General features: G+C 36.5%; 4 protein-coding genes across 6 annotated transcripts in view; 3 read left to right on the forward strand and 1 right to left on the reverse strand.

Annotated features, from left to right (window-relative positions):
* The first annotated feature begins 12319 nt into the window (after positions 1-12319).
* On the forward strand, positions 12320-21025 carry LOC139689943 (retinol-binding protein pinta-like). The gene is made up of 6 exons (XM_071587091.1): positions 12320-12463; positions 17313-17472; positions 17620-17878; positions 18604-18714; positions 19013-19118; positions 20874-21025. The coding sequence occupies exons 1-6, from the start codon at positions 12322-12324 to the stop codon at positions 21023-21025; spliced, it is 930 nt and encodes a 309-aa protein (XP_071443192.1). The 5' UTR covers positions 12320-12321.
* LOC139689944 (retinol-binding protein pinta-like) lies at positions 19033-47430 on the forward strand. The gene is made up of 7 exons (XM_071587092.1): positions 19033-19118; positions 29781-29935; positions 31484-31643; positions 31767-32025; positions 36891-37001; positions 37274-37379; positions 47279-47430. The coding sequence occupies exons 2-7, from the start codon at positions 29794-29796 to the stop codon at positions 47428-47430; spliced, it is 930 nt and encodes a 309-aa protein (XP_071443193.1). The 5' UTR covers positions 19033-19118; positions 29781-29793.
* A 226-nt stretch (positions 47431-47656) lies between these two features.
* LOC139689945 (uncharacterized) lies at positions 47657-59552 on the reverse strand. The gene is made up of 7 exons (XM_071587094.1): positions 59445-59552; positions 59212-59350; positions 55505-55797; positions 55276-55428; positions 54815-55169; positions 51733-51861; positions 47657-47736 (listed from the first exon to the last, which is right to left on the reverse strand). Exons 1-7 carry the CDS (start codon positions 59550-59552, stop codon positions 47657-47659), a joined length of 1257 nt encoding a protein of 418 aa, XP_071443195.1.
* Positions 59553-68535: 8983 nt separating this feature from the next.
* LOC139689922 (F-box/WD repeat-containing protein 4) overlaps positions 68536-72089 on the forward strand; it is a 13762-nt gene continuing 10208 nt past the window's right edge. For all 3 annotated transcript variants that reach the window (XM_071587049.1, XM_071587050.1, XM_071587051.1), the window contains exons 1-3: positions 68536-69019; positions 69106-69204; positions 69285-69467. In XM_071587049.1, coding sequence (XP_071443150.1) covers positions 68787-69019; positions 69106-69204; positions 69285-69467 — 515 coding nt within the window. In that variant the 5' untranslated portion in view covers positions 68536-68786. The remainder of the gene's footprint in view (positions 69020-69105; positions 69205-69284; positions 69468-72089) is intronic.

The following is a 72089-nucleotide window of genomic DNA, read 5'->3' on the forward strand; positions in this document are numbered from 1 at the left end:
CAAACATGAACTGATATCATTACTAAAAGGAATATCCTCAGCATAAATCCAAAATTCGTTTATCATTTTTCTAACTTTCATCTTCACGAATTTTAAAGTGGAATAAAATGATTCACATAAGTACGTTGTTCCGAATATTGAAAAAATTCGACAAGCAGCCGTTTTTAATCCAGGATACTTCCATTCTGGTACATTTTTCCTAAATTTAGCCATCGGCGTCGACTCATATTTTAATTGCAGAGCTTGATCCTCTTGCATCTCTATTGATTCTTATTCTCCAGATGCTTTTTGGGTCATAATCGATTTAAATTATTCCAAGTCTTGAAATCTTTTTTTGGGATTCCGTCACTATTCCTTTTAGCTTTCTTATGTACTCGTTGAGTTATTCTTTTTTTAATATTGAAACATTTTATTTTAATTAGAGGAAAACGACAAAATGTTTTACGTTTAATGTCATTTTGAAAAAGTTGTAATTTAGTTTGAAAACTTAATATACAGTGTGAGAGGTCGAATATTATTTAATCTTTCCCCTGCAATTGTAAATTCAGTGTTGGCAAATGTTCCATTACATCAGTCAAAAACAATGTCTTGTCTCAAAACACTGGTCATCGTCTAATTCTGAATAGGTTATTTCCTTTTCTTTTAGAAATGCTGCTATCGGATCAAACAAATCCTAAAATCGATTTGATACGTTGTAGCTAGAAAACCATATAACAATGCAAAAGAAATTAATGTCATTTGGAAGTCCTTCGTCCTTTTATTCTTCAAGAAATTTTTTGAACTGTCGATGATCTTTTGCATTGGTGCTAATGTATGTAATTTACAATGTGTAGCACTGTTTTCATAACACCAGGATATTTGAAATATTTTGTAAGGAGATGTTCTAGGTGAATTATGCAGTGAATCGGTATGAATTCAGGAATTTAAGAACCATCTCTTGAAGTCCAAATAAGCCCGATTTTTTTACTCAGCATTGCCGGAGCTCCACCAGTTGCAATGCTTACAAGTTTAGTAAGAGGCACATCAAAAGTTTTCATTGTGGAATCTGATACATTTTTAATATTGACACCGCGGGTTGACTCTTAAAGTGCTTCTACATCTAATAATTCTTCTTTAACAACGAAGTCAGGTGAAACGAAACGTATGGAAACTGCCAATTGCGGAATATCTCTGATATCTGTCGATTCGTCAAGGGCTAAGCTGAATGCAATAAAGTTCTTCAAATCATGTTTTAAATTATAATAAAGAGAAGCATTAATTGCTGTTATGCGTCGTTCGGTTGCGTGTTTTCAGATTGGAATTTGCGAAACAACTTTGTGCAATGCTGAATTATTTGGAGCTAAAACTTTAAGTACATCTTCCAAGTTTTTTTAATCAACTCTCCCTCTCCATCCTAACGTTTTGCACGAGCAATATTCTAGGCAACAACAAAACTGGCTTTCGCCACATTATTAGCTTATTTGCTAAAGGTCGACAAAATGACTGTTGTTTATTAAAATTTGACTTTAAAGAAGCAAGTTTATCTGATCTTAATTTTGAATTTGGTGGATACTAATTAGAAAACTGAGGATGATTGGTTTCATCATGTCCACATAAATTGCTAGCTTTATAATTTTTGACCGTGGAATAACAAATAACATGTAATGCTTTTCTGTTATTGTCAATAAGAAAGAAATTCTCCTCCCACTTATTTGAAAAACTTCTATTTTTTGCTCGCATTTTCTTTATTATGTTCGTTCTCTGTCGTCATATTTTTAAAAGAACTGGAAATAAATAAAGAAATTTAGAAAATACAAGTTTCGTGTTTTTAAAACAATAAAAACACGTGTTGCATACACATTGAAGTTAACTTACCAAAAATTCCAGATTACAAATTATATCCGTGGTAAGAGTGACACAAATTGTTTCCTCCAAAGCACAATGTCAACGGTCCGTTGCAATGAAAGTTTACAAATTCAATATCGGTCTGGAGTCGGTCTATTACGCCGGTAAACCACCTCAATTATCATTCCTAAGATTTAAATGATCGACAATACAGTGAATATGAGTCCTAGCAACTACGGGGCTCGGCCCAATCGGCCGTGTGTCGTGCCCGGCAGCGGGGGAGGCAAGTCTTCCGCGGTCGTCATCCTACGAAACCCTTGCAAGGGAAAACCGACAGCAGCTGGGCAGAAGACGCAGGAGAAGAAGACCAAATTAGTTAGAATGGAAATGTGGAATGTTAGGACACTGATGAGGACAGGGAAACTGCAGAATATTAAATGAGAGATGAAAAGGGGAAAAATAGATGTTTTAGGTCAATGCGAGGTGAGACGGAAGGATAGCGGGGACTACTGGAATGATAATTAAAGAATAATATACAGCGGCGGGGACGAGAGCCAGCGAGGGGTTGCCATAGTATTAAATAAAGAGGTAAAAAGAAGCGTAGTCGACATAGAACAGGTAACGGATAGATTATTACTAATAGAAATAAAAGCAGAACCGACGAACTTGGTAATTATTCAGGTATACATGCCACCGAGCAACCATACGGAGGAAGACGTCGATAGGATATACGATTAGTTAGAGACATAATCGCGTTTGTTGCTGCGGGAAAATATTTGATAGAGATGGGGGATTGGAATGCGACGGTAGGCGAAGGAAGCGATGGTGATGAGGTGGGGGACTACGGTTTAGGCGCGAGGAATGACCGCGGGGAGAAAGCAGTTGAGTTCTGTAGGAGACAGGGCTTAGTAATCACCAACACTTGGTTTAGACACCAAAAAAGACGCGGGTATACATGGAAAATGCCAGGTGACTCAGAAAGGTATCAGCTAGATTATATCCTGGTTAGAGACAGGTTTAGGAACAGTGTGATAAATTCGCACAGCTTCCCGGGAGCGGATTCGGACTCTGACCACAATTTACTTGTTATGAAATGTAGCGTCCATTTCAAAAAAATAAGGCAGGGGCGGCGGGTTAGAAAATGTAATGTAGAAGCATTAAATGGATTAAAAAGAAAGGAGTACCAACAGGCTGTAGAGGAAATCATGGAGGATGGTAAAGAGATAAGTACCATCGAAGAAAAATGGGAAAGTATGAAGTAAGGGTTATCTAAAGCCGCACAAGACACTATTGGGATAGTTTACGCGAAAAGGCCTAAAAACCATGGATCACTAATGAGATGATTACAGAGATGGATGAGAGGAGAAAATAGAAGAATGTAAATACAGAATTAGGCAAAACGAAATATAAAGAATTAAACAATAAATTGAGGCGGGCAACAAATAAAGCAAAAGAAGCATGGTGGAAGACGCAGTGCGAGGATATGGAAAGTCTGCCGAGGAAGGGTGAAATCGGTGCGCTGTACAGCAAAGTTAAATCGTTATCGGGAAGTAAGAAAGGAAGAGCTATGCTAACAGTTAGAGATGAGGCGGGTAAGGTAATAGTTGACACGGGAAAGATCCAAGAGAGATGGAAGGAGTATATAGAAGAACTGTTTGCTGAAGAACTTAATAAATAAGGCATAATTTTCTTTTTAAATTTTCCTTATATAAATCCAGTAATTCGTTTACTTATCAACTTCAGCAAATTTCGTTGGCTTTTTGACGGTCATCGTCTCAAAGAATCGCGCAAGGTGCCAATGCCGATAACATCTTTATTGCTTAAGTTTTCTTACGAAGCGTTCAATTTTTTAATTTAAATTTTAACTGATTTAGGAGTAATATTTTTGATAATGAACAGCAACTCCCTTGGTTTGAATTATAAGTTTGCCTCGGGGTGAGTGGAAATGTAGCATTTATTACGCTGACAATGTCCGCTTCAAATGATACCGATTTGGATAGAATAAAGCAAAAGATAATAAGGAAATGGGTATAAAATGAGAAGAGAGTGCCACCTGTGCCACTTTTTCTCACAAATTCCCCGCGCATTATCGGTCCCGAAATGAGACAACTTATGCCCAGAAGTTGCGATGAGGCAAGGGTCTCACTTCTCATAACGATTTTCTGGTATCAATTTGGGATGCCATTGTACTGAGCATACATACTTTTATAAAGAATGCAGAATGATAGTGTCATCACTTAATGTGAATTAAGATGAGAGTTATGGCCATTAATTGTCCTTTTTCATTACTTATGAAAATATTTGGGAAGAAGATGTAGATTTTTAAACCATATATATATATATATATATATATATATATATATATATATATAACACAAATAGAATAGAATAGCAACATTTAAAAGGACACTCACACGGTAACTTGTTCGAGCTTTCGGCCCTCTCAGAGGCCTTCCTCAAGAGAGACTGAAAATATGCTGTTGCTGTGGAGAGTGGAAATAGGTATGGGCAGGGAGGGGAGGTGTGGAGGGAATGCTGGGAGGGAAATTAAAGGTGGCGGTTAAGGGTGGGAATTTTGAAAGAACGGAAAGCTAGTATGTAGGCAGATTCACGAGTTCTCACCTCTTATGTTGGTGGCTGAATCAGGTAGGGATTCTAGGATGCTGAGAGCAAAACACTGGTCAAATCAAAGGTTGTGGGAATTGGCGTGTGAAGGGATAGGAAGAGAAGAGAGTGAGGCAGAATTGCAGGAGTACCGGTGATTATTCATTCGGATGGATAAGGGGGTAATGCATTCGCCTATGTAAAAGGAAGTGCAATGTTTGCATGATAAAAGATAAATAATGTTTTTTGAGAAGCAATTAGCGTGGGAACGAGGTGAGGGGGCAATGCGGGGATGTAGGGAGAGGGGAGTAGGCATAATAAGAGGACAGGTTTTACATCGGGGGCGGTTGCAAGTTGGGGAAATATTGGGAAATTTATAATGGGGGGGCACCAAACGGTTGGTGGATCTCAGAAGGTTTTTGAGATTGGCGGGTCGTCTGTATGCGATAGATGGGCATTGGGGTAGTAAGGATGAGGTCGCGTCATTGTCATGTAACATGACAATGACATTATATATGTTATATAACAATGACGCGACCTCATCCTTACTACCCCAATGCCCATCTATTGAAAATTTACTCTTTACTTTTGGTAATATGATGATAGCTGACTTTTCCTGTTCTAATATCAACTTTGCAAAGGTAAGATGGGGCAGAGATAATCCATTGCAATTCTAAAAGAACCCTCTCTTTTAAGAGAAAATTTTTCCTTAGCAATGCAAGTACCAGTCTTCACCACCAGATGCAAATAAGGGGCTTAGGGCAGCTTTGCTTGGTACAAAACCATAAAACATCACTTGAAAAAATTAAGACTTGACAGGAAATGGGAACTTGGCCAGCATCTCTTCCACAGAGAGAAAATCAAAGAGCATTAACCACTGCAGTAAAATATTTTCCCCCAGTATTTACTTTATTTTTACCCTCACATAATACAAATATTCACAGACCTTACATGTGGTCCATATTTCTTGGGGCTGCAACAACAGACTCATGCAGGAACTCACAAAACTGGGTTTCTCCCTGTGAAATGGGCACTGGGGATGGGAGGGTCTCCTTTTATCCTAAAGTCTCCTTATCTGGTATCCGGCCTTACAAAGAAAGGAGTTCTTGACAACTAAGTTAGAACTTCAGATATGTCATACAAAAATGTGTGCTGGATTGTCTATCTTAACAAAAATTTCAGAAAAATGATGTACCTCACTGTTTTATCCAATTTATTTTATGCTTCAGAAACAAGACTGGTAGATTTTCTCACAGAAAAAATAATTTAAGGGTGCAATAATCTTGAAAGCCCATACACAGTTGCCATTTCCTGAAGGAAGAGATGATCAATTTTAGTGTCCTTAATGCAAACCCATATTTGATAATACAGAAATAGTTGTCCATGAATTACATTAAAATTCATGTAGCTTACTGAATAGCTATTTATGTACTACTAATATTGGCATAAAAACATAAAAATGAACTATAGTCTCAAGTGTTTAGTTTTAAAGAATTGGAGATCAAAGAGCCAATAAGTACAATTAACTTTTAAATATTTCTTTTCCACTGTGTCACTGTATACAATTATAAAATTTTATTATTGATTCAAACATGATTTATTTATTATGACTAATATATATATATATATATATATATATATATATATATATATATATATATATATTAATTTCCTTATTTACTTGTTGTAATTATAGTAATTCTGAGGGACCATCATAGCTGAAAATTGTAACCTGACTTACGAGATCTCATGTATGCTTGTAGTTCCCTATGCTTCTAATTTTGTATCTATGCATCACCATGGCTGGTGTTTTTTCAGGTAACCTTTACATGCACTTGTGTTCATGCAATATCTTTCATACTTCTTGCCTTGTAGTTCCAGCACTCTTTTATCATGGTGTAATATGGAGACCATCATAGAAACTATCAACCTGGCACTGATAGCAACAGCCTAAAAACTAGGTGACTTGGCTGTTTTTATTAACTGCATATGTGTCAATAAATCTTTTTAACAGGTTATAATGGCAGTTAGCACAAAAATTGAGATGGTGGGATCAAGAAGGAACAACAGTTATAGAGGAAATCTTAGTTGCAAAGGTGTGGATGCGTGATGAGATTTCTGGTTGTCCTTGTTCTTAGTTTTTGATTGTGAGTTTACCAAAGAATGATTCCCTTTGGTTTCAACCTCAGTGGGGCTTCATTTATGGTCCCATGATGATTTCTATTGTGAATTAGATACCAAAGTAAACATTAGATTTCATCACATGCATTCAGCAATTTATTGTGGCATAATTATGTATGCATAATTTCTTCATCTTTACAAAAGCAGACACTGATAAGCCTCTTAATTGACCTCAACTCTGTGCTACTCTACCATGCACGTATTGATCTCAACAATCAAATTAAATGAGTAAAATGAAACTTTCACCCACTCTTCATGCACACAGAGCCTAAACTCATCAGTAGCATTAGGTTATACTAGGAGAGGAGGAGAAAAGAGAATGGGAAGCATGATGCAAACAAAGCCTACATTAAGGGTTTGAAAGGAGATGTGTGCCATCAAATTACTATGACTACATTCCTTTACTTACCCATTTTGAATTCCAAAGTAGGAGACCTCTCATCTTCCCATTTTTCTTTCAACACCCACCATCATTTTTTTCTCCCTGCATCAATGAGATGAATGTGACCCCAAAGGTCATTGTCATTGAAAAAAAGAAGGTATACTTAGATGAAATCTATGAGTAGGGTTTTACGGTGAGATATTTGGAGAGTTTAATATCATGTAAAAAAAACATACACTTAAAATTGAAATTCACAGCAATTTATCTTGCACTATCAGCATGATTATTTTCAAAAAAAACTAACACTCACCAGCAATTAGAACATGTGCCAGCTGCACGAATCGTCAAATGAAACCTTTAATTTGTATATGCCAAATACCTAGAAAGAATACAAGGCTAGAAGACTACAAAACCAACTCCCATACAGCAGACATTCAACCCATTGATGATGATGCCCCAACACGCAGATAAATAGCTATCTTACATGCATGGGGCCATAATGAGGAATTGACAGAAAAAGTGTTATCAAATTAGAAATCTATGGTGCAGCTAAAACAATCAATTACATTCTGCCAAACAAACAACTCTCAGCCTAATAATGTATGTTTCATACAGCTTGAGACCAAGACAGCAAATATTACAACAGACATAAATAATTCAGTGGATGTTTGAAGGCATCAAATTTAAGAATGAGTTTACTCACAAGATCAAATACACTACAGATGCAATTTAGGTCAAGTACCATATGATGATAAAAATATGCTGCTTGTAAACAAGAAAACTGAATATGAAAACTCAAGAAACAAGAGAAATAACAGGCTGCAGACATTAAAAAAACATTAAAGACAATGACTATAGTCAACAGAGTAAATGAGTAAATATCGCTTCATCCTTCAGTCATTCCATAAACCAGCCCTTGATGGCGGTAGGGTAATATCCTCACATGGATTTTTGTAACTGTCATTATGTAACATGTAAGAGTTAGGTTAGGTGGAAGAAGTAACTATGAAGTCTCAATCTCACCCCAATAAAGTTGTTAAATAATTAAATCTCTTTTGCCCAATTCCATGTATTGACCAAAGCTCACAAGTTGTATCAGAAGATAAATTTTTATGGAGCTGCAGAAGCGAGAAGAAGGCATTTAGTAGTAACCAGTAAATGGAATTTTGAAAACCTGTCCTTGTCCTACTTGGACCCCCATGTCCTCCATGGACCCCTTTCAGCAGCAGAATGTGATGAGTCTTTTTCCAACTATGTTGATATCTTGCAATTGATTTTTGATGTATATTTCATATTCCCTCTTGAATATCAACTTGATACTAAGTTATTGGTTCCATTCCAAATTTAAAGCATTTTCTTTAATTTAGTTAAAAATAGAAGTTTTTCTGTAAATAGTGAAACAAATGTCCTTTAAAATTTGATATTTTCACTGCTTGAGTTTGTAAAAATGAAAGTCACATACATTTCATTTGCCTATTTTTCAATTTTATCAGTCCCAATATAATCTCAGTAAAATCAATCAAAAGATATGAGGCCTTATCTGATAGATGGCATGGATCTCTGCAGTCAGTATCTCAGTGTTTATGGAAGAAAACTCACCATCAAATCAGGAAAAGAAGGTGAGTGTATGGTGAAGCCTGGTGTTTTTCAATAACTATGTATATACACCAAGACTTGTCTTTAGCATTTGTGTGGAGAACAAAAGAAATCGCAGGAAACAAAAATTTATTGAAATCATAACTTAAGTGAATAAATAGTCTCATTAACTTCATCCATAGTGAATGTTATAAGAATCACGAGACAGGTCAATAAATGTAAGATGTTGCATTAAGTGGAAAGTAAAACTTTTTTCTAAAATCTTTTCTCTCAATATTGTCTTGTGTCCATATCCATTTTCTACATTTCAGCAGAAGTTAAGTTTATCTTCGCATGCGTAATCAACATGATTTTTTGCCACATCATTATTTACGAAAATGTTTGTTAAGTATCTGAGGGAAAGGCAGTTGATGCTGAGATTTTTTCACAGTATTAACCTTTGACTGCTTAATCAACCCCTCAAACATTTTTCGTAAATCGTATCGAGGATTACAGTTTTAGCAACAACGGCGGTATGTATTCATTCAATCACCCAATTACTCCATGGTCTGAATTGAAATCTCTACGCATAAAATACGCGTTTTAGTTTTAGTATAGTCACACCCAGCGCCAAAGTAATAATAATGAATAATCTCAGATAATGCAAAAATTTCAGCCATTATTGAAATGCACATTAGCGGATGACTCCGTTAAAAGTTACTGTTGCGGCATCTCCCGCAGTTTCTTTGGAATTAATCTCAGATAATTTATAACCTAGCGCTGTAATGCATACAGGGTTAAGAAAAATATTTATGGAGGAGACGTCAAAGAAAAGGACATTGAATGGTTACAGCCTGCTACCTAATCAAGACTATAACCGAAGATAACTTACGAAGGGAAAAAATCACAGAGGCCGGGCGAAAGGATGAACTATGAGTAGCACGCAATTGAACGTGTAACTCAAGGAGACATGGGTGAATGAAGAGGACGGCAGATGACGATATTGTTTAGAGAGCTAATGATCTAAACTAATCTTCGGATTGATAACCCATTGCGATAATGGCGACGGGCAATTGAGCTGGTAACTTAATCGCTTGAGTTCACGCTTTCATAGTTACCTTGGCATTGACAGGATGCTTGAAGATAAACTCGTTACAATCTATCATCCAAATGGCCCTCGATAGAACGTTAAGTATATTTTTGTCTCCTCGGGTATTTAGGCTACTGGGTATTAAAGTTCGTATGTTTACGGGACCAGATAGAAAATAGTCCAAACGTGTTCCATTACGTTCCCTTATCGTCAAACTGAAGACTTCAAACGTATTTAATCTCAATGTGGTCAGTTTCAGCACGCACCATAAAACATATTAATGGAAGTCTAGGAGGAAAGAAAATACATATTACGGAATCATGAGGCTGGAATAAATTCGTAATAATATAAATATTGTTAATTTCATAGCATCTTTGTTCATAGAAAATGATTTATGCCCCCACGATGCCAATTATATGTCGTATCGACATAAAATTACTTCATTGTATTATTTAGCTTTCATAATTTTCGCTAGTTGCAGCCTTAGTAGTTGTAGAAGTGGTAGCTGTAGCAGCTTTGCAGCTGAGTAGTTACATGCAGGCTATTCCGCGGTGTAAGAATCCCAACAGATTTCTGGCTGCTCTTTAGAGAGTTTGACACAATTTCAGATTGGTGCAAGGAATGGGGATTAGTACTTACCAGTAGCTAATGAGACCTTTTGAAATTTCGGAGCAAAAGAAGTGATGAGTGGGGCAAAAGTTATGAAATAGTTCATTACTAGGTTCAGTACTATCTACGGCAGATCAAATTTAATATTTGGGGGTATCACGCCTTTCATCAATGAGATAGTAGGGCACATTTGGAATTAGTAAACGGTTTTCGAAATACTGGGGAGCAAGCGTTGATTAAGTAATCAAATGAGTCCATTATTGAAATAGAAAGAAAGACTTTCAATCTGTGGAAAAGTACGAGTCTTTCTTTCTATTTCAATAATGGATATCAATTACTTCCACGAAGTGAAGCCTGAAACAATAGAATATATAATCAAATGAGGTTCAGCCAAAGTCCACCAGATTCGTCAAAAATTGTAACAATAAGAAGACGAGTGTGGCAGGGCTTTTAGAGAACTTGGTTGTGAGCCACTTGAGATTTGAACAGAACAAGCAAGACTTAGACTTTTAGCAGGGTTGGAACTCACGAGTACTACAATGACACAAAGGGGAAAATAAAGGCCCCACACTATGTCGGTAAGTTAGACCCCAAAGATATTTTAAGGGAGATAGACTCCAGTATAGATATGCATATACAAATATTCGTTCTTTTCTCGGACAATCAGGACACGTAGTAGTAATAAATCAAAGCATAACAGAAATGGGAAAGACATTCGAATTACATGCGAGGACAAGATTAAACACTGCACAGACTTCTGATGCATTCGTATGTGTATGCTATTTGCTAGCATGAGTATTTGCAAGCATGTAAGTTAAAATGGGCTTTGCATGAATATACACGTCTCCTTGGGTGTTAATTGGCATGGTTTTGTTTGTTTTGCATATAGTTATATTCTGTTTTATGGGTAGTGTCCTAACATCCCCCGCCACAAGCCCTTTCAGCGGCTTCCGGGGATTTGCGTACATGTAGATGCAGAAAATTTTCCCGTCCCGAGAAAAATACCGGCGATCGGCGAGTCATGTTTAAAGTTACATATTGATATCAGTGCAGACTGGTGGGTCAATTCACCATTTACAACACAATGGGTGCACTCGATAGCTTAATGCTCAGCTAGGTCTCTTATGGTGATATCTCAATTATCAGTAGATATGTCTAACCCTTCAAGGGCGTCTCACTTGAGTTATATTTTGATTTCAGAGTTGTGGTATCCAATAACTAGCAATCAGCTTCAATTCTGGAGAGTAGCATATTTAAAGTCAATTTCCCTAAAAGTTTTAGACTAGAACCTCCCCAAATGATATTTGTCCATAACAACAATCCTCAGGTCCAGTTAACTCTATAGCAGGAAAATACTTTTGCATCACATTGAAACCTTTATATTAAAGTCAAAGTAGAGGAGATGGCAGAATGAAACAGTATATAACATTTTTAGGAATTTACAAGGTTCTAAAAAACTGAGTACCCTGAAAAATATTGGATAACATTATTTGTTCCAAGGCATCAACCAAATATAGAGTGGATTGCTGCTCTATTGAAACATAATCCAAAACTTAATAAATATATTTGCAGATTTAGTTCAACAACACATACACTACAAGGAAAAGTAATTCAATTGCCATACCATTTGAAAGTTGTAAATATAGTTCACAAGGCACATTCACTATCATAGTTAAAATATAATGAGGGTATACAAATGGCCTAATGCCTTATAAATTTGTGGTTAATGGATTATTATAATTGTCAGGCACCTCCCCCTGTTACAACCTGATATTACGAAGGCATAATGCAATGCAAAACTCATGATGTTTGCCAAAAACAAAAACTGTGACCCATCCATGTGTGATTAATGTGGTCAATCCACTTTTAGAGCTTCAAATTAGCAATGGCTATTGCCATCCTAGATTGACCACTTTGGTGTGGGATTATTTTCAAAGATGTCAACGGATCATTATCATCGTACAAAAAGCATCCCCTTCACCTACTAAATAGTACATACATGGGTCTAGCTGCCTCACATTTAACTTAAAGATACGTTCGCAATTTTCAGGATACAATGCCAAACATCCGGCCACTACCAGAAGATCTACAAGAAATAGCAAGGACTCAACTGAATGAAGACCCTAAAAGGATTGATAATGACTTACAGCACATAAAAGATTGGCTCTCCAAGCAGCCTCATCTGAATGCCAAGATGGGTATACAAAGTTATTTGATATTTAATGAGGGATATTAAATTAAAGAATGAGATGTGGTAGTCAGGTGGGTAGAGCATTTGACTGCAAGACTGGAGGTCTCAGATTTGATTTCCTGAAATGTCACTGGCCACCTTCAGCTTCACCCAAGCTTTGTGATTTTTGGTGGTACTAGATCTTCCTAGGGAACCATAGGTGGCACAGGGAAAGGAGCTCACTTTCCTATGCTGATGTATGAATTCTCATGTGATTTGGCTGGGTACTAAATCTGCTCTACTATTACTTATCAAGCAAACCTTCAGTGTGATAACTCGGGATGGGTTATTAAATTAATGAGTATAAAAAACCAATTATATAGGAGAATATAATTATTGTAGTAATCACTTACATAATTATAACATAAGAACTTTTTTGCAATTGTGGCTTAACTGAACATTTACTTTTATCTCTTTTGTACATGAAATTCAATGCAAACACCGCTACTACCTGCATTAATGAAATCAAAGTGAAATCCGACGGCATTAAATTCACAAAGGAATGCCAATATGTTTGTCTGCTACTCAGGCTTTCCAACATTTTTGGAATTACATTGATAATAAAGAAAGGCAGCTATAATTTTTTCTTTGAGCATCTTAAATGTAAGATTATAGTCAATTATTGAAAGTTTGAATTAAGAGAAATAGAATTACTTTCATCTAAGGGCATGGAGAAAATTGGATAGATTTTTGTGCCTAATTATAATACATATATCCGTACATAATACTGGTAAACTTACCAGTTCAAATAACACCAGTTTAATATTTTACCATCACACTCAATATTTTATCCATAAGATTTCAATATTCTATAATTAATTGGAGAGTGTACCTTTAAATGGGTTAACAGTTACTTAGGTTGCATTTTTCTATGAAAGTGCTTCTTTATAAAAATATTAATTGGTTTCACATTTGAATTTTTAATCCACTATGATATCGATTTACTTTCAATTGCACTAATGAGAATTCTTTAAAGTTTAATTCAGATTATATTTGATAAAAGTACGCATACAAGGTGTGTAAGAAAAGAAAACCTGCATTTTTTCAAATTGTTTTTTTGATTGTGAGGGAGTTGTACACTAGAGGTAAGACCATCAACAAGGAATACTATATTAAGCTGAAGTTCTGAACAGATTGTGTGATGCCGTGAGAAGAAAACGACCCTGTCTTTGGTCAAGGGGTGACTGGCTTCGTCACCACGATAATGATGCTCCAGAGAATTCATTGAACCTTGTGTAGCAGTTTTTGGCAAAACACATGATTGCACAGCTTCACCAGCCTCCGTATACTTTCGAGATAGCTCTCTGCGACTTTTGGATGTTCCAAAATTGAAAATGGTGCGATCGATGGCTAATCAAGATGATTCAGAGTAATGTGACGCATGAGCTGAAGGCCATTCCAAAATCTGCATTCGAGGACTGCTTTAAGATGTGGAAGCACTGCTGGGAGCGTGTGGTTCAATCAAATGGGGACTACTTTGAAGGATACATCGAATAACCATGAAGATTAGCAGCAATGCGGAGATATGAATGCAGATTGGATAGTTTTCAGACACACCTCATATATTCTTCCAAGTGGAATCACATTCCTCAATCATTGGCCCAACCACTTTACCATTGGTCATACTCCATAGCCCTTACAACCTATACTCTTCTTACTGTAATTAGCTTTGTCTATCTGGAAAACTTATGGAAACAACAACCACCTCCACCATAATAACCTTTAGTAGACTCTTTTCCTAGGATATGGATAAAAATCATCATCACAGGTTATCAACCTGCGAATTGATATGAGGCCAATCCCCAATCTGTCTTATTTCCAGCCAATCTCTTAATTCCATCAAAGCTCTGTGCACTGACACTTTTCCACTACCAGCATCTTGTTATTCATCCTAGAACTCCCTCTTTTAATTTTCATCTCTAACTTTCCTTCAGATATTGTCTTCAGTAAGCTATTGCTCCTCAGGATATTCCCAATTAATTTTCCTCTTCTTTATTTCCTCATGTTTGTATCATCCACATGTTTATTTTTTCGTCCTCTCTTTGAAATAACTCTTCATTTGTTACTCTCATCCATCAGATTTATTTTCAGCATTCTTCTACAGCAGTACATTTCCTTCACCTCTAATCTTCCATTCTCAGCTCAGCCCCAATTATTCTAGTCTACATCCATATAGAAGAGTAGACTCAATTTTTAACTTTTAATGAACAAGTTCCTTCTGTCTAAGCTTTCACTATTTTCAATCAATAATTGCTTCCTCTGATAAAAACACTTATTTGTCATTCCTATTCTGCTTACAATGTTCTACTTTCTTTTTCAGTTACTTGGAAACCTGCTGCCTAATTAACAAAACTCCTCCCCTTGTTCCAGTGTGTCTTTTTCTAGCCTTATCAGGATATTTTCTTCCTTACTTTGACTGCATGTAATTGCCTTAATCTCAATCATTTTTATCTATTAACTGTATTTTTCATCCAAGTCTTCATATAAGCTAGAGTCCTTGTAAATGTCTTCATTTTACTTTACAACTATAGATAGGTTGTATGCACACTTATCCTTTCTCTATGAATTCAAACTCCACCTCTTATATATTCCTTGATCTCATTAATTGCCTTCTCAGCCCACACATTATATATCAATGGTGATAATGAGTGACCCTTCCTTGCCCCTCTCTTCATTTTAGCTTCTTCCCTGTTTTTACTGCATCTAATCTCTACTTCCTGATCTCTATTTAGAACATTTGAAATCTTCTGCCATTGTAGTTCATTCTGATTTCCTTTAGGATAGGTAAAATCATATTCCTGTCCATTCAGTCAAAGGCTTCCTCCAGTTCAGGGCCTATGAAATGTGTTGGTTGATCTTTCTGCATCCTTATTGAAATGTAATGAAATAATTGACTTTGTAATTCCACACACTTTATTTTAAAAACACGACCCAGGTTTCGACGTTGAACGTCATCATCAGGTGGTCCTCATAGAAGCACGCTGGCTATACTATATATACCTTCTGATCATAGGAGGGGGGGTTGGTCAGAGAGGGAGGTTGGAGGGGTAAAAAGGTTACAATGTAGCTGGGAAGAAAAGAGAATTACATTTTTGACTTAGAAGAGTGGTAGGTCTAGGAGTGGGAGGGATACAAAATTTTGTTGGCAAGATCATCTTTCCAATTTCTCATCACATTTCAAAATTTCTAACTACTCCAAAGCATCAAGCCTTTGACCTTTTTCTTTAAAATGAATAATTTTCTTTACCAAGTCACTGTTGTGGTCACTTTTAGGTGCTTTGCAAAGAGGGTTGATATGTTCTTATTTTTTACACATGTTTGGTGTTCTTTAATCCTTTCTTTAAATTTCCGTCCCCTTTGCCCTATATACTTTGTGCTACAATCTGAGCACTTTAACTCATACACTCCACTCCTCTCGTTTTTGGGGACTTTGTCTTTAGTGTGAGAGATCAGGTTCTTAAGGCATGAACCACTGTAAAAGGAACATTTAATTTTTTCTTTAGGAAAACTTTTAATTACTTTTTGAGAAATAGTCCCAAGATGTAGTATTCTCCGCCATTCTCCTGTTATGCAAATTCCATAAAGTTACGCCTGAGACAACAAATTCTTCTGCATCCTCTTCTCAATGATATGTTTAAGAGCAGCTTTTCTTCTTCCTATGCTTCTAAATTCGAATCGGTCCCTATTTGAAGAGTCTTCCACTTTATTCTCCATTCTGCCCCATTATTCTTGCCAGAAACTTTTATGCCTGGGTCGTCAGACTGATTATTCTCAAGTTTTCATATTTGTATTGTTTTCTTTTAATTTATAATGGTACTTACATTGTCTTTGTTCATCAGTATTTATCCTGATAAAAATATCACAAATTAGGTTGTAAAACTGTGTAAGGATCTTATTTCCTGAATTTTTTTCAGTTCTGAAGGTATATCAACAATCCCTGGTGCCTTGTTGGACCTTAGACACTTTACCAGAGGAAATGTAAGCCTAAGGATATAGTCTCCTTTCTCATCACCATTGACAATATCATCTTTTTCCAGCATTGTTGCATTTATTTCTTTTCAATCATAAAAGTTTTTCAAATACTCTTTCCATCTATCCGCTTTATCTTCAGTGAAAATTATACCATTGCTATCTCAAATTGTATCAAAATTAGCTAACCGCAATCATGCCTCAAGGCTCTGTTGGCTGGTTCAATATTTCCATGGGCAAGGCTTTGCTGTAAATCTTCACCAAAGGACCTCTTCCATTTTCCTGTGGCTCTTCTCACTTATCTCTATTTATAGCATCAAGAAGTTCCATTTTCATTTCAGATATATGCACTTTAACATTAGCTAATGACTTTCACATTTCAGAAAGTTTAAGCTTTTGGCCTTCTCTGAGGTCTTCTTCACACCTGACCTGACACTCACATTTCAGAAAATTTGAGCAATTGGCCTTTTTCAGTTCAGGTCTGAAGAAGACCTCAGAGAAGGCTGAAAGCTTAAACTTTCTGAAATGTGAGTGTCGTTTAACATGTTTTCTATTCATATTGTTGTGCTCTATTGTGCCATCCAAATGTTATATTGCTCTTGCGAGTGCTGCTTCAAAATCATCAAACAATCTGTCACATGTTTGAAGAGCAAAACTTGGATCATATCTAAATAAAATACTGTGCAATTGCAAAGTTGTTTTTTGTTTTAGCTATAACTACTCAAAAATATTATCAATATTTCATCAAGTCCATTTTGGTATGAATGAACCTCTAATAAAATGATAATGCATTCAAAGGCCTATGTTCTTCTTTTTTGGTAATAAATTAATTCCACTTCATATTCTAGATGACCAGTTCTTGATCGCATTCCTACGTGGATGTAAGAACAGTCTAGAACGGACAAAGGAGAAACTAGACTTCTATTACACTGCACGGTCTACCCTCGGTGAATACTTTACTAATCGTGACCCAATGAGACCTGAGATACAAAAAATATTAGATTTAGGGTAAGTTTTACTTATTTACTGTGATGGAATATGATTTTTTCTGTAGCGTATAGATACATTTGCCAACTTGGAGTACTTCTACATGGAATTTTTTACATGGAATATAAACCAATCAGTAGGTAATTTCAAAATGATTTCTCTAAGCAGTACATTGCTACCATTGCCACAGGCAGATGAATCAGGCAGAAGAGTTATTTTGATGGCAGGTGCAGTAGGTGACCCTAAGGAAGTAAAGTTCTTTGATATTTTCAAAGTGAACTTCATGTTTATGGATTATTTGCTATCGAGAGATGACAGGTTGATTGTTGCTGGTTCAGTATCTGTACTTGACATGAGCCAAGCATCATTGAGACAAATGGCACAAATCACACCAGCAATTATAAAGCCAATCATGCAGTATTCTCAGGTTAGTCATAAGTCAGGCTTTAGATAATAAGGACACATTGCATGTTTCCAAAATACTTGTAAATCTATAAATTACAACAATATCTTATAAGAGTATTCATTACAATAATGCAATAGGTATGATAAAAATTGTTAAATAGTGTTATTACTGCATATTCAACAAAAAATGTTCACATTTCATTTAATATAGACCATTCATCTGGAATTCCTAACCATAAATCCTTCCCTCATAAAACCAAGAGCTCATAATATCTTCTAGTTGTGCTGATCTCAAGATACTGATTTTATCTTCCTTTTACTTTGCCTACTGTGAGTTATAACTTGAATTGCTTTTCTTAATAAATGCAATATAAATGTTACTTTCATCTAGTAGTCACAAGAGGGGATGGGGAAGCAATGGATAAAGAAATATACAAAAATAAAACAGAGGGCCATCTGCACATATCAGAATACTGGTATTTAATACTTGTTTCCATCTTTTAAATGTATAACCTAATCCTGGGGAAGTGGAAACAGAAACAAATCTTTTCAATGCTAGTCTTTAAAGTGATCCCTGACAATTCTGGGCATCCCTTCTTTCCTGACAGTAAACTCTTTTGGTATATCAATTAAATTTAGAATGAAAGGGTATATTTTATATCTAATTCTTGCCAAAAGAGCTAGAGTAAATCAAAGTGATACTTGGAAAAAGTATAAAATTAATAATGCTATTTTTTTTTAATTTAGAAAGGGTTCCCACTGAGGCCTAAAGCATTCAATTATATTCACATTCCATCAGCTTTTGAGGCAGCTTTTAATCTCTTTAAAAGCTTTTTCTCTGAAAAACTAAAAAACAGGGTAAGCACTGACATTGTGTAATTTTGTGGCTATGGTACCAATTTTCCCAAATTTTGTAATTACATTTCATGAAAATTTACACTGAGTCATTAAATGTGTAGCCTCTGCATAAATGTTACTCTTTCAAATCATAAAATTCCATTAAATAACATTATTATTATTATTGCCAGTTTACTATATGACTAATACATTTAACCAGAAATGTATAAACTTATAAAAATATTAGGAAGATACTTAAATGCAATGCTCTTGTGTAATTAAAGTGAAATTAATCCTAATAAAACAAACATCCTACCAGGTATTTGTACATGGAAATGATATGAATTCCTTGTTCAAGAATGTTCCTCAAAGAATATTGCCCACAGAATATGGAGGGGAAGCTGGTTCTATCGATGAATTAACAAGTGAGTCAACGAGTTAGCCCATGAACTTTTATAGTAAAATATTAGCTCTAATACATATTTTTCTTCACCAACCTCTTTTTTATCCTTCACACTAGTTTAAATGGTCAATGAAATTCATTAATTCCTTCCCCGAAAGTCTGTGGTACACTGAATGTAATGCATTTGTACTTTTCAATGTTTCATTATTCATTGCTAGAGTAACACTGTGTCCAATATGTCAGCTGCCATATCTTAAGCAACTCAGCTGGAATGTCATTCCCTGAAAAGACCCAAATTTTTAGGTTACAAGCTGTAATGTACCTTTCAAACATTCTCAAAAAATTAATCAATATCTAAACACGCTTCTTAAAGGATATGCTTTAGTATCTAAATACCACACAAATGTTGTCAAAACATTGCTACCATTGAGATCACACATTTCTAATTGCAACAAATAATTTGGCAATATTTAAATTTTTTTTAAATTATTGTTTTAATATGTCATGTATGTGTGGTGCAAGTTTTGTTGAATTAACTTCAGCATTGGGTCAGCAGCAGCCAATTCAATTTCATTGTGGTCATTACATGTTCAGTTTTCCTGTGCCTTCTTTGGATTATGGAAAATTACATTCATGAAGATTTTCCTTCACATTCAGGAATAGAAAAAAGTCACGTGAAGACTATAGAGAGGATGTGGAACACACTTTACATTGATTTTCACAAAACATTCAACAGCAACATTTGCAAAGAGTGGCTGTGCACTAGAGAGGTGCAGGGTCATCTGAGGCTTTTAAATGTGGCCTTTTGATATTGACTGATGCCCTGATGAATTTTCAGCACACTCCTATAATATGCTACATTTACAATTACTGATATGCCATTCCCTGATTATTGAAAATGATGTAAAAATACTTTCCCAGCAGTAGTCACCTCTTGATCTTTTGGTAATGCCAGAGATCTCCACAGAGCTTTGTTGCTTGCTCTCAGGAGAGAAATGATGACAATACATTAATGATATTATTTTAACATGACCAAGTATGCCAATAAAAAATGCACAGTTATGCTTTATTGAACAATACTCTTCTATAAGCACATTTTCTGCAATTTTAATATGTTATTATGAATATGAAGCATCATGAACGTTTAAAGGAGAAATCCTAAACTATAAATACCAGTTCTGTATCTTCTAAAATATAGTGCTAATTCGCTTCTAATTCTTCAGTGTAGCATAAATGGAGTCACCTAATCATGTGCATTTATTTTCTCAAGAATTACCTCCATGGCATTTTTCTATGATGAATACCTTCTTCCTGGCACAATCATTAGTCATTCAAATGTTCGACCAACATCTTTAACTAATGATGTGTTAATTAATCCAAATGTTTTGAAAAGGGCCGATTGCCTCATTCCTTTTTGCTGTAAATTTCATCAAAGCTAGGAAACTAGCATCTCTAATTTCCTAGGATATTGTCAGCCAAATGAATCCTCCTCCTTGCAAATATTAAATTGGCCCATACAAAGGTTTGAGTTTATTTAATTAATCTATGCCATCCACCTCCAATCAACTGCTCCTTCAAGGAGACTCAACTTTCGGTGCATGTACCTTAAATATCACTCAGACACTACAGCGTTGATGATATTGAATCCCAGGCATGATGAAGTAAATCTTTTCTGTGTCACACCATTTACTTGCATCAATCATGCTAATTTATGTGGATCCAAATATAGGTCTTTTCAGTATGTGATGAAATAATCTTATATGTATTCTCTCCACAGAGAAATGGAAAAAAGAAATTGAAAATGCCAGGGATTGGTTCCTTGATGATGAAAAGTACAAATCCGATGAATCCAAACGGCCTGGAAAGCCTAAAACATATGAAGATATGTTTGGCATGAAGGGATCTTTCAGACAACTATCAGTAGACTAAAGCATTCCTTCGCTAGCATGCTCAGCAAAAATTTCATGTTTCATGTTGTCTGCCTGCTGAAGTTAAATTTTTGATTGATATGAGATAACAGATTGAGATACATAAAAGTCTCTAGAACACTTACCTGAATACTGAATATATATTATGCAACTATCATCAAAATGAGATCACAAGTATACAAGTAGGAAACACAAATATTGTGATTCCAATTTTGACAGGGTCCCCTTCTCCAGACTAATGAATTCCCAAAAATAAAAAGGGTAAATAGCCTAGAGATGGCCTCTGGCCCTGGTGCCATTAGGCACCAAGGCCAGAAGGGTCTATTTCAAACATAAATTCACAAAGAATCAAAAATTAAATTTGCAAATGAAAAATTAAAGGGATTTTGGTAGCTAACAGAGTATTGTAAGCAATAAAACAACTCCACCTTAGAATGCCTCACTTGTAAAAAATACAGAAAAATTTACCCACATATCCTCTTTTGATTCATCATTTTTTCATCCAAGCCCCTTAGCAACACCATTAGTGGTTTCTCTCACAGGAGAAAAAAGTAAAATATGGAAATATCATAGGACCTGTCTTCCAGCTTTGTCACAGCTGGCATATCCTAAAGGAAGAGAGTATCAATATTAATGTCCTATGCTAGATCAATGTTGGTTAGTTTTATGGAAAAAGAAAGCTCCAGGGGTAAGTGCTACATAAATTAACAACCGATGACTGGAGGTAGTATAAATTTGCACTTGTCTTCTCTTTTAAAATACTATCCATCACCAATGAATATTATTACATGATTTGAAATAGGAGTAAAATTATTATTAATAGAAAAAGGTAAAGGGATATATTTTTAAATACATGTGCATTTTTTATTCTATACTTCTGATATTTCCAATTCTGAGTAACCAGAAAGCTTCATTACGATTATTAACAGGGACTAAATATTGAATTGGTGCTGGAGTCCACCTCCGTCAGAATAATAGATGGTGGATAATGTGCTCAGAGCAACTTCAGGAACTCCAGGAAATAATGTTCATGCATGCCCTCTTCATCTTTTTTCCCTCCACTCCAGGAAATAATGTTCCCCCATCTCATCTCTTTTCTGACTGGGATGCACTTGATGTACCCTTTGAGCAAGGCATTAACTTCTCTGCATGTGCTCACAATGATCACTATTACATTTTGATGACAGATTCACACAATGTATATTCTAGTGCTGAAATCAATACTAAAATCAGGATGCTTAAAATTACATCTCTTAGAAGTGGGAATTATATCCAATAATTGACTTACATTCAATTTTCATGGCAGAAAACAGAAATGAATAAGATACTTATTTTCTATTCTATTCTTGTATTCAACTACTAATTCAACAACCACTAATTAGCAAGGGAATATCACATTTCAGGAAACTACCGATTGCTATGTTGAAACCAAAATTTCTTTCAAACAACACTGGCACTGATGAAAAGAGATAACAAAAGTGTTTACGCATAAACAAATGTCAAAAATAGAGATGTACCATTGAAAAGTTAATCCAGGACTTAGTACAAAGTTTGGCTTCCTGATTACAGTGGCTGAGGTAAACATCATGTGAAACAGCCTGAGTATTGAATATTCACAGTCTATGAACCTTAGTTCGAAAATTACTCATAGATAATGGCCTATTTTCCCATCTCTTCTATAACCATCTTTATTTCAGCGCATGCTTTAGCACAATTGAAAATAAGGCTTACATTACAAAGTAGGTGAGAAAAAGGGCCTTGCTCACCTCCAACTTCATTGTAATGGGAAAGGAATAATTGCACTATATTTTAGAGTAGTAGTAGTAGTAGTTTTGAGGGGAGGCGACCGACAGCTGAGGTCATTTGCGCCATAGGGGATGGACAGGAAAGGATGAAGGGTGGAGAGAAACCCGGCGTCGGCATTAGCCTACTCTTTACGAAAGGCGCCAAGGGGTCCGTGGCTTAACGTCCCATCCGACGGACGGCGTACTCACTCAAAGTGCCATCCACAAAGCACTTCAAGTAGGGATCGAGATACCTCTGAAAGATATTCAACACCACCGGGATTTGAACCCGGGCCCTCAGGGTGGGAAGCCAGTACGTTAGCCCCCGCACTATCTCGATCCCCTATATTTTAGATAATTATCCTTATACCTACATGGTACGTATGGTCAATGGACAATGAAAACATTATTATTATTAATCAAGAATCTATAGATTAACAAATAGGGCAATAATTTAGTTCAGTTTAATTGAGTTAGTAAATTTAGGGCAACACCTCTATGTTTACACTTTGAGGAAAAGTAATGCACGTCATGATTTGAAAATCTTATGTATCATTTGCAAGGCCCAGTTGACTTTGTTGCATGGATATACATTTGTGTCATCTGGGAAAACTTGGAACAACATTAAGTAGCAAAGGAGATGGCAGCATTGCTGAAAAAGAGATTAAAAATATTGTGAAAATTCAACTAAGTTTCTGAGTAGTAGAAAATCCTGAAAATGTTGGATAAAGTTATTTGTTTCAATGCAAAAACAAAATTCAGAGTGGACTGTTGCTCTCTTGAAACATGCTGTACCATTCAAAACTTAACGCTTATGCACGCAGATATAGAGCAACGATTCTCAATGTCTCCAGATGCATAAGGCACCAAACTGTCCACACTAAATCCGTAATGGTGTGGCAATTGGAAGTATAAAAGATGCAGAATTAGGCTAGGGGGACTTGTCAGTTAGGGTGATTAAATAAACCCTTAAAAGAGATGGCCTGGTGATGACAGAAAGGAAGCCGTGGCTCCTTTGATAGCCTATGAATTTTATGATGTTGCAGGTCCAACATCCATTCATGGACTTCCCATGAAAGTCAAAGTGAAGGGCATTATTCATCCTGTGATATTTCCTCTTCCCCAGCATAAATCAATACCTTAATGGAAAGCATTTTTCATCATTAGAAGCAGACTAGGAGCTACTGAACATGTTACAACTTGTAACATATGCTGCTGACTCAATACTGGAGCCAAACCAATAAACTTGCACCAAATGTACATTAAACTTTAAGCTTACGATGAAACATAAGATTATATGTTTGGCAACAAATTAGGTGGATAAGAAAATGTATAAGCATTCTTAATTAATCATTCTTTGTAGTTCAAACATCATACATTGAATGTAAAAAATACTTTTTTAAATTAATAAATATGACTTGAAAAGAGCAAAGAACCTCAAAAAAACTAATCGCAATGTTCTTAACCATTAAGAAGAATTTCACTTTCTTCATTCATCCCAATCAACCAACCCCAGCAGTCATATGTTTATGCAAGGCCATCTCCAAGATGTAGAAGGCGTTCAACAGCAGCAAGTGGGTTACTCTTTATGGATTTTATAATGATTACCTAACTGATGAGGTATTATACTAATTAATTATCAATAAGAGGATAACCAGAAGGAGAAATGGTTACCAAAGGGATGATTTTTTGGATTCAGGAAGGGGAGAGGCACGCACGATACCGTAATAGTAATGAGTTTACTAATCAAAAGATATAGAAGTCCAATAAGGAAGTATTTGTTTTTTTTGTGGATTTTGAGAGGGCATTCGACAGAGTAAATTGGGTTATATCAATGAATGTTACAAAGCATAGGAGTAGATCGGAGGAAGAGGCAATTTATCTGTAACTTCTAAGGTAAAGAAGCTTTCACATGGAGAGGGAGTTGATGGCAGAGACATTCAGAAAGGATGCTAAAAAATGATTATTGAAAACATTGATATGGAGTATATAGAGGGAAAATTCATCAGGAAAGTGAGCAAGGGGAAAGAAAATGGCTATGCATGTTAAATGGAATGAAGGGCATAGAAGTTATATGCAATTCAAAAACAGTTTACAGCAGTGTGGGGTGTCAGGCTGTATCTTAGTAGATTAGGAAAAGAAATATAGGGGTTTTAAGTTCATTTCTGTGAAAACCTACCTTAAACGCAAGACTATCGAGTAATAATAACTGATCTAGATGCACCCCTTTTGGTAGCAGAAAGGGATAAGCAGGCCTTTCTCTGACAATATAAACCTCTTCTCTTAGATTTTTACAGCATATATCAACTTCTATGCATGAATATCCACTTGACATGAAGTCACTCATGATAAGAGAACCTGAGAACCCAAATACTCGTATCATTGGTTTGAGTTTTGAATCACTTAATACAGATCTGTGTACCAATACTTTGTGGTCTCGTCAAAATAATGACTATCTAAAAAAATCCAATGATGATTGCAAAACTATTGGACGTATTTTCAGAAATTAGTTAATGATAGGCATAGGTCAGTATGAAAACTAAAGGGTGTCTACCTAAACAGAGCCAGCCAAAAAATTCCTTCCTGAATTTACAAATAAAACACTGATATTGTCAAAAAAAAGAGCTGGCTCCACAAATTGGGGTTAGCTGTCTAAAAAACAGAGCCAGCATAAAAAACTAGGGTCAGCCATCCATACTTTAAGTATTAAATATATCTACAAACAAATATATCCAGCAGCAGAATATTAGTATTAACTGTTGATAAAATTTCACAGTTGCCTAAAAGAAAGGATAGATTTAAAGTTCAGGATTTGGTACTGAGGAGCACGGCCAACAACTAAAGAAATGATACTCAGTCCTGTGCTCTGATACAGAATTCTTTGGTAAGTGCCAAATAATAATAATACATTTATTTGAATGAATGTAAAACTCCAATAGCCGTAAACAGTTTACCTTTCTAAACAAAGTACAATTGAAATTAGTTGGCTAGTGCCACAAGTCAAGAAGGGGTAAAAGGTAAAGAGGACAGGGATAAGAAAGGTGAATATGAATACGCGTATTTCGGCCACAAAATAGCCCTCTTCAGCATACTGAAGGGTAATCGTCACGACAACACAAGTCGAAGTGAGAAAGGGTAAGGGCAATCCGAAGAATATATAGTGTTACATGTGGGGGGGGGGTGAAAAAGACAAGAGCCAATAGACAAGGCTGATGGTAGAGGAGTTTGAAAAGATAGGTTATGTAGTGAGGGGGAGGGGGAATTACACGATCAAGGGAATGACCGTTGCAAAAAGGGGGAAAAGTGAAGGGGAAGTTTAGCACAACCGTTAAGCAAACGTGGATGGGGGAGGGAGAAGTGAAAGGCAACCTACAGACAAATAACCGTTGAGGATGTGGGAAAAAACGCTACAGAGGATGAAGGGAACACCTCAAAAATGGAGAATTGAAAGACTGATTGATTGACTTGTGGCACTAGCCAACTAATTTCAATTGTACTTTGTTTAGAAAGGTAAACTGTTTACGGCTATTGGAGTTTTACATTCATTCAATATTACTAGCCGTAAGAGCTCATTTCTATCAATATACATTTATTTGTCCGGAGATTTGTTGCATATTCATACATACACAAATATAGGACACGTCAGTTATAAATTTCACAATTTTAGAATAGATACAATATATATAGATAGATACCAATGCACTAATATAATTACATATTAATTGCTTAAGCCAGAATTGACGTGTAGTGACAATTCAAGGTATTCATTTACAGAATAGAACATATTATTTTTTAAAAGGTTAAACAGCTTTTTCTTGAAAACAGGTACTTTTGTTTCATATTTGATTTCATGGGGAAGTTTATTGAAAGTCAGCCATGTTTTTTTCCTCTGGGGCACCTCCATATATTTAAATAAAACTGAAGTTATTACTTCAATACACAGTCTATTCTTGGCTTTGAAGAATCCTTTGAACATATCCACATTGCTTTTCTTACAGTTATCACTTGCATTAGACTTTTTATCAAGCTAATCATAGAAAAACTGATCAAAAGATATGCACTTTATCTTATCTAAAACTACTGCAAGTGTCTCTTCAGTAGGTATAAAAGTGTTAAAGGAAGAGTACACATCATCTGAACAGGGAACACAAGAGGGTATATTATAATATTTTCACTATTGTAAATTATTTCTATTACAGTAATTGAAACTCCTGTCTCTAAACTCAGGAGCTATTTTGATTCACACAGCAAATGTGATGGATGATAACTAATAATATTTGTCTCATAGCATTCATAGCTCTGATTGCATAAAGCTAAAATTTCCTCAAGCTTATATGTTTCTCTATGCATAACAGACAAAATAATCGTGGGTATTAACCAGTCTTACACTCTTCCTCTTAAATAATTCTGCTTTGTAATTGAATGAGTGGCCAGAGAGGGTATGCTGAAGTTGTGATTCTTAAAGCAGAGTATCCAGAACTGGCTCAATATAGAGGATGATCATTAATATGCACTAGCACAGAACTTGGTGAATTGAATAGTCTAACACTCTTATTTTTATAGTATTTCCTCTTTTAAACAATAAAGTTTGATGTACTTAGCTTATTCTATACTTGACCACTCTCCTAAGAACTGGAGGCCTATTTGCCTCAGGGTTTCAATAAATTCCAAGTTAAAAATACCATCTGTGGACAATTCTGAGAATTTATATAATTGTCTGTTATTTGCCATAAAGTAAAATTAATATATTTCTCATTGGTAATGCTGTCCATATACCTACTTATTATTCTTGATACAATGCCAGCAGTCTTTAATAAAGAAGCTTACAACCATATAGAATGCCTAGACTATGTAATTCTTTTCAACAATGTTTCTATTATTATGTATATTAGCTTATTGTTCCCAATATATTTTGTGGTTGATTTCGCTTTCAAAATAATAAAATGAGGGACTGGTGATGTTACCTATCATTAAATGCTAACTTTAATTTTGAGAACCTCACTTCCTGAATTGTCCTTATTTCAGCAGATCAAAATATGGCGACTCTAGTTTTGCCCAAACATATAAAAAGACAACCTAAGTCGTTAATCAATCACTGCAAAAACTCAAAACTTAGTACTTAAAATTAATTATAGCCCAAGGATCTATCATGATTTCAAAGGACTAAAGTGAAGATATACCTCTACATTTTCTTCTTTATCATTGGAAGAACAAAAAGTTCAATGTACACCTTGATGTGTTCCAAACATGGCAGACCTTTCATGTCTTAAGCCATGTGGACATGTGGAAAGAAAGATTTCCCCCTATGATACTTTTTTAGCCAGCATGACCTTTTCAAATTCTGTGCAAAGGATATATCATACTACAATAAGCCTAAAGTTTTAAAGGGACATGTTGATGTCAGTGCAGATTGGTTGATCAATCTGCCATTTGTAGCCCAACGGATGCAATCAATAGCTTGATTCTCAGCAAGGCCATTCATGCTGCTATCTCACTTATTAGTGGATGTCATTCAAACCTTTCAAGGATATCTCAATTGAGTTTTACAGCAATTTGAGAGTTGGGGTATCCAACCAATTAACAACCTGCTTCAATTCAGGACAGTATGGCAGTCATAGTCATAATTTGACCAGAAATTGTAAATTACACCAACTGATATCTGCCCTTATAATATCATCTCTTTCACACCAATGGCAAAATTCACTCATACTCAACCACAAATGATCACCACATACACACAAGTTACTATAAATTAGCAATGCCATAAAAAAGCCTTCTAAAAATTTCAGTTAGAATTTATAACACATTACCACACTCATTGAAAACAAGTTATATGATATGTAGTTTCAAATCGAAACTCAAGAACCTCCTCATTAATGGAATGATTTTTTGAATGACATGCAGTTGTAGTGCACAATATTTCTATTGCATGCTACAATAGAAATATTAAGCTTTTAATATCTTTAAGTTCTTCTTTAGTATGTTCATAGTGTTTAAATGTACCTGTATATAGTTGTTTTCTTTTTTTGACAACTAAAATACCTCTATGGTATGCATAGTCAGTGGACAATGAAAACATTGATATTATTAATCAAGAATTTATAGATTAACAAATAGGGCAATAATTTAGTTCAGTTTAATTGAGTTAGTAAATTTAGGGCAACACCTCTATATTTACACTTTGAGGAAAAGTAATGCACGTCATGATTTGAAAATCTTATGTATCATTTGCAAGGCCCAGTTGACTTTGTTGCATGGATATACATTTGTGTCATCTGGGAAAACTTGGAACAACATTAAGTAGCAAAGGAGATGGCAGCATTGCTGAAAAAGAGATTAAAAATATTGTGAAAATTCAACTAAGTTTCTGAGTAGTAGAAAATCCTGAAAATGTTGGATAAAGTTATTTGTTTCAATGCAAAAACAAAATTCAGAGTGGACTGTTGCTCTCTTGAAACATGCTGTACCATTCAAAACTTAACGCTTATGCACGCAGATATAGAGCAACGATTCTCAATGTCTAACATAAAGAGAAAAGTGGTCCATGCCATTATATGAAAGTTTTAACTTTCATTCGCAAGGTACATTCACAATCGTTAGTAATGATAAATGTTTAAAATTAGTTCAATGCTTTATAAATTTGTGGCTCATAGACTATTATAATGGTCAGGCACTTTCCTATACTAAAGCCCGATATATTAAGGGTATGCTGCAATGCAAAACTCATGATGTTTGCCAAGAACCAAGACTGTTACCCATCCATGAGTGAATAATATGGTCATCTCATTTCTTAAGCATCAAATTAGCAATAACTAATGCCATCATAGATTTTCCACTTTGCAATGGGACTATTGGCAAATGTTGCAAGAGAACATTGCGTATATTATTGAATGCCTCAGTTACACCACCAAGTAAAGCTATATAACTGAGTGTACTGACTGCCTCCAATTTATCCCAAATATGTGTGTACAGGTTTCAGCATACAATGCCAAACATCCGGCCACTACCTGAAGATCTACAAGAAATAGCAAGGACCCAACTGAATGAAGACCCTAAAAGGATTGATAATGACTTACAACACATAAAAGATTGGCTCTCCAAGCAGCCTCACCTTACAGCTAGGATGGGCAAGTAAACATTTTAAATGTAACGTAATGATTTTGGGAGAGCAAAAATCCATGTACATTGCCTATATGCCGAATAAAGGTAGGTTTATGGTATTCTACTATCTCTCTACTACCTATGGTACTCTACTATCTTGATTTTTAGCAACTATTTTACCCTGAATCACATAAAAGTGATATCAAATATGTATAGAGTACATGAAACACCATTATTAACAAATCCAACTCCTGTAGTGAATCAGTCATCCAGTTCAAAAATGGAAGTGTGCCAAATTAAGTAAATTGTATCATTATATTCCTTGTTTTCTTTGTATTTTCTAAACAGAGCTACATATTTCTAATATCTAATAAGAATATGAAAATTACAAGCAAATGACAGGGAGGGAACAGGTAAGATATTAGGTGGCCATAGCTTTTATTTCAATGGCTAATGATTTAATAGTGCCACTGACAAATTTATAGGTTCCATTAATACTCAAAGACTAGGGAGATTTTATAAGGGTTGGGAAAATCGAATCCAAATATTAATATACAAATATATTCATATATACCCTCCTTCCCAAAGGAAGAAGGGCATGTATGAATGTGACAAAGACAAAAGAAGTGTGTAAAAACGTGGAAATATGGAAAATTAGTACAAGATACTGTTTCCCATTACAGTCTAAAAATCTAGTAATATTTGCCTGTGCCTAACTCCAAATAAAAAATTCATAAAGGGAATTTATAAAATAGTTACAGAAGGTCTGCTATTAGGTGGTTTGTGTACTTATTCCAGTGAATGTGTTTGATTACTCTATTTATTTAATGGTCTAGACTCAACAAAATATTTTAATCAATGCTTTATAAATTCATCATTGGTAGCTAAATAAAACATGCAAAGGTAAGATGAGTGTTCGTTGCCTCCAGTGTGACTTTATGGAATTTTTATAACATTGAAATAAAATGAAATTATTAGCTTAGTTATTCCACACACTTTATTTAAAAACACGACTAAGGTTTCAACCTTGAACGTCATCATCAGGTAGTCCTCATAGAAGCAGTCTGTACCAAGTATATATACCAAGTTTGCTTCTATGAGAACCACCTGATTGTGACGTCCAACGTCAAAACCTGGGTCATGTTTTTAAATAAAATGGGTGGAATAACTAGTCAATGATTTCATTTCATTTCAAGATGAATGTTATTAAGGGCCCATTTAATATGCTAGTTTTTTGCTTGAATTCAATTGATTAAAATGTTAGCGCCGGTCTGGCCAATGTCTCTAAACATTACAATTCCATTTACCTATTCTCTGAAAACAATGAAAATTGAAATACAAAATTTGATAATCCACATATTATAATGTAGCCAAGTGCTGCACCATTTATTACATATGCAGACTTCAAACAAGCCAAAAAAAGAACTGGTGAACAGCTTTAAGAAACAAGCCCCTCTCTAGCCTAACCCAACTTTGTAAAAACCATCAAATGAAAGAGTTAAATTTACAGCAATAAATCATCTTATAAATAAGTTACCCTTTTCCTGCAACAAAACAGCAAATTTACATTTTAGATGACCAGTTCCTGATTGCTTTCCTGCGTGGGTGCAAGTACAGTTTGGAGCGAACCAAGGAGAAACTAGACTTCTACTACACGGTGAGGACATCTCTGAATGAATATTTTAATGATCGTGACCCAATGAAGCCTGAGATACAAAAAATTCTAGATTTAGGGTAAGGCCAACTTCTCCACTACACACAACAATTTCTTTGGGCATTTTAAATATCTACCCATTTTATTGCATTTCAATGGAGTGGTGAAATATCAATAATTTAAAATTTATTGTTTTTAACCAGGGTAATGCTACCACTGCCGGAGCCAGATGATCTTGGAAGAAAAGTTTTTTTGGTTAGAATGGGCATTCAGAATCCTAATGAAACGCATATGTCTGACATAATCAAAGTGAACCTCATGACAATGGATTATATGGTTATGAAAGATGACAGATTTACCGTTGCTGGTGTTGTATCTGTGCTTGATTCGAGCAAATTCACATTGTCACATGCAGCACAAATGACTCCAACAATGATAAAACAAGTCATGAAGTGTAGCGAGGTTAGTCAGCATTTATTGGTAACTCATTTAACTCTTTAAGTTAATTACCTCATTTAATCAGTTATTTACCAACATTCTGGAGGGTTAAAGTATTCATAATTTTAATGAAGGATCTCAGGTTTTCCCGGCGTATGGTATTCAAGAAGTTCTCTCGAGTTTCCCACTGGGTCAGGTTGCAGTACACCGACGTTTCGAAGGCTGACTCTGCCATCGTCTTCAGGGTGAAGTATTGAGCATGAAAAAGGCCTGGTATTTATACACTCCGCCGGGGCTCAGGTGTGCCCTGATTGGCACACTATTGCTTCCGGCCAATCAGGGCACACCTGAGCCCCAGCGGAGTGTATAAATACCAGGCCTTTTTCATGCTTAATAGCGGCCTGCGAAGGGTTTTTCGGGTTTCCCCTTCGCCTAGGGTAAATGCCAGGCCAATGCTACCCCGCGAAATGATACATGCAATAGCTGAACAAAAGACATTATAAAACAGCTTTTAGACCCTGAAGAGGCGCACAGCCTAAAACAGGGCTTCCTTGTTTGTTGTACACTGTTATTTATTGTTACCTGTTATCTGTTATATGATTGATTTATAAATGTTATGTACAACAACTTGGATAAATAAACAACTTTTGAACTTGAACTTGAATATGCTCAATACTTCACCCTGAAGACGATGGCAGAGTCAGCCTTCGAAACGTCGGTGTACTGCAACCTGACCCGGTGGGAAACCCGAGAGAACTTCTTGAATTCATAATTTTATTTTGTAGTTTGCTATTTATGAGCTACTGGGTACAGAGGATGACTATTCTGTATGAACACAATGAGTAGATTTAAAGTCAGTGATTGGTGCAGTGTCCATGTGAAGGCCATCTTACTCATGATATCAGAATTCTATTTAACTATCTCTGATAATATTGGAACAATATTAATTTGTAGCTAAAAATCTCCACTCTTCAAAACCACCATAACACCATCATTAGATTCCTTTGTGAATGATTCCCCTTAAAAGTCACCAACCATTGTTTCATGGTGATACTTATTGAATCCTCAGAGACCCTAAAAATAGCAATTCCGTTCAGATCCGGACCGAATCTCATGCTGAAAATAAAGTATCTAGCCATGGAAAATCCTGAAATCCACCTTCACATTTACACTTGAGCACATTTCTTAGTCTCTTACAGTTGAAGACTACTTCCAAAGTCATGCTTTAGAGTCGTGAGTAAGAAAGTAATTCCTTACAATGTAAAATAACTTTGAATCTCACTCAAAAGCATCCATCAGAGCCCACACAAAGGTAAGAGGCATGTCAAACCATGAAATTCTTCCAAAATGAAATGGTATTTGGGGCAGCAGATAGTGTAAACTGAATGGTAAGCCATCCAAACACAGCCCTTTAAAGGCAGAGAGCAACTGTATAAAAGGATAACCCTCACCATATTTCCTGTCTTCCCAATGAATTGTCAACAGAAGGCTACAAAAGTACCAGGAACAACCTAAATAAATAATAATGAACAAATGATGACACTTTGCCGCTAGATATTGATTTAATATATGACCAGTTTCGATGCACTACAGGCCCATGTACAAGGAAACATGTCATGTATTAAATTAATATCTAGTGGCAAAGTGTTATCATTTGTTCATTATTATGTTCAAATTTCACCAAATCACACCTGACATTGTGCAATGTAAACCTATTTAAAATCAGTTTGGGAGAAAAAGAAAAGTAGGTGAACATGTAAGTGGTAATGATAGCATGAATAGAAAGAAACATAGAGTATGAAAACAGAGCATTTTTTGGATTTTGAGAAGGCTAATGACTGGGTACAGTGAACAAATTTTTTATCCAATTTTAGAAGTTTTAAATATAAATGTAAAGCAGCCACTGGGTAATAAACTTCATTGTAGTTATTAAAATATTGTTTGTATGTGATGTGGATGGCATTTTGTACGTGATGTGGAAGTTTGTTTGTATGTGATGTAGAAGTGTCATTGTATGTAAAAATATTTGGTCTCTTATCTGTTTTTATTGTGCGTGCATGTATGTAACTTTCGTTGTAAGATTATCTTTGACCAAACTTGACTGTTGCCACCAGGAAAATCGCCAAATTGCAACAAAAAAAGAAAATAAATAAAATGAGATGGAAATATCGAGGGAAAAGGTGTACTATGCTGGGAGGGTAAATAATTTATTTGATCCTGTACATGAGCCAGATGGCAAAAGTAAGGATAATGGCGGGAGAATTGGAATGGACAGGGATATGCAAGAGAGTAACATAGAGTTGAGTGATCATTAGAGCTTCTTAGTCTACATGAAGAGGAAATGTTAAACATGGCAGAAAAATTGGGAGGATAAGGATTGCAGTTATTGCTGAATGCATTACAGGAGCAAAGTTAGAAGTATATAATGAGCATTAGCTACAAGAAATCAAAATAATGAATTCCTTGGCATGTAGGAATGGGTAATTTAAGCAATGAATTATAAGGTCTTAATCTGGATTAGGAAAGCCACATGTTTGGGCAATACCAATTTTGGAAGAGAATGGGCGTAATATTAGGGGCATTATAAGAAAAATGAAAAAGATGGCATGTAAGGGAAGGTCTTTAAATGCCTCAATATGGAGCAGAATACTGTATCCATTCAATACATGGCCTTTGAGGAAACAGGATGAGCATAGATTGGAATATTTTGAAAAGGGGGTACAGGAAATGATTGAGAAAATAAGTTGGACAGATAGAAAGGCTTACTACCAAGTTTGAACTATGTTGGGAGAAAGAAGTAAGTTGCTACGTGAAACCTGAAGAAAGTAGAAAAAGTGAGTGCAGAGGTTGGCTGCTTAAGTTCACAATAGAATGTAAAATTTCAGTTAAGCATGGTAAATGAAGGAAGAGAATGGATTCTTTAGACTGAATGCAGACAGGAGGTGACAGTACTAAGAAGGAAATAATGTAAGGTACATAATGCATGATGTAGTACAGAATAGAGGTTGGGGACTGTCTAAAGCATTCCTTTAATATTATTAAGTGCATCAGGATAGCACGAAAGCTGAATTCAATTGGAAAGGCTATCTTTGAATAAATACAGGAAATTACAAAATATAATTTCATTCATATAAGAGAGGAAATTAAATAAGTACCATACGGCGGTAAGAGGTTAATTTACTGTACCTCTATGGAAAATAGCAAAGTAAGTACAAAATATTGAGAAGGGTGCCATTTGAGTAGTAAAGGTAGGAAGGAGAAGTAGAAGTGTTAACATAATTTAATAATGGAATTAACAGGATTACAAAATGGTCAAAATGGTTTTAAATGATTTTCTATATGCTGTAATGATCCCATTGGCCAAAAAGGAAAGCTTTCTGTGGAAAATTAGGGGGTAGAGGGAGATGCTAAATCACAAGGCTAGGTCACTTGCTGGAGAGTGCATTGACAATGGATGCAGGATCATTTTGATGTAAACGACGCTTTTGCTTAAGGCCCCATTCAGATAAAAATTCATTGTGAAAATAATTTTTTTTCTCAAACATTTTTCTCTGAAGTTCATGGGTCATCTAGAAACAAATAAACAGTACATAAAACTGCTGGACATTATCATTATTGTTATTCTACCAGTTAAGGTAGCTTTTGAATGGCCACAATCTATACGATTGTTCAACAATACATTTACTAGCCTCACCTGACAAAAAATGTAACCTGAAATCGGACACTACCGTTAGTCCCTTTCCATTTCCATATACCTCTACTCCCTCCACTCTATTGATACGCCTATGCCATTCCTTCCCCTTCCTTGATTGCCCAAACTTATCCTCTCTGTCCCAGTCTTTGACACCCCATTCAAAATGCTCTGAATCACTCTTTCCTTCAACAATCCCTCATCAACAATCCCTTCTTCTACCCCACCATGCCCAACACTACCTCATTTGTTTTCCTTTCTGTCCATTTCATTTTTTCCATCCTTCTCCACACCCACATTTCAAAAGCCTCCAATCTACACCTATCATCTTGCTTCAATGACCATGTTTCCACACCACACAAAATCATGCTCAGTGTTAAAGTTTTGCGGACCCATTTCATAACCTCCTAACTCAAAAACCAATCTTGGCCTAAGGCAATTCTCCGTCTTTGGTCCATACTACTTGACCATTTTGGTCTCAAACACTTCCAAGATAAGAACTGTTCCCCCGGGCCTAATTCATAAACTCCTATTTTTATATTTAACTTAGCCTTCCCCTTTCTCAAAAATCACATAATCTTTGTCTTGTTTACATTTATTATCATCCCATACTGATCATACTGTATTTCCAATGCACTTAGAAATGTTTGCAAACCATTGACATCCCTGCCATACCCCTCTTCATAACACTACCCACCTGTACTCTTCATCCATCACTTGCACCTGAGAAGTCTGTGGTATGTTCAGGTTTCATATGAATCCTATTCCAATAATCTACACCTATTTTCTCAGTCATAACAATACAGTCATTTATTTCACCCGATTCACTCTATCCAAGTTTTTTTAAAATCAATTAAGCATAAATACATCCTGATTGTATTAAATGTTCCTCTCTTCCAGTGACCTCATGACTGCTGTGGCATCACATGTCCCCCTCCTCTTCCAGAATACAAACAGATCATCCCCTAAGCTTTCCATTCTCCCTGCTCACCATTGCCACCCTCTATTTATGATCCTTAGAGCAACTTTGGTTGCATGTGAAAGTTAACACATGTTGAATAGATTTATTAAAAATTCTTCAGCTCAATTCTATGTACATGGTTTGCCATAATTAAGTATTTTCATAATAACTGTAGGTAGGGATTGATGGAAAGTTTGCCTCCATCTGCTTTACAATTCAATTATTTTTCCACTCTAGGATGGATACCCTGTCAGGCCTAAAGGAGTCAATTATATACATGCATCATCAACTTTTGAAACAATTTTTAATCTATTGAAAGCCTTCTCAAAGGAAAAACTTCAAAATAGAGTAAGTACTTATTTGCTCATTGAGTTGTCATACGATAGTGTTTCTGATTATGATGCTAAATACCTACTTTCATTAATAATATGGTTATACTTCATAATCATTTGCATCAAAACATTACAATGATTCCCTTTTGTATATATAGTAATGGAGTCTTTGCACTATGATGACCAGAATTTTGTCTAACTTGCAAAATGCTTGCATGCTAGTTTAATATAATTAGTGGATATGATCAAGGACCATAAACATTCTCAATGGAAAAAATATTCTTTCAGTTCTTTGTCCATGGAGATGATATGAATTCATTGTTCAAGAATGTTCCTAAAAGAATATTACCCAATGAATACGGAGGAGAAGCAGGCCCCATCAGTGACTTGGCCAGTATGTACTTCCACTTTAATTTCACATTTTAAAAATTTAGCTCTTTATAACATTTTGTCTTGCCAACATTTTCCTACTTGTGTTCTCTTTAAACAGTGCATGTGGTAACAACATCAAATCCATGAGAAAACAATTAAAAATTGTTACTTTTAAGTAGTTGATAAAGTCACATATTACGTAAGCGGATCATGTAGATCATCACAGTAATAATAATAATACTTCATTCATTTTGAATAATGGTACACCCATATTAAATGTTATTTAATACACAAGCATAAGTTCTTGAATGTGAAGAAGATTCTCACAAAAGAATTCATCCAATGAGTAAAAGGGATGAGAAAATAACCAGGTAGGATACAGTCTGATTTCAGCTGAGTAGGCAGATAGTTTTACAGTCGTATGTTCATATTATGAAATGTGTTGTAAGTTGATGACAATCAGTAGTATTTAGATTCGATTTACGTCTTGTATGTTAGTTATGGATGTTAGATCTTAATTGGTAAGCTTCTAGACTAACTTTCACATGAATCAGAGCCTTGAAGATATATAAACCAAATACAGCCATGATCCCATATCTAATAAAAAAGGTTTGTAAGGAATCATGTGGTGGTATATGGTAGCAAGAGAGCACATAGCTTTCTTTTGTAGTAGCAAAATTTGTTTAGCATGTAGGGAATGATCCCATAGCTCAACACCATAATTCAAATGACATTGGAAGAAGAATTGCATGGTAAAGTGTTAAACAATACTCATTTGAAATGAAAAAGTTGAGTATTCTTAACGAATAAACAGCTTTACTCAGTTTATTACAGGTCTGACAGATGTGAGTCTCCCAGTTAAGTTTTGTATCAATATAAATTCGTAGTATTTTAACAGTTTCAATAACGGTTATTTTTGATTTAAGACTGCACACAATAAACTCAGTTTTGCAAGTATTTAAATATAAATTATTAACATCAAATAATTCCTTAGCCTGTCTTTGGGTAGTGCTAGATAATAATTTTGCATCTTCTAGATGTTGTTATTTTTGCACAAAAGTAATGTCATCAGCATATAAAACAGATGTAGGTTTCACATCACAGGGCAAATCATTAATCATGATCATGAAAAGAACTGCGCCAAGCAAAGAGCCCTGTGGTACACCACATTTTACTTAAAGAGCTGCAGATCGACAGCCATCAAGTCCAACCAATTGGTGGCAATCATCCAAATATGACTTCTTTAGTTTCAGTGCAACTCCCTTAACACGATAATATTCTAGCTTTGTCAGTAACATTGAATGATTAACATAGTTGAAAGCCTTACTAAGGTCACATAGAGTCACAGAGACTGATTCCTTCTCTTCAAATGCATTAATGACATAATTAACTATGGACTCTACTGCCCAAATCGTAGATTTTTTAGATCAAAAGCCATACTGTGATTTGGAAAAGAGATTATTTGGCTCAAAAAATTACATATTTGATCTTTCATAATAGCTTTAAAAATTTTACCAAAAATGGGGACTATGGAAATGGGGTGGTAGTGAGCTAAATCATTTTTATCAGCTTTCTGATAGACAGATACTGCTTTGTGTTGTATATGTGTAATCAAGTTGCTGTTGTTTTGTACAAGGTTGGTAACATTGTCTCTTTTGGGCTGGCTTGAGCGATGTTTGTATGTGTTTGCTTTTGTTTTTGTAGAATAAAAGTAGGAAGTCGTTTTTTTTTAAACGTCACTTCCGGCCCCACGTTAAGTTGAACATGTCGTCTCAATAATTGCTAAAGATCCTAAATCCTGTTTCGTCACCACGCTGCAAGAAGATCACAACAGGTTATGGGCCCAGAATGTGGAAATAGGAGTGTGAGATCAGTTTGCATGAGATAATTAGGTTCAATTAAACTGATTCCGGCCTTGTAGTCAACCGAGCTGTACTCGTAAATTGTTGCCTCGTGTTTGGATGACAAGTACAATGGAATCAAATGTCATCAACAACATCACGTACGGAGGTTCATTGCCTCAAATTGATAAATTGCGAGGATCGGTGAATTACGAGCAGTGGAAAATGGACGTGGAAATGTACTTGCTTCACGAAGACCTTTGGGACTACGTGGAGAGTGAAGTAGCAATGGACGCGTCAGCTCATGAACGAAAGCAGTCACAGCGAGCAAGGGCGAAAATATATTTGCTACTAGAACAAGGACCGAAAATGGAAGTCATGGAGTGCAAGACGGCCAAAGGTATGTGGGACAAGCTGCAGCACACCTATGAAGATAAGGGTGTGAACAGGCATGTCGCCCTTATAGACCAGCTGTTCGACATCAATTTGGGAACGTGCACAAATATGGAGGACTATGTTCAACGTTTCACAACAGTCGATGCGAAACTAAAAAGCATTGGCAAGAAGATTGACGACGAGCTGCTCGCGGTTTTGATGCTGCGGGGCCTGACGGTTGAGTACAGACCGTTTCGAATGGCTCTAGAGAATACAGTCACAGGGGTCATCAAGTCTGACCTAGTGAAGCAGAGGCTACTGCAGGAAGGGTACAAACGGGCCACAGATTCCAAGGAGCAGCAGGTTGTATTCTATGCCAAGCGGAACCAGAGGCATCAGGGAGAGTGCTCATCGTCCTCGGAGCAGAGTTCGAGTACGTCCGGGGCCAGAGGTAAGCAGAACAAGAAGTCCACCTTCGATCCGAGAAAGGCCAGGTGCTTTAAGTGCGGAGTGATCGGGCACATCAAGAGCGATTGTCCCGAGGAAGGGGCAAAGGTGTCGTGCGGGAACAGCAAATCAAGTGGGGGTGCCAAGAAAGGGAATCCAGTTGCCTGGTTGACAGCCCTTCGTTGTGAAGTGGGGAGTCATAAATGGTACATTGATTCTGGGGCGAATTCCCATATGGCAAGAACTACGGAGTACTTTTCAGATTTTCGACCAGATGCAAGTGACGAAGTAACAGTTGCTAACCATGACAAAATCAAAGTGTCAGGTATTGGTAGTGCATCAATGGATTTGATTCAGGGAAGTACTGCCACCATATCAAATGTTAATTATGTGCCAGATCTTTCAACTAATTTGTTGTCTGTAAATAGGTTAGTGCAAAAGGGTACTGCTGTTTTATTTGATTCATCTGGGTGCAAACTATTTGATGCTGAAACTTTACATGTAAAGGGAGTCATTCAAGCCTCGGGAACAGAGGAGAATGGGTTGTACAGTCTAGATTTAAAACAGTGTACCTCAGGTGACAATGTTGTCAGGGAGGGTGCTGTGGGATTAGCTGCAACTACTGAAGGGAATCATTCTCAGCTATTATGGCACAGAAGGTTAGCGCACTTGGGGCATAAAAATATGCAGACATTAAGGGGGCGTGCCAGTGGTCTGGATTATCCATGTAATAAGCCTCTTCAACCGTGTGTGGCATGTGTAGAAGGAAAGCTTGTTAAAAAACCTTTCACTGTGGGACCGAGAACGGAAAGGGTGAGTGAAAAGCTGAGTTTGGTGCACTCAGACCTGTGTGGTCCAATGGACCCTCCTGGCAATAGGGGAGAACTGTACATGCTCACATTTATTGATGATTGCACTAGAAAAATTTTTGCCTTCTTCATTAAAGGCAAGGAAACACATGTTATCCTAGAATGTTTCGTAACCTTTAAGGCTAGGGTAGAAAATGAAACGGGGAACAGGATTAAGTGTTTGCGGACGGATAATGGTAGTGAGTACATGGGGCGGGCTCTGCAAGAAGAGCTTAGAGCAAAGGGAATAAAACATGAGACAACGATACCATATAATCCTGAGCAGAATGGGCTAGCTGAAAGGGCAAATCGCGTCATTATAGAGAGGGCTAGATGCATGTTATCCGAGTGCAAGTTACCTAAGAGCTATTGGGTTGAAGCATGTAAAACAGCTGTGTATTTAAAGAATAGAGTACCAGCTAAGGGAATTGGGAATGAATTACCTGAGGAGAGATGGACAGGTCATAAGGTTGACCTTAGTCATTTGAGGGTGTTTGGTTGTATTGCCTATGCTCATGTGGCCAAGGCCATGAGAAAAAAGCTAGATGCCACATCCAAACGGTATTACTTTGTCGGATATTGTGAGGAATCCAAAGGTTATCTCCTGGCGAATCCTGAAAACATTGGACGAGTAACAAAAGCGAGGGATGTAGTGTTTTTTGAGGACAGTTTCAGGGAAGAGCATTTAACTGGGAAAACATTGAGGAATACAATTATTCTGCCTGAACTTTTAGGGGGGGGCGTGTGTTTCACCTCCCAGCCCCAGACAGAGGTCAGCATAAATGATCAGGCTGAAACTAATGAAAACACTAGCACAAGTAGTGAGGGTAATAATGATACCTCAAACATTGAGACTGAAGGAAGTGGTCGTGTCTATTGTGGGCAAAATTCAAGCTCAGGTGATGATAGCCAGAGGGAGGAGAGTATTGATCCGGGAGAAAGTAGGTATCCTGTTAGGAATAGAATACGAAAGGAATTTCCAGATCATGTTTTATTTTTGGCATCAATTAATTCAGCCTGTAATCAACCAATGTCTTTGTACTGTGATCCTCAGACTGTTCAAGAAGCTTTGTCTTCAAATGGGGATGAATGGAGGAAGGCCATGCAGGAAGAATGGGAAGCTTTAGCAAGGAAGGGCGTCCTTTCTTTAGCTGATTTGCCTGAAAACAAAAAAGTTGTAAAATGTAAATGGGTTTTCAAGCGAAAGGTGAATGCAGCTGGGGAAATAGAGCGTTTCAAGGCAAGGCTGGTAGCAAAGGGTTATTCCCAGGAGTATGGTACTGATTACCATGAAACATTCTCTCCTGTAGTAAGTTATTCTGCCTTGAGATTGTTGATTGCATTGTCTGTGGAGCTAGATTTAAATATCACTCATCTAGATGTGACTGCAGCCTTCTTGAATGGTGATCTTAAAGAGTCAATTTACATTGAGCAGCCTGAAGGTTTTGTAATTGAAGGGGCGGAGAGTAAGGTGTATTTGCTGCATAAGGCAATATATGGTTTAAAACAAGCATCCAAGGCATGGTATGACAAATGTCGGAGTATTTTTAAAGGTCTTGGTTTCAAGAATTTGACAACAGAATCATGTATTTATGTTAAGGGTATTGGACTTGATATTTGTGTAATAGCTGTATATGTGGATGATTTTTTGGTGTTTTGTAAGAATGGTGACACTGTGAACAAGTTAGTTTCATCATTAAAAAAACATTTTGAGCTGAAAAATCTTGGAGAGGCCAAAAGTATTCTAGGGATGAGGTTAACTAGAACCAGTGAGGGAATTGAACTGAATCAGGAAGAGTTCATCAAAAGCATGCTGGTTAAGTTTAACATGTCTGATGCTTGTGCAGCCTCTACACCCATGGAAGTTGGGTTGGATGTAGCTCCTGGAGATCCAGATAAATGTCCTGATGTACCTTATCAAGGATTAATTGGTTGTTTAATGTACGCAATGACCTGTACTAGGCCTGACATTGCTTTTGCTGTTTCAAAATTAAGTAAGTTTAATAATAGCTTTAATATGGAACATTGGAAGTTGGCAAAAAGGGTTTTGAGATATTTAAAGGGCACATCAACGTATCGCCTTGCCTACTCAAAATCTGGTGGGTTCCTTGAGGGCTATGCTGATGCAGATTTTGCCAGTGATAAGATTGATAGACTATCTCGTACAGGGTATGTTTTTAAATTTGCTAAAGGGGCTGTAGCATGGGAAAGTAAAAAACAATCCTGTGTGGCTTTATCCACAACGGAAGCAGAGTATGTCAGCCTAACTGCTTGTACCAAGAAAGCTATTATATTGTGTCGAATCCTGAGGGAAATTTTGAAACAGGATTGCAGAAAAATATTTGGCACAGAATCTGTGTGCATGTATAATGACAATCAGTCAGCAGTTAAGAATGCCAATTGTGTTGATGTAAAGGAAAGATCTAAGCATATAGATGTAAGGTTCCATTTTGTAAAAACAGCTGTGACAGATGGTAAAGTGTTTGTGAAATTTAAGTCAACACATGAGATGCCTGCAGATATGCTAACTAAAAGTTTATCTAAGAAAAAACATTTTAACTGCATGAAGGATGTGAATGTCTGGGGCAACTAGATTAAGTGAGGGTGTTGTATATGTGTAATCAAGTTGCTGTTGTTTTGTACAAGGTTGGTAACATTGTCTCTTTTGGGCTGGCTTGAGCGATGTTTGTATGTGTTTGCTTTTGTTTTTGTAGAATAAAAGTAGGAAGTCGTTTTTTTTTAAACGTCACTTCCGGCCCCACGTTAAGTTGAACATGTCGTCTCAATAATTGCTAAAGATCCTAAATCCTGTTTCGTCACCACGCTGCAAGAAGATCACAACACTTTGGAATATATTAGAGCTGTTGGAAAATCTCCTGTCTCAAAACATAAGTTGACTAACATAGCTAATGATTCCGCAATGAACACAATAATGTCCTTTATTAGGGAATTAGATAGACCATTAATATCCTTATTGGTGGATTTTTGAAATTTTTTAACAATCAATATAATATCAAATGGAGTAAAAAAATCCCATTTAAAATTTAAAGTATTTGGAGGAAGGTTTTGCAGCATATTGCAAATATTGGCAGCGTCTAAGTTTCAAGAGAAGAAATTGTCTTCAACAGCTTTGAAGAAAAATTATTTTCAGTATCTGGTGTAAAAGAAGGATTTTCTTTTCCCTACCATGACCAACTTCTTCATTTATTTTTTGCATTCAATATAAAATCCTTATGGGCTTTATTTGTTGCACACCTGAGTTATAATTATCTCTTTAGCATTTCAAGTAAGCATCTTTGTAGAGCAGACTTTCACTGGTTTTGTAAGAGTGGTGGTAACTAAGTAAATCATTTCTAAGAGCTAATAATTTCCCAGTATAGCAGAGATTATATTTAATTTTAGTGGGCATAGAGTTAAGTATTTTTTTAGGAAAGCATTGTTCAAAAATGTCCAGGTAATCACATAAAAAACTTGAAAAACAAGTTTGCTTTACAGAGTCTGCACAAATACCAAGCCAATTGATACAAGATAGCAGCAGTTGGAAACTCTCTAAACCTTCTCTTGTCATGGGCCTCATGATAAGGGTTTAACCTCTATTTGAGGATATCTTTTGAGTTATTTGAGTCTTAAAAGTGAAGCTTACACCTGAAGCTTATCACTCTTCCTTCCAAATTTTCCTAAACTATGTACACTCCCATTTTTCTTTGATAATACCCAGTTCTTTACTATCCTCCACGATTTTCTCTGCAGCCTGCTGGTACTCCTTCCTTGTCAATCCATTTAATGCTTCTACATTCCATTTTCTAACCCGCTACCCCTGCCTAATCTTTTTGAAGTGGACACTACATTTCATAACAACGAAATTGTGGTCAGAGTCCGCATTCGCTCCCAGGAAGCTGTGCGAATTTATCCCACTGTTCCTAATCCTGGGCCTTACCAGAATATAATCTAACTGATACCATTCTGAGTCACCTGGCATTTTCCACGAATACCTATGCCTTTTGTGGTTTCTAAACCAAGTGTTGGTGGAGACCAACCCCCATCTTCTACAGAACTCAATTGCTTTCTCCCCATGGTTATTCCTCATACCTAAACCATTGTCCCCTGCCCCATCACCCTACCCTCTAACTGATCATTTATCCTATCTACTTCTTCATCCTTATGATTGCTCGATGGCATATATACCTGAATAATGACCAAGTTTGTTGGTTCTGCTTTTATCTTTACTAGTAATATTCTATCCATTACTTGTTCTATGTTCACTACGCTTCTTCCTACCTCTTTATTCAATATTATTGCAACCCCTTGTTGGCTCTTGTCCCCGCCACTGTATATTATTCTATACTGATCACTCCAGTAATCCCCTCCATTCATCCATCTCAACTTGCATGAGCCTAAAACACCTATATTTCCTCTTTCCATCTCTTGCTCAATATTCTCTAATTTAGACACTGCCTGTGTCTTCTGACCTGCTGCTCCCGGTTTTCCCTTGCAAGGGTTTTGTGAGATGACGACTGCGGAAGCCTTGCCTCTCCCGCTGCCGGGCGCGACACACGGCCGATTGAGCCGAGTCCAGTAGTTGCCAGGACTCATATTCTCTTTAGTGTCCATCATTTTGATCTTGGGAATGATAATTGAGGTGGTTTCCCATAGCTTCCTCAATAGTGTTTTTGACGTGACACCATCACTCAATGGCCACCCCACTGGGGTCAGATGCCTTCACAGCCGCCTCACTGAGGAACAGACACTGCATGGAATACCTTTCATCTGGCTCCCAACCTTTGACCTAACTGGCATGGGTAACCCTACCAGGAGCAATTATTATTACTCCCGCCAGCACAGCTCTAGAGGTCATCCGAAGGCACAAGCCCTTCCACCACGTCAAGGTTGTAGCCCATGGGAGGGTTATTCTAATATGCATAATATATTTCATGGAACGAAATAATGTGGGCCAATGCTTGCCTACCCATTTTCATGCTTACTGAGTCAAATGACACTACTGTGCAGAGCAAGGGAGAGAGGGGGAGCCGGTGATGGCAGAGGCAGGTGAATAGGTGCTTGGAGGTTTCCTGTTAAATGCTATGTTATGTCACACTAAGATCAGACTGAAATATCTGCATTTTCCCACCAAATTGGTCATTTTTACCATATTAACTCCAAAAAATTTCAAATTTGGAAATAAGCACCACCCTAATGCATCGAGCTCCTTCTAATAATACTAGCATGGAAGGGGTAAAATGAGACATTTGGTAATAGAAAATGCAATTTTAAAAAAAAATCTCTCCTTCAAATCATAACAGAGAGATACTTAATATATCCTAATACCACATACAGCCATGTTTTGCTGAAATCACCATCAAAAGACATCATTATGCATCTTATACTGCTTACTGAGGTTCCATAGTTATCTGCCCCTCCTTGAAAGGTACCTAGAGATATGAGGTATTATTTTTAGCCTTCTCTACTCCCTCCTAGGTCAAGAGCAAACCATACGGATTTGTTGGGAAGAATATCTTTGTTTCTATCCCAAATCATCAAACACTCATTTTCACTCTCCAGCACCCTCTGCTCTTAATGATGCTCCATGTTAACTTTCACTTATGACCCAATGTTTTCCAAGGAAGACTGAAGTTTTCTTAATACCTGAGTAATATGGATGTTTGATTGTGAAGTGCTAATGCTTACTTGGTACACTATAAGAAACCTACCTTGCCCCTAATATATGTTAAAAATGCTATGGTATTTTATGCTTAACACTATTTCTGCCATAGAGAACTATCAGAAGTGCCAAAGTTTAAAGGCCATGGATAAAGCTCTGCTAGGCATTCATTGATGTATCTTTCAGTATAATTTTTAATATCTTTGATTTTTCAAAACACCCATTTATTCTTCCACCACAGGATAACTTTGAAAAGAACATGACTGTGCCTATGATTTCCCCATTTACTGACTGTTCATGGTTAGTTTTTATTGATAAGACCAGAAAATAATTTCAAATTTATTTTCCAAATTGTGCTCTTACCTTGATGAAAATGTTTTATTTCTGTCAATATATTTGGATATTATGGCCACTTTCCTTAATATCAATGCTTGAAAGTAAAGTTTGCACAGTACTTGAGTTAATGCAATAAAATTAAGTTTGATAATCCAATACCTTGATGTTTCTTCATTAAGTTGGAACTTTTTTATCTTAATAGAATGACATTATCAACTTTTGTTCACTTAAATGGAGAACATGCACATTGAGATGGCTTCTGAGGAATCAATATTCAACCATTCCCCAACTTTTTTGCAGTAGAAATAGCTAACTAATGCTCCACTTTATCCATCTACGAAAAAAAATTGCACCATCCCAAAGAGCCTGCTATAAAAATGTATTTTAATTAATAGAACATGTTTTACGTTCCCAGGTAATTGGAAAAAAGAATTGGAGAACTTCAGAGACTGGCTCCTCGAGGATGAAAAGTTCAAATCAGATGAATCCAAACGACCTGGAAAGCCTAAAACACGTGAAGATTTGTTTGGTGTAGAAGGATCTTTCAGACAGTTATCAATAGATTAAATCATTCCTTTATTAGTTGATAGCTACAAATTATTTTTGTCTTACAAAGTGTTTGCTGGCACTTGATGGAGGCTCATTTCAAATCAATGTTCCATTTGTGTATATATGTATATACATATATCAATTGTTCCATATAATTTATGTAATTTCAATAGAATGCTGAATACCTACCATTAAATTACATCTCAAGTCATTATACACTTAAATTTTCAGGATTCACAACTTTTCAAATCCATTCACTAAACAGTTCTTTCGTCATTTCATCAATGTCTGCCATAGCTGCCTTAATATCCTTTTGAAATATATCTGTTCAAAAACATCATATCACCAATTTTAATGAGTTACATTTGAGTGAAATATGTTTAAAGATATTTTCCCAAATAAAAATTTTATAAGCTTATGTACGACATTTAATATGGTTTTAACATCTTTCAAAATGAATAAAGTATTATTATTATAATTATTATATGAATTGGAAACTTTTTACTTGGCCGCTAATTCCATTTTTGCCCAGGCGTGAATGCATTGTGAATACAAAATTAGTCAGTTATAGTTTCCAGAACATAATTCAACTCCTAGAGTTTATTAGTTCATACTCATTATGTTATACCGTGGTAGAGTAAATTTACATTGTATACCAAGAATATGCACATACATACACAAAAAACACATGTTCTTACAATAGTGTATATAGGTATACTTAATATGACTTCATAACAAGATTTAAGCTCAAACAAACCATTGACTTGATGCCATTGATGAATTGATCACCACAATTCAAAATGTTTCTTTTCAATAGTCTAGATTTGAAAAATATACGTTTTTGAAGGTCCCTGATTAGTATTTACTCCCTTTTGCTTGTTTTCTCCCAATTTAAAATCCTGGCATTTGCTTCCCTCACTGTCCAACTTATTTTATTCATCTTCTGCCACATCTATATCATCATCAATATCCTTCAATTTCTCCTCATACTTTTGAATCAAAGACAAATACTCTCAATGAAATTAAGAATACAAAGTAACTTTCCACTGTCCTTTATTAGCGTACAACCGGTTTCAACGCTCAAACGTTTCATCAGGTACAAAATAAATCAGTCGCAGTTCACTTATATACCAATCATGAGGGAGAGGAGGGGTGGGTGAGAGAGGGGGGGACGAGGAGGAGGGGAAAGAAAATGGAGTTGCGATTGGCGTTGATGGGGAGGGGGGAGAGGGGTGTTAAGTGTCAGGACAGGTGTTTGGTTGGTTTAGAGTGGGGTGGGGTGGGGGGGTTTGTCGGGTCTATCTGTGAGGGAAAGGGGTACTTCCAGGATTGGGGAGAGGTATTCAAACAATAAATCATTAACCACATGACCCGTTTTTAAGTTCTTTCTGATTTCAAATTCTTCCCACTTGTCCATCCTCATTCCTTTTTCACTCTTGTGTCACAGTTCTGGGTTGAAATCACTCCCATGGTTTTCTTCCCATAGATGTTTAGCGAAGTGCGATTGTTTTAGGTCACAAGTTCTAGAACAGCGTTTATGTTCCTCTGCCCGTGTCTTTAATGACCTCCCCGTTTGACCTATATATATAGCACCACAGTCCCCACAAGTTAACTTATACACACCACTTTTATTTTGCGTACATATTTTGTCTTTAGTGTTATTCAAGAATGATTTTAAATTATTATTATAATAAAAAGCTATTCGAAATTTCTCTCTAGGAAAAAGGTTGGCTAACTTCTGTGAAATTAAACCATAATATGGGAGTTTGCACCATATGTAACCTATTTCCTCCGTATTAATAGGTTTGAACAAAAGATTGTGCGCTTTGGAGGAACATTTTCTTTGTAGCATTTTGTCAACTAAATTTTCTTTGTAACCATTTTTCATTGCTAAACCTTTAATCGTTTTGAGTTCTTTAGCAAAATTACTTTTGGAAAGGGGGATGGCTAACAGTCTGTTTAAAAGGAAATGAAAAGTGGAAAGCTTATGTGATATGTGATGACGGGAGTTGGAGGGGATGAATTGGTCTGTGGTGGTACTTTTCCGAAAAATTGCAAAATCAAAGTCCCGTCCCTTTCTCGACACTGTGATATCTAAAAAATTTAATTGATTATTCTGTTCTTTCTCACAAGTGAACTTGATACTTTTGCATTGGAAATTCAGGTTGTTCATAAACTTATCTAACTGTCTATCAGTGCCTGTCCATATAGCAAAGATACCGTCTACATATCGAAACCATGAATATTCTTGGTACAAATTGAGGGGTTGTTGAATAATTTACTTTCAAAATCGTCCATGTACAAGTCAGCAAGTAGTGGTGATAACAGGGACCCCATGGCTAATCCATCCACTTGTTTGAAGAAATCATTGTTAAATTGGAAATAATTTTGTTCCACACACAATCTCAAAAGTGACATGAATTGGCTGAGGAAGGGTGGTTCCGACCCAGCACTTTTCAGCACTCTTTCCGCCACTACCAATGCTTCCAAAACCGGGATATTTGTGAAAAGGTTTTTGACATCAAAAGACACTAGGATATGTTTGGAGGGCGGGGGACCTTTCTTGGGGTGCTGTGCACAGAAATCACTGGAATTTATCACTCCTAACTTAGATTGGAAATTTGTCAACTCTCTGAAGAGGGAGTTCAAAAGGGAGGCTAGTTTTCTCGTGGGGGCGGATACACTGGGAATCACTGGTCTCATGGGAATATTTACTTTATGAATTTTAGGAAGGCCGAGATTTTTCGGCCCAGATTTTTCAAAAACAAAATTTCAAAAACAATTTTTCGGCCCAAGGTCAAGGCCCTTTCCCTCACAGATAGACCCGACAAACCCCCCCACCCCACCCCACTCTAAACCAACCAAACACCTGTCCTGACACTTAACACCCCTCTCCCCCCTCCCCATCAACGCCAATCGCAACTCCATTTTCTTTCCCCTCCTCCTCGTCCCCCCCTCTCTCACCCACCCCTCCTCTCCCTCATGATTGGTATACGTATAAGTGAACTGCGACTGATTTATTTTGTACCTGATGATGATGCTTGAGCGTTGAAACCGGTTGTACGCTAATAAAGGACAGTGGAAAGTTACTCTGTATTCTTAATTTCATTAAAATGAATTTCGACAAGGTTGAGCCAGAAACAATTGAATACAAATACACTCATTCATAAAGGACTATGCTTACATATTAAAGCTGTCCTAATTTTTTCTACGCATTTTTCCTTGGTATAGCCATCATCAATTTTCCTCTTCTGACAAATGCCTTTTTTACTAATGTTCTCACTACTTGTTCCATTTCCTCTACCATACTGTCCAAATACATGAATTGCTCTATCTGCTCAATTTTATTCCTGCCTACTTTAACGCTTAACCATAACTTACCTACCTCTTGGAAATCTTATTACTTTCATTTTCTTGTGGTTTATCCTTATCCCTTACCTCTCACTCTGTTCCAGAAAAGACCTCAATAATAACTGCAATCCTTTGGCTGTTTGACTCACTATTGCTTGATCATCTGTAAACCTTATTCAATCATCTCACCGCCTACTTTTATTCCCACTTCAAGCCCTTCCCATGCTAACCTTAACAATACCTTAGCATTAATTACTGCCCATGCCGATGCTGGGTTTCTCCCCACCCTTCCTTTCTCATCCATCCCTAATGGCGCAAATGACCTTAGCTGTCGGTTGCTTCCCATAAAATCTACTAGAATTACAGAAAAACTGACAAAATTTTGTGCCTAAATCAGAACTTAAAACACAAATATTTTGTTTAATATAGCATTGAATAGGGTGAGTGGGTCTTTTCCAGCAGCCACCTCCCACTGAGTGAGACATTAGTTGCCTAGACAAATGATGAAATATAAAGACAATTAATACGCAAAAAAGACTTATATTTCCCATTAGGAGTTAAAATTTCAGATTTCATTGCCTATTAAAGAGGAGAGAAATTAAGTATCATATCGAATAACACTGAATTTCATTCTTTTTGCATGCTAACATTTAATGCACTTTCTAGGAACCTAAAAAAACTTTATCAGAAATGGTGATGAATGATGGTATTCCCATTGATCTCTACCATCGATGCCCCCAAAAACCTAATGCAAATATCAAGGTTGTGTTTTGCAAGGAGCACAAACAACATTATAGATATGTCATGATTTTGGATTCCATATTATATTTAGACCTTGCACCCATTCAAGGGAAATGACATTATAGGCACTACTGATTAATGACAAACCTCTTCTGCATGGAAGTCCATTTCATGTTTATTTGTTATATATACATTGATAAAATCAAATCTATATTGTAATGAACTTACTTGAGTCAATTTCTCCAGTTTCCAAATCAAACTTTATATCTTCATAATGCTTTGCTTCAAGTATTTTCATTATTTTTAATCCAAAGTCAGCTTGATCTTGCACTGCTGGTATTTTATCTGGGTAGGAACCTACAGTAAAAAATTGAAGCATAAAAATCACTGACAACATTTTTTTAATGTAACCTTCCATTAGCCAACAATCAATTTGCACAAAATACTTTTATAATGAATCCCTAAAAACTGGAATTTTCCCAAGCCCTTTTAAATCAGCAAAAATTGTGCCAATTTACAAAGGGAAAGGTTGCAAAATGGCAAATTCTGTAAATTTAGAGGTCCTTCTATCCATTTACTATGGTGAATTTTGATGGTTTCTGGCGTAACTTTATGGAACCGATTCATTATAAATAAATGAAAGGACTAACTTTGTAGTTCCACACGAACGATTTATTCACACGACCCGGGTTTCAAAGTAAAACTTCATCATCATGGTGAATTTTATTCTCGTGTTACTTTCAGTATCCTCTTCTGGGGTTCCTCTGCCCATGTAGGCATAATCTTCAAAATCCAAAAGAGGATTATACGTATTATGAGCAATGCTCCTTGCGATTCACCATGTAAACCTCTCTTCAAAAGACTTGGTTTATTACCAGTACCTTGCATATATATATTTAATGTCATCTTACATGCAAAGGGTAATATTTCCCAGTACAAGTCCAACCACAATTATCATAGTCACCATACAAGGACCTGCAATGACCAACCATTTGTCAGGACACACAATACTGCTCATGGGTCCAAAGCAATGGGCTTAAGGTTATTCAATAAACTTCCCCATGAAATCAAATACGAAACAAAAGTACCTGTTTTCAAGAAAAAGCTGTTTAACCTTTTAAAAAATAATATGTTCTATTCTGTAAATGAATACCTGGAATTGTCGCCATGCGTCAATTCTGGCTTAACCAATTAATATGTAATTATACTAGTGTATTGGTATGTGTGTGTATATATATATATATATATATATATATATATATATATATATATATGAGGAACCTCAAAAGGTTTTTCGGCACTATTTCTCCACCAGCTCTGTGCTTACAGTGTCTTCCTAGTTTGAGTGATGGGTCACTGGCATCAGGTTTCCAACCCCGTAAACCCTGAGTGCGTGTGTGTTTGCAACTTGCGAGGGTCAATTTGTTCTGCAAATACCTGAGCGAGGGAGTAATTGTTATAACTATTTATTTTATATTTCATTTGTCTGAGTGACAGGTCACTGGCGTCAGGCTTCCCGTCCCATAAACCCTGAGTGCGTGTGTGTTTGCGATTCACGACGGTCAATGTGCCTACATATACCAGAGTGATTGAGTGGTTGCTATAGATTTCTCGCTCCCTGTAACCCCCCTCCTTTAATTCCACCTATTAGTGCCCTTAAGAGTACGGCTTTGGGTTTTTATATTCATTCCATTCATTCGGCCGTAGTACGTTCTATATCTCTTTATTAGCCCCAAAAATTTCGGAGTGTAAGAGAACGCCTCAATTGCTTAACTAGCTAAAGCACTCGGCCGGGCATTGAGGGATCCTGGTTTGGATTCTGGTCAATGCGAATGATTTTTACACTCTGAAATTGCTGCAGCTCAGAGTTGATTAAAATATAATTGGACTCTAATAGCATTTAGAATTCTCCGATAATTTCTTTATTATTTCAGCCAACAAATTATGGCTTTGTGGTTGCCTTACAATTAGTTACTACTAATAACTGAGTTTATAAATTCCTAATAATTCAATGCAACAATTTGAGAGTGTAAAATCATTCACCTTGACCGGGAATGATTTTTACACTCTGAAATTGTTGCATTGAAATGCACATTAGCAGATGACTCTGTGAAAAGTTACTGTTGCGGCATCTCCCGCAGTTTCTTTGGAATTTTTCCCAATAATTCAGATTAGGAAGGGATGGTTTCTTGATGGACTCTTGAACTTCATACAACTATACTGCTAAGCCCTAGCTAGCATGACAGAAAATATATTTATATCTTACTACTGATTATCATTATTTATTCTTTAGCTTTGCATGCATTCCCTCCCCCTAATTCCATTCAAAATGCTCATTGTTTCCCTCCCTCTTGATCACTTTCCCATCATTCTCCCCTCTATTACTGTCCACTGCATACTCTTGTCTTGCCTTCCTCTTACTTTCACCCAACAGTCATCTCTCTTTCACTGCCATTTTTAGAACTTCAGCATTTGTTTTCCTTTCTGCACAATTTATTTCCTCTATTCTTCTCTACACACAAATCACAAAAGCCTCCAGTCGATGCTTATCCTCTTACCAAAACGACCAAGTTTTCAAACCATAAACACTACACTCCATATCAGAGTTTTTACCAGTCAATTCTTAACATCTTTACATGAGGTACTAGTCATTAACTCCTGCCTCTTTGCAAATGCTTCTTTACCTAATTTAATTGTTCTTTTAATGTCCCTACTACTCTACTCATCCTCCTCCAATACACATACCGAATAGCTGAACTATCCTGCCAATTCTAGTTAATGTCCTCTACTTAAATATTTAGCATAGCTTTCCTATTTCTTGAGTATCCCATTAGCTTCATATTCTTATGAATAACTCTCATCCCATATCTATTACACTAGTTCTGCAATGCAGTAAGTAATGATTGCCACCCTTCGGTGGACTGACTAATAAGCACTCGATCATCTGCAATTGTAACTGATTTAAGGAGTTCCCTACCTACTTTCCCTCCAGGTCATCCCACACCTCCCTTTTAATTTTCTCTGCATACATATTGAAAAAAAACAAATGGTCATCCCTATCTTTCTATCTGACCTAGTACCGCCTACCCCGGATTTCTATTCACCATCCACACCTGTATTCTCTGACATATACACAGGTTCTGAATAAGTTATCTATCTTTCCAGTCTACTTCCTTTCTTCTGAAAAATAACCCAGCTCACATTTAACACTGACTTTTAATTCTTGTTTAAATACTACAAAGAACGACTGCACTGCTTTTAGGGGTTAATTGGTAGATTTAAGTTCAGATTATCATGCATCATCACTCACCATATGCATATATTGGAATATCCAAGTAATTGTTTGCACAGTCCTCAGTGCAGTTATTTTCAGCATCAGTATGAGGAATGTTGCTTGATATGTTTGATAATAATTGGTTGAAAGAACCGGTCACATTGTAACAATTTTTAGTTGAGTGTGTAGATGCTGTAATCTCTGTACTAGAATTAGCACCTTTCTTCAAAAGCCAGTTTTCAATATTTCCATGAGTACATATTTGAGTGGATATGATATCTGAGGTAACAACAAGCAAAGTATCTCTGAAAGAAATAGCTCCTCTGATGGAATCACTCAGTGCAGAAACAACTTTCATGGTTCTCATAATATCATCATAACTGACCAATACCTAAGGGAACAATGATGAAAATGTTTTCAGAATTATAATTATTATACAGAGAAACAACTCATAAAGGATGAAAGCATCACTGTGAGAAAGTTTTTCACCAACCTACCACCATAAAATAGCCATTGGGATTAATATTTAAAATTTGAATTGATTTCTCAACAACATTACTCAGACCGAGCATGCTTAAATTTCCACCAAGCTGCTTTTCAATAAAATCCTTCTCAGAAAGTAGGCCTGAAAGAAGTCTGGTTAGAATACACTGCGCAATAGAGTGAATTTTCATCACTTTATAGAAATATTTTAATGATATTTTTACCTAACACTTTGACTCCTACTTTTGGCTCAAGCTTTTTGAATTCTTCAGTCCTGTTTACATAGATTCTCTTCCGTGTCTTGACCAGCTGCTCTGTCTCATTATGACCATAGTCACGAAAGCAATCACAACCCATGTCCTCTGATTGTACAAGTCCAGATGTCTTTCCTATAATTATATCTACCGCTAGGCAACCATAAAGAATGTTGCAGGAAGCATCACGGCAGTTAGACCTGTTACTTTCAGAACACTTTGAAAGGCCAAAGCGATTCAATGTTGAAAGAAGATTCTCCAATTTAACTGTAGTCACCAAACCTGAGAACAAATGCATGATATTTTGGTGCTATTGAATGGATGATAAAAGACCTCATAAATATTGTTATGCATTATTAACCGTTTTATTGCAACTTGCATAACCTAAAAGTTATCAGAGAATCAATTTATAAGCTAGTTTCAACAGAAACTAAGATTAATAGGGAAATACATTAGTGCCAGCAATGGTGTGTTATCGTAGCAGAGTTGGGTATCATGTTGCCACTTTTTCAGTGTATTTATTATGCTACAATTACACATTTAAAAAAACTCATATCTCTAGTAACAGTAATATGACTTCCAAAGCCAATCGTGTTTCCTTATGTTTCATAAGAGTTAAGTTTCTGAAAACCAATTCTTACCCATGATAAAAGTATTAATATTGACACCATGAAACCAGTCTCAATTCAATTTGAAAAGCATTGAATTAAATTGGCCTTGCTACTAGTCAGCTCGGTCATTGATTTGATTATAGATACTTGTCACTTCCCAGCAAAAGAAAGAAATGAGATGAATTTATACATTTGTATGAATAAATAAACAATTTTGAGGCAAATTTTGAGAAGGCAATTCATGACATCACAGACAATAGGGCCATATGAACAAACGGGAAGTGAGAAGCATGTTATGATTTGGCAGTATTTACAGGGAAAATAAAGGACCTGACAAGGATATTGACCATCTGGATATGGAGATAAAAATAAGTACAGCCCTAGGATAAGCAAGACTTAATTCAACAGATAGAAAAGGAATGATAACAACCAAATGAGACTAAGAACTGAAACATTCTCGAGAAATTGGAACATTCTCACTATTTAGGCAGCAATATAATTAGCAGTGGAAAAAACAAGCAGAAGTGAATGGGATTGGGATAGGAGGGGTAAACACGACTTTCTATGAGACTAAAATATTACCACTTGTAAACAATACCAGCATAGACATAAGGATACAATTCATCAAAGGTAATACATGGAGTATACTTTTACAAAGATATGAGATGTGATTGATAGCAGCAGCAGATAAAATGCAAAAGGATGTTATGTAAATGTTAAGCTACTAAATAATTATGATATTAAAAGGGAAAGACTTCATTACTTATTTTATACATTCTTTTAGATCCCTCATATATGTGCTGAACTAATTTTTTCAAGCCTACTCCATGCTTTTGCAAGTTCGTCAGCAGACTTGCTTCTGAAATTTCTTTAGACTTTACCTTGGGATGAATCTCCAAATGTCATCAAATCCATCACTCAAGTTTGACTTTTAGCCAGGGTTCATCCATATGCACAGAAAGGTGCATAAAGGTTACTACTAGCAATTACAGCAACACTGCAGACTCTTATTTATAGATTTTAAATATTGATCAGATAACAGATTTATAGATGTCATTTCTACTATGGGAATGATGAAAAACAGATTTCATAGGAGTAATAATAGACCCTTTCCCCAAGGACAACACTTCATCGCAGCCATATTAATTTAGATACATCAACATCACTATAAATACCCCACAATCCACCAAAATGGTGTGTGGCAGGGGGTGCAAGTACCAGGTGGGAAGGGTAGCTGATAAGGAAGAATTAGGAGAGGAAGGGGAAAGGGGAAAATATTTATTAAAAATATGTCAAATAGCATACACATTTGTATACATGCTGGAGGAAGAATCAATTCAGAACAAGGGTTAATTCACTAAATAAATTAGGAATTTTTAATACAAAAAAGTGAATAAAAATGAATCACAACTATTTACAGGCCTCCACCGTAGCAAGATAGGCCATGCAGAATTGAACAGTAAGAGGGGGATATTCTACTATCGCATGGATATGCAACTCATAGTATCCGCCGCTAAATTCACAGATAGGGAGTGTGACACACTGCTATCAGCAGCAGATGGCATGAGGCATCCCCCCCTCACAGAGAGAGAGAGAGGGGGGATGGAGGGAGAAGCTTGAAAACAACAAAGAACAAAGGAAGGCAGATAGCATTTTACCACACACTACAGCCATTAAATGGTTGTCACATGTGGGAAGGGGTTTGATAACAAAATACACGAGATTCATGAAAGTGCATACATTTGGGTAAAACTAATTATTCCCTAAATGCTGTGGGTGGCAAGTGGGATTTTTGCTGTCTCTAACCCTACAGTTACTCCACAGATGCCTCATCAAGTCTGTTCACTGCACCATTGTGCATCCGAATCATTTTACAGTTTGCCCATTAGATCCATACATAAGTATATAAGAATATCCCATCTGCATAGCCTATGGCCCAGCACTTCTAGCTGATTGATCATACAAGACATGCTTTTGTGAGATCCCATTTCTTAAGTGTGTCTCTGATATCATTTCTAGTGTCTTCAAATAAAAGAAGGGTATTGTACTGATTTCTCTGCAACAGTCTGCCTTGTTTTCACAGGTCTTCTCTAGTTTTTAACGGAAACTACCTTACTCCATACATCAGGGAAATATGTACATACTGCTCCTGTCCTAAATTGTATAAGGATATTTCTAGAGCAGAATATATGGAACAAACCTGGATATTGCCCAAAATGCATAGCTACATCATATATAGTGATGCTAGAGAACAATCTCAACTCTGTCTTCATTGCATCTGTTGGACTGTAACTTTCCATTGCATATGTTCAACTAGGTTGTCCCTTTACTTTAATATTTGCATCTCAGTTGCTGGGAGTTGTTTCCATCACATACTACCGTACACATCACATACTTCCTTTTATGATGTCTAGTCTACAATGTAAGTAGACCACTACAGCTTCTGAATGTTTTGATACATTATACAAAGCCTAGCTGCCTATGAAACATTTGCAATGTTTTTGGGGAAATCTATTCATCTTCTCTTTTGGAGTCTTTTTTCCATGGTCCCCTCCAGGGAAGTATGAATCCATCTTTCCTTGATTTGATTAGTCTGAATTTTTCAAAATTTTAGGTAATAGCCTTGAGCACATTTTTCTACAATCCAAAATATCTCTATCTCACTCCAGCTCTTGAGCATTAACTTATGGGTATTTTTCTCAAGCTCATCTGTTTAAAATCCTAGTTTGTGGTTCCAGATTTTACTATATTCCGCCAAAAAATTTTCAAACATTTATTTTAAACAGAAAATCCTGGAAGTCACAAAGTGATATTTCTTTGATCCTCTTGTTTTTAAAATCTGTGAAATTACCCTTAAAAAATGGTGTCAATCACTTTGGTCAGTGACTATCTTAAATTATTTACAATGATCATTGGTAGCATTGAAAGGTGCCAGAGGGCATGCAGGCCACCAGGGCTAATTCCATTTATAACTTTTTGTAAAAGGAGACATTTCCATTCTTGAAACAAAATATCAATGTCTGTTTTAATGTTATTGAAGGTCAGAAAGAAAAAATCTCTTTATGGTAACATATGATGTACTTACCAATAGATTTTTTGCTCTTTTGAGCACTCGTAAAAAGTGTCTTGTTTTCATTTAGAAAATCTAATTGGTTGTATGTTCCATAAAAGAGGGGCATGTGGTCAGATACTTTATTTGCTGATATGAAGTTCTTGTTATAAGTCTGGAAATCATCAATTAATCATAAATGCAAGGATACATGCGGCATGCATGTAGATGCTAAGCTGATGAAAAGAATTTAATCATTCTGAACAAACCTTCAATAACCCATAGTGAGGAAATTCTTCAAAAGACAAAAGATGAGAGGATTTTCCCCAATATTTGGCCTCCTGAATTCTAGCTGATGTCACTGATGCTGAAGACATGCCATTTGCAATAACAAGTATAACATTCTTTGCATTTCCTAAATATTTAAAGTAGTCAATGAACATGATTTTATTAATATCCAAAATACAGAAAAAGATGTGCAAAATTCAATTTTCATTCAATTATGCCCATTTTTCTAAATTTAGGTAATGCCAGTTTTTTTAGTTTTTGACATAGATTACATACACAATACCTTCTTATGCATGGAAGATTATGAGAAAGAATTTGACCGAGTCATCTGGGCACGATTAATGGATGTTTTGCATAAGATAATATTAGACTGGAGGAATAGAAGAGTCATCATAAAACTGTGCATGTCTCAGACTGCCAGGTGTGGATAGCAAATGGAGAGTCAGAATGGGCAATTGTAGGCAAGAGAGTAAAACAGGGATTACCATTATCACCCATTCTTTTCAATATATATGCGGAAAAAATGAGAAGGAATGAATGAGCAGGGTGGGAGGTTGGAGTGAAATCAGATGGAGAGTTCTTCAAATCTATGAGATTTGCAAATGATCAAGTGTTTGTTAGCCACTCACCCAAAGGGTTACTGCCATTACTTACTACACTGAAAGATTAGTGCAGCATGTATTTTATTCTACCGATTAAAGTAAGTTTCGGATTGACACAAGCTACCAAACAGAATGGCTACGATTCCCTTGTCTCCCTTAGCAAAACGGTCTTATATTTAACCCTACACTCTGCCTCTCTGTACTTCCTCCCTTCATCCCGTCCAACATCCCTATTCTATTCCTGCCCTTTCATCATTTCCCTAACATGCTCCTCTTTATTACAGTCTTCAACATCCCTCTGCTAATCAATGTGCCCTTCATCCATTTGTTCTGCCCCGGCTCTGGTGGCGGCGGGGTAACGTCCTCGCCTACCGACGACAAAGGTCATGGGTTCGATTCCCGCATAGGTGGATTTTCCCTAGGGCTTCTAGGCCTTGGTTGTATGTGATTGTCTTCAATGTAATGTCGGTAATATAAGGGTTAGGTGGAAGAAGGGACTATAAGTCTAAACCTCGCCAAATTAAGTCGATAAAGAAATAAATTATGATTTCTCCCAACAAACCCCTCTCCTTGCCCACCATACAAGGGTGGTACCTAAGTACTCGGCCTGGCCTAGAGATGGCGGTAGTTGTTTGAAAAATATCACTGTGTTAGAAAGTATGCAATTAATAAAGCCTATGTTTCCAGTTTGAAGACGCCACTTCGTTTATTTTTTGTTTGGCAGCCATCAAAAGTGAACATTTTTAGTGAATTTGTGAAGATGGAGAAAATTGGTCATCGTCATGTGATGCATTACTTTTACTTGAAAGGCCTTAGCACAGCCAATATGAAAGCTGAACTGGATTCTACTCCGGGTGAGTCTGCTCCTTCGTTTACAACGGTTAAATATTGGGTAGCACATTTCAAACGAGGACGTACGAGCATCACATCGGTCGGCCAAATGAGGTGACGACTCCAGAAACGCCGAAGAAAATCCACAAAGTGATCCTGGATGATCGTCCACTGAAAGTGATCTAGCGAGCCAGCAGGCATAGTAAAAATTTCAAAAATGGTGGTACATCGCAAATTAACTGAAAATTTGGACATGAGAAAGCTGTGTGCAAGATGGGTGCCGCGTTTGCTCACACTTGGAAAAGTACGAGTCTTTCTTTCTTTTTTAGTAATGGATATTAATTACTTCCACGAAGTGAAGCCTGAAACAATAGAATATAGTCGTGAAGATGTTTCAATTGAGTGTTTAGCATACTTTCATAGCAACAAAGCAGAATTTTTGTGATATTTCATAGCCATGGATGAAACATGGGTCCGTTACTTCACACCCGAGACAGAAGAACAATCAAAACAATGGATTCAAAAGGGAGAACCGCCTCCAAAGAAGGCTAAGACCGTTTCATCTACAGGCAAGGTCATGGCGTTGGTTTTTTGGGATGCGCGTGGGATAATTTTCATTTACTATCTTGAAAAAAGAAAAACTGTCAACGACGAGTATTATGCGAACTTATTACTACGCTTGAACGAAGAAATCAAGCAAAAGCGGCCGCATTTCGCTAAGAAGGAAGTGTTGTTTCATCAAGACAATACACCAGATCACAAATTCGTAATTGCTATGGCCAAAATTCACGAATTAAAGTTTGAATTGCGACCTCATGCACCCTATTCACCAGATTTGGTCCCCGCAGATTATTTTCTGCGTGAAAACTTGAAAAAATGGCTCGGTGGTCAAAGATTTTCCAACCGTGAAGAAGTGATGTCGGCAGCTAAGGGCTATTTTGAGGAGCAAGAGAGTTCTTATTATGAAAAGGGTATCGACCTTATTAAACATCGCTGGCAAAAGTGTATAGAGCTGAGGGGAGATTATGTTGAAAATAAATAGATTTTCTCCAAAACTTTTGTGCTTTCTTTGTTGGGTCGTGTATTTCTGGGATTACCCTCGTACCTAGTACTTTCTCTTTTGTTTTACTTTCTGTCCATGACACTTTTTTCATCTTTCTCCGCATTCACATTTCAAAAGGCTTCAATCTACGTCTATCATCCTGAACAGTGGGAAGATACATTGTGTTCTTCATTTAATGAACACAATGAAAGACAGAAAAAAAACAGAATCGGGAATCGGGAATTAAAAGATTGTCTTATGAAGAAATAAGCCAGAGGATACTAAAAAGTTGGCTGGGTTTCAAAGGGACTTGTGTAAAAAATGGATTTGAAAAAGCTTTAGGCCATATTTCAACGCCAGGGCTAGAAGATGAGGAAGAGTTAACTTCGGAGAGTGAACTCGGTGATGTGCCTGAACAGATAATAAACGCACTTAATTCATTAAATTGTGATTCAGGTGACGAATTTGTTGAATTCTAGTAATCTACCTATCCTATTTACACATACGTGTATATGATGCAACGTAGGGGAGAGGGGGGCACAGTGAGACAGCGGGTACAGTGAGACAAAATTCATAATATCGTTTTGAAATACGTGCCGAAGAAGTAATTCTGACTGCCGATAGATGTCCTAAGGACTCACATCTTCGCGGGATTTTGAATCTCTGCGGCCATTGTAGGTGTCGTTGGATTCAGAAGTTTATTTTGGTTCAGTAAGATATAATTATTCGGTCAAATACTTTAAAGTATTTTGTTTTCTGCAATAGGAATATTACAAAAATCCTTTAGTTGTGACCAAATGGAAACATTCAGAAATAATTCAGGTATATATTTTCCGATTAGCATTCTTAGGTGTTTGGAAATTACTGTCAATGAAATTTTTGGGCATTCGGGGCACAGTGAGACAAAAACTTAGGGGGTACAGTGAGACACTGTCTCAGTGTGCCCCATTTGAATTGCTTCATCACATCATGTAAGTATTCTAACATCCATGTGCTTTTACGTTTTTAGTGTTTCAGTATGGTACGTAATAGAAATAGAAAGACAACATTTGGGTTGTTCACAGAAGAAGAAATGTCTGGTGCAGTAAATTTAGTAATAAATGAAGGGTATTCAATTCGTTCTGCAGCAAAAATTAAAGGAGTGAAATTCCAAACACTACAAAGGTTAATTTATACACTACAACACTACAAAGGTTATTTAAATCTTTCAAACACTTTTATTATTCTGCCATAGATTCTTATATGATGTCTCATCCAGGTAAAACATTAACAATTTATGGCATTGCAGAGTGTGTAGGAAAAGCGTTTGACAAATCTATGACCATTACCAATATCAAGAAAGGTTTCTCAAGTACTGGTATATACCCTTTTGATAGTAATCTTTTCACTGATGATGACTTTATGTCCTCATCAGTAACAGATCGACTGTTGAATCAGCAAGATAGATCCTCAAATGGAGTAATGTCCCCAGTTAGTAATCATATGCCAATTTTGGCTAATTTGGGAGGCATTACCGCAGCAAATGATACAGATATTGGCGGTGCTACAGATGGTGATAACTCAACATACATTAGCCCTAGAGAATTCAGAGGTTTTCCCAAAGCACCACCTAGGAGAACTGATAGTAGACGGAGACGGCTAGGTAAAACCTGCATTGCTACGGACACGCCCATTAAAAATGCAATTGCAGAGGAAGAAAGGGCCAGAGAAGAAAGAAAAAGGAAGAAGGATGCGAGGAAAAAGCTCATCATCGACTTCAACCTTAAATCTCAACCTGAAATCTCAATGGAATCAAGGAAAAGATTCAAAAATAGGGATCCTGTAAATTCATGTTTTGAAAAAAACTATATTGATCACAAGGAAGTATCAGATTCAGCCACTGATATTGATTGCCTCCCAGAGGTTGGTCCTTGTTTTGAAGAGTTAGATCAGGAGCCAGTGGAAGGTGACTATGTTCTTATTGGGTTTAGACATAAAAACACTAAGGTATTCTATGTAGGGAAAATTTTGAAGAATAAGGATGAAGATGGTGACTATGAAGTTTGTTTCCTACGTAAAAGCAACAAAATTGCAAATGCATTTGTTTATCCTCTTTTAGAAGATGCAGCATCAGTGTCAGGAAGTTCAGTAAAAATGATATTGCCTCCACCTTTCAAGAGTGGTTTAACTAAACGACAACTTGGTCATATAAAATTTCACATTGACTTCAGCATGATTAATATCCGTTAACAAGATGTTAAAGTTACTAATATTGTATTTAATATTTTTTACTTTTCATATATATGTAAAAAAATAAATTCACCTTTAAAGAAATAATTCAATGTAATCATTTGAAGATTTATATATCTTGTCTCAGAGTACCCCATACTATGTCTCACTGTACCCCTCATTGGGGCACAGTGAGACATATATTTTAACTTTAGTCTTTGAAGAAAATTTATGCCAATTGCTGAATTTTGGCATTCGAAAAAATTCTATATTAATCCTTAATATGTGCTTCATTCATACGTAAAAAAAGATTTTTACATTCAGCGATAAGCTTGCTCATAAAAAATATAATAGCCAAAACTGTCTCACTGTGCCCCCCTCTCCCCTATAACGTATTCTACGTTTACGTGAAGTACTATGTATTAGACCGAAGAAGTACTACGTATTAGAATAAATGAGGTATAAAAATTATACGAGGTCGATTCGAAAAGTAAGGTCTCCTATTTTTTTGATGAAAAATCAAATTTATTCTCAACTTTGTGTACATCGTAGGAAAGGCATAGTCATAGTCGCCTTGACGATCAATCACTTTTCGCATCCTTGGAAGCAGCTTTTTAATACCGGCGTCGTACCTTTCTCCCGCCGTGTCACGAAGCCAACTGACGACTGCTTCTTGCACTTCCTCGTCTGACTAGAATTTCTGTCCTCCAAGGTGTTTTATGAGAGAGGGAAACAAGTGGTAGTCGCTGGGGGCAACGTCCTGGCTGTAAAGAGGGTGGTCGATGATATCCCAGCCGAATTCATTGAGTAGGGTGGTCGTTTGATGTGACATATGTAAACGTGCATTGTCATGGTGCAAACACACTCCTTTGGTGAGACACCTTGTTGTAACCAAAGACCTCCGACACAATATTCTGCTCGGAGAAGTAGCCACTCTCTTCATTAAGGCCTTCCTTTATCTCATGAAGGGTAATTCTCCTGTTATTGCGCCCTATCTCGTCAATTGGAGCCACTGCTGATTCCGGCAAACTCGGCCGCCCCGACCGCTGCCCATCGTGGACCTTTTCCCGGCCATCAAAAAACTCCCTGCACCACTTCCGCACGGTTGTGATGTCCATGCACTTCTCACGGTACACTTCCATCTAATTGCGATGAATTTATAGCGGAGAAGCAGTCGTCAGTTGGCTTCGCCACGCGGTGGGAGAAAGGTACGACGCCGGTATTAAAAAGCTGCTTACAAGGATGCAAAAAGTGATTGATCGTCAAGGCGACTATGCAGCAAAATAACTAATTGCTCAACCTTTCCAACGATGTACGCAAAGTTGAGAATAAATTTGATTTTTCATGAAAAAAAATAGGATACCTTACTTAACGAATCGCCCTCGCATGTTTCTACTTTTGCTATAATAGATTTATGAGTTGAAATAACTGAACCAGTAGCAGATGAGTATAAAAAATAATGCAATTAGAAAGGCATGCTTCCAGAATAATTTATTTTTGGGAAAATCTTCTATAAATTATTGTGAACATAGGTATGCGAATGATTGGATTTTTTCAATTTTCATTGCATAACGCGCATTGCCATAATTCCGATCATCTGCATTTTTTGTATAGAGAACGTGCGCGTTATCAATGGAAAAATAAGCGACTTTTAAATGAAGTAACATTTCAAAAATTTTCATTGCCATGGAAATCCTTTCATATGCCAAATGAACATTTTGTAAATATTATTTAGAAATCGACATACTACCTTGATCAAAAAGTTCCCGGAATAACCACCGTGTGGCGCTCCCATCGTTCCGATTTGAGTTCTGTTTTTTTTGTTAAATTGGTACATCTGTTGTTGATATTCCCTTTAAATCTTAGTGTCATAACTTGACATTTGCAAAAGTTACGTAGCCAAGAGTACATCTATCTCTGTGTGTGTTGGCGATTTTTTACAATTGCAGAAATGGATTTAAATTTGCAACAACGAACTTGTATTAAATTTTGCGTAAAAAACGGATTTAGTGGCGCACGGACGTTGGAAATGTTGGAAAAGTGTTTCTGCCACGATTCTCTAAAAAAAACGGTCGTTTACCAGTGGCACGAGCGGTTCAGAAGTGGTCGTGAGTCAATCGAAGATGATGAACGCAGTGGCAGACCATCGACATCGAAAGTCGGTGAAAAAATTGATAAAGTAAAAGAAATGTTGGTCAATAACCGCAAATTAACCATCAGAGAAATAGCGGAGGACTTGAACATTGCCTATGGATCCGCCCAAGACATTGTGGTTAATGATTTGGGTTTCCGTCGTGTAGCAGCAAAGTTGGTTCCAAAAGACCTCAATTTCATGCAAAAAAGAGACCGTGTTGACGTCGCAAAAGACATGATTTGCGAGGCTGAATCCGATCCCACATTCATCAAAAGGATCATTACTGGAGACGAGACGTGGGTTTATGAGTACGACACGCAATCCAAACATCAGGCAAGTGAATGGCGTTCACCAAATGAGCCGAGACCAAAAAAACCACGTCGTTTTCAGTCAAAAAAGAAGGCAATGCTGACGGTTTTCATGGATTACAACGGTGTAGTGCATCATGAATTTTTGCCAGAAGGCCAGACAGTAAACAAAGAGTATTATTTGGGCGTTATGAGACGTTTGCGTGAAGCAATTCGCCGAAAGAGACCAGAAATGTGGGCAGAAAACTCGTGGATTTTGCACCATGATAACGCACCGTCGCACAGTGCTATCATTATTCGTAATTTTTTGACGAAAAATGGAACAAATACCATCCAACAGCCACCGAATTCACCTGATTTGGCTCCCTGTGACTTCTTTCTGTTCCTTCGAGTTAAAAAACCATTACGGGGAACGCGTTTTAGCAGCCGAGAGGAAGTAATGGAAAAATCGCAGGAAGCACTGATGGACATACCGAAAACCGACCGTAACTTTTGCAAATGTCAAGTTATGACACTAAGATTTAAAGGGAATATCAACAACAGATGTACCAATTTAACAAAAAAAACAGAACTCAAATCGTAACGATGGGAGCGCCACACGGTGGTTATTCCGGGAACTTTTTGATCAAGGTAGTATGTTGTCATACTGGTGGCTATTTATAATTTTGTAGCACATGAGCATTGATTCCAATGCTTAAATAAACAAACTCCTGCATATAGCTTTGTCAAAATGGTCCAATGCCCAATTAATAATGGTACTACAAGCATGACCGAGTAGAATGAAAGTTGTGGCCATGACGGTAAAAAGAGGACGAGATATTTATATAGAAAGTAGGAATGAGGATTTAAAAGCAATCTACCTTGAATGACCATGGGGTTTCTGAAGGATATTAATTGCCTCAAATCATACAAATGATTCATAAAAAGACGAGAGATCGCTCCAAAGAACCTTATATTGGCAAATCGTTAACTATTATCAACTGAATTTTGAGTTAAATTATAGAGACCTTTAGAGAAAATATTTTTAGACAAAATAATCCAAGAGGAAACTTAAACGTACTTTTATAAATTTAGTAAAAGAAATTGAAAATTTTATTGAAATAAAATTCATTGGTAATATTCATCCAAAGATACTAATACAATAATTACCTACAAGTAAATTGAATTCTCTTCCAAATCAAATTTCAGTTGATTATCCCTCACATGTTGAAAATGTACTTATGTAACTACCATGACGTTACACCTAATGACCACCATTCTTTTTTAATTTAAAATATTACAAATAATTTATACAACTGAAATTGCGTTCACTTTTACATTTGAATAAGAATGGGGATAAGTTATTACAGCTAACAATGCCCGATTTGTTTATAAAGGTCCCTATTTCGTATTTTTCAAAAACTCACCCAAAACTTCAATGTTGCATCTTCCGTAAGCAATAAGGCAGCTAAAAATTACTAAAGAAAACATTTTTCCCGTAAATCAAACACACACACAAATGACAATTGTAGTCTAACGGAAATGAAACATTTTAATACAATAATAACGGCGCTTGATTACGTCGTTGCCACCGTTACGGTGTATTGTACTTTATCAGGTCACTAGAGAGTTTCATTTATGGAAAATACTATAATTGGTGTTTTATGAGTGATAGTAAAAATAACAATCCCAGACATTCAATTAGGAAACCAGACTTTCATTACAAATTTAGCATTTGTAATTTTTTACGGAAAATTTAATGGTAACTGTAAACCATGGTGATAGAGGATATGGGAAAAACTTCACCAAACTGGCTAGTGAGATATCCAAAACCGGTTGATTGCAGACGTAGAAAAATAATGACTCCTAAAGTTCTTTCTAATTCTAACAATTAAAAAATTGCGCTGATACTGTCAAAAAGTCGACGCATGCGTATTTGCTACCTCAGAAACAAGGTATGGTCGATTTGCGATGGTTGTGCGATGTGCTAATGGGACGTTATAGGTTGTTTTGATGTTTTGTTTGCTTTGAATTATAACTGCAGTTAAAGAGTATGAAGTAAAAGTAATCCGGAGATTCAATAATTTTCTGAAGTAATCATGATCACCGTTTAAGCTCGTGTTAATGAAGGAATTAATGGGGCACTATGCTAACTAAGGGCGTGAAAAGCAATTTTGTTTGGAAACTACTTGTTGTCCCCTCTAATATCTGTAAGGAACATGATCGTTCAGGAAGAGGATGAAGGACAAGATAAGGAAAATACACTAAGCCTCGAAGGTCTTCCAACAGATGTTCTCTTATGTATTTTTAAATTTTGTGAGCTGAAACTTCTTGGTCGCATGAGTCAAGTATGTAAACGTTTTTATGGTATTATAAACGAAGATTACGTATGGATTGAAAGAGCGAAAAATGTATTGGTCACGAACCAAATCTCGGAGACCATCCGGAATAGGTGTGGAATGATATTGTCTACTTATCCATTTCAGTTCACTTTGCGCTTTGGCCCTAGCTTTGTTGTTTTCGTATTGTTCTTTTCAGATCTCTGACGACATTGTCACTGAAAGAAAAATGTCGCATATACTACAATTGGAAGAATGGGAAGTACAAGGAAAACATATATTTGCGTCAAAGAGTGAAGTAGGAAATTTTCTTTTGGAGAATTAATGGATTAATTCTCATATATATTTCGTTTTTACTCACTTATCGCTATTTTATAGGTATATGCCAAAGCTTGTTTTAGAGAGAAGAATACTTTGGATTAGCAGAGGTAAATCTATTCTGGCCTATAAAAGGGGACAGGATCATTGCCTCAGCAGACGTCCAGAAATAGTTTTAGAGGGTCGACAGGAGGATGTTTGTCATTTCGTTAAATACGAAAATCTAATAATCAGTGGTGAAAGGTAAGTTCGGCATAAATCATCAAACTTAAAGTTTCAAGTTTACTTTTAGTTGCTCCAGAATCCTTGTCTTTGGGTAGACAATGGTAATTGTGCATATGTACTAAAGCAGTTCATTGTGGACTCTTTCGTTACCTTAAGATGAGATTGAATCAGGGTGAACTTGGTTTTGGCGTCGGAAATTAAAATTCTGCCTAAGATATTGAAATTTGTTCACCAGCCTAAAAAAGATTGTATTAGTTTCTCTTCACTGCTGGTTTTACTTTGAAGAGACGCATATAAACCTTAAAGTGTATCATATAGACGTTGAAAAAATAAACTCTTGGTAAATGGAGGTTGAGGATTAACTATGCTGCATAGGCCAAATAAATTTATTAATTGATAAACGTACTACACATTCTGGAAGTTGGAAAGTTATTTTCACTTGACTTTGGGAATCACGTGCCCATTAAAATATAGCTAATCGTGAAAAATGTGTTGTAATATAATTAAAGTTTCTTAATAACATGAGAGGTATGTATGTGACTAAGAACTCAGTCAATTGGGAAGACCGAACTCTTCGTGTTTTGCTGTTAGCAGTAGTCCTCTCTTCCATAAAAATGCCCAGTAGTAATTAGTGAAACCTTTGATGTAAAGTGTAGAGTTACAGGACTCAGAAACTTGGTTATTGATACTGGAGCATAAGCATTAATTGGAGTATGGCATAATGGGTTAATGTCATAAGTAGGCATGGAGAGAGAGGGATATTGCATGAAATCCAAAGGAGGCAAGAAAACTGGATCCTGAGGCCATTGATTGGTGATGGAAGGCTGTGGCAGAGGGAATATGTTTAGTAGGTGAGGTCTGAGGAGGAAAAGAATAGGCTTGTTGGGGTATTTTAATTTAGTGAACTGAATAGTTAAGGGAAGGTGGTCTCATTAGCTACTCCCATAGACTTATGGTTAATTACTTGGAACCTTCACATTTTGTCAAAGGTTAAGTCAATAGCATTGTGATTATCCACAATGGGATGATCATTTGGCAAATGGAGTCTTGTTAAAATGCCTTTAAGGAAGGCAATGGGAAACCACAAAAAGTGTCCATCCCACACAACAGTGACAGACAGAGATCTAAATATGAGGCCTGACATCCATGGAACTCGGGCGGTTCAGCCATGTGTTGCGCCCGGCAGCCGGAGATGCATGAGGTTGTCATCTCACAAAATCCTTGCAAAGTGAAATCGACAGCAGCAGTACAGGATACAGAGCAGAAGAGGAGCAATGTGTAGGGCCTCGTAGTATTTGGATGATGTTGAGAACAGGGAAAATAGAAATAAAAAGTGAGAGAGTTTAAGGTAATACAGATATTTTAGGAGTCTGGGAGGTGAGATGGAAGGATAACTGGGATTACTGGAGCAATAGTAGTAGAGATATGTACAGCGGAGGGGAAGAGAGCTAGCTAGGTGTGGCAATGATACCATTGAACAAAAAAGTAGAAAGAAGCATGGTAAACATAAGAGCCAGCGGGTGATGGATTATTATTTGTAGAGATACAAGCTACCCCAACAAAATTTATCTTTATTCTGGTCTACATGCCAACAAGTAATCATAGAGAGGGAGAATTCAAGAGGGTATGCAATCAATTAGAGGAAATAATTGCTGGTGTTCCTGGAAGGAAACACTTGATGTTAATGTCTGACTTGATATTGATCTCAAGAGTAAGCAAAGGAGCTGTGGTAGTGAGTTAAGGGACAAGGAATTTAGGGGCGAGGAATGATCATGGGGAGAAAATATTGGAGTAGTGTAGGTGACATTGTTAAGGATGATGAACGATTGGTTTGAACTCCACAATTAGGCATACATATGTAGTTCGTTCAACAAGTCTTTTGAAAAAACTTATTAATCTAGGCATTCTACCATATAAGGTAGGTATTGTGGGCACAGCCTATGCAATGATACTGCAAAATTATATATCTTAACAAAAAGGCAACCTGACATTGACATCACAGTAAGTCCCTGTTCAATTGTGCACACTTCTTTCCTCCTTTCATTCCATCCAATGTGCCTGTCTTATTCCTTCTTCATCATTTGCCCAATGTTCTCTTCTCTATTGCGTTGTTGTAGCAGTATGTAGTTATATTTAGGTAATTTTATATGTTAAGGTCATTTTGCACCTCTCTATCACAGTCTTCAACATCCCATTTGAAATTCTCTGAATCCATCTTTCCTGCCTCCTTTTGGTTTCTCCCAACAATCCCTTCTTCTACCCCACCATGACCAACACTACCTCATTTATATTCCTTTCTGTCCATTTCACTTTTTCTATCCTTCTCCACACCCACATTTCAAAATCCTCCAATCTTGCTTCAATGACCATGTTTCCACACCATACAAAATTATGCTCAGTGTTAAAGTTATGATGACCTATTCCATAACCGCCTCACTCTACAACCCTGTCATCAATTCCCTCCTCATCGCAAAAGCTTCTTTGCCTAGTAAAATTCTTTTCTTATGTCCCCAGTTCTTGACCATTTTGGTCCAAAAACTTCCAAGATACGATAAATAAAATGTTCCACCTGCTCTGGTTCATAAACTCCTATTTTAAAATATTGAAAAGAAATGAGATTATTGACTTAGTAATTCCACC

Source organism: Hetaerina americana, unplaced genomic scaffold (assembly GCF_022747635.1).
Source record: "Hetaerina americana unplaced genomic scaffold, ioHetAmer1.1.p SCAF_29, whole genome shotgun sequence".
Classification (NCBI taxonomy): domain Eukaryota; kingdom Metazoa; phylum Arthropoda; class Insecta; order Odonata; family Calopterygidae; genus Hetaerina; species Hetaerina americana.

Excerpts from the sequence above, each read along its gene's own strand:
- LOC139689943 (XM_071587091.1), top strand. The coding sequence starts at position 12,322 with ATGCCAAACATCCGGCCACTACCAGAAGATCTACAAGAAATAGCAAGG. Across the intron at positions 17,879-18,603 it reads CAATCATGCAGTATTCTCAG|AAAGGGTTCCCACTGAGGCC; the intron begins GTTAGTCATAAG and ends TTTTTAATTTAG. Across the intron at positions 18,715-19,012 it reads CTGAAAAACTAAAAAACAGG|GTATTTGTACATGGAAATGA; the intron begins GTAAGCACTGAC and ends ACATCCTACCAG.
- LOC139689944 (XM_071587092.1), top strand. The coding sequence starts at position 29,794 with ATGCCAAACATCCGGCCACTACCTGAAGATCTACAAGAAATAGCAAGG. Across the intron at positions 32,026-36,890 it reads AAGTCATGAAGTGTAGCGAG|GATGGATACCCTGTCAGGCC; the intron begins GTTAGTCAGCAT and ends TTTCCACTCTAG. Across the intron at positions 37,002-37,273 it reads AGGAAAAACTTCAAAATAGA|TTCTTTGTCCATGGAGATGA; the intron begins GTAAGTACTTAT and ends ATATTCTTTCAG.
- LOC139689945 (XM_071587094.1), bottom strand. The coding sequence starts at position 59,552 with ATGTCTTCAGCATCAGTGACATCAGCTAGAATTCAGGAGGCCAAATAT. Across the intron at positions 59,351-59,444 it reads CTCACTATGGGTTATTGAAG|ACTTATAACAAGAACTTCAT; the intron begins GTTTGTTCAGAA and ends GATGATTTCCAG. Across the intron at positions 51,862-54,814 it reads TATTCCAATATATGCATATG|GTTCCTACCCAGATAAAATA; the intron begins GTGAGTGATGAT and ends TTTTTACTGTAG.